This window comes from Schistocerca gregaria, chromosome 4 (genome assembly GCF_023897955.1).
Source record: "Schistocerca gregaria isolate iqSchGreg1 chromosome 4, iqSchGreg1.2, whole genome shotgun sequence".
In the NCBI taxonomy this organism is placed as follows: domain Eukaryota; kingdom Metazoa; phylum Arthropoda; class Insecta; order Orthoptera; family Acrididae; genus Schistocerca; species Schistocerca gregaria.
The window spans coordinates 672,606,732-672,678,820 of NC_064923.1; the positions used below are offsets into that span (position 1 = coordinate 672,606,732).

Here is a 72,089-nt window from a genome sequence, read left to right on the forward strand (position 1 = left end):
ACTCCGTAGAGTTCTTAATTTATGATATTTACTGCAATAGAATGATGAGAAACATTTTATGTCTATTGTCTTGCTAGTTGGAAGATTGTTTACTGCATTATGAAATGCCTTATGGCTAGCGAATGACGTTTCACGCCTTGCTTTGCCTATTTTGTTTAATATCTAGTTTCTAGCTACACTGCAGCATTGATTAATATAAAATTTAATAGATGTACTAACATAGTTATTTTATGCCTACAGATCTGGTAAAAAAAAATAATTTCATGATCTACTTCCAAGAAAACGAGGGAACATAAATAGACATTTCCCTTCACAGGAACAGCATAAATAATTTGTTTACAATTTAGTAACTTGTCTGCTAGAGTAAGTTCTAGTGATGCATCACCCTAGTGTTAAGATGTGACATAGGTATTAAACATGGCCATTTTTACTGTAATATTTTTTCTGCTTGAGCTTTGTCATGTTTAGATATAAGTTATTGCATTTGCTGCAGCTGTTTGCCAGGCATAGTACTACTAAATTTCACTTTGTATTACCCTGTTAAGCTAGTTTTACTACTTATTTATTTTTCTTCCTGCTGCACATTAGCTCAAATTAGTTGTAATGTTGCATTTGCTTGGTAATTTAGATTTACTGATGATTACTTTGCCACTTTGCATTTTTTTTCATCGCTGTTTGTGTTAATTGTTTTTTGCTGCTGCATTGCCTCGTCCCTTAGTTTAGCATCTGAGCTCAGTAGATTTAAGAGGGGGTAGCCTATAGAAGAGAATGAGTTGCGATGAATTTGAAGAAATGCACTGAGACGTTATACGAGAAAAGTACAGAAAGCAGGCATAGATAGGACTTTTTGGAAATAATGAAGAACGAAGGGAGATGTACAAGAAGTAAAGAAAGTTTTGTTTGCAAAATACTGCAGTAAAACAAACCCTGTCCTTTCCTTGTGTTATCCTACTATGTGTTCGTGTACCCTTGTGTATTTATGTTCTTCCTGTCTTTATATGTTTATCTGATAAGACTTATGTTGTAGAATTTTTCTAATGCTCAGCTACATGAACTATGATGAGGAATACTGTTATTCTCAAATATAATTTGCATTAATAATACGTTATTTACTTTGTATGTATGTTATACATTATTAATTCATTTCTGTTTTGATGCTCATGTGCGAAATTAATGTTCCGAAAACTATTCTCATTATTTTATTTATTCACTTATGTCATAACTCCTGTAACTCTGAAGTATCTGCTTATTTCTATTCTTTTGTAATGCCTGTACTACTACAAATTTATCTGTGTTGTATGTTCTTTAATAATGTATTTTGTACCTTTGTTATTGTATTCTCATGTTATAAAATTGTAATTGACACCAGTTCATCAAATTAAGTAACTTGTAAGTTACATTTCACTGCACACATTTCTGTTGGTCATAGTATACGGAAAATATGTGAGAAGTAGGCACTGATAGTGTTTGCACATGTGTTAATAATTCAGCAACGGACTGGATAACAGAATTGCTGGTTCTAAGGACATTTCAAACAAATTTTTGTAAGTGGACAAGTGGTGGTTCATGGTCTTGCTATATTCTCCTCAAGATTCTTCGATGGTGATTGTGCACCTGCACACTCGCAACAGATGGCTGCTGGTCGTCTCTACAAGGACTACAGTGGGTCTGCTTCTTTGATGATCCACCAATACCATTATTTCTACAAGGACTGCACTGGGTCTGCACCTCTGATGGCCCACCAATACTGTAATCTCTACCAGGACTACAGTGGGTCTACTCTGTGATGACCTACCTGCCAATATTCTTCAAAACGTCGACTGAATCTCCGGTGGGTTTGCTCTGTTGTTGCCCATTACCTGTATGCATGTCAAGAGTCAGCACTGTCTTTCCGTTGGAAGGAGAACACTACTTCTTCAAGACTGCACGGAAATCCACTACTTCCATGTGCATTCTCTTTTACTACTCAGACTTTGAGAAAAACACTGCAATTTTACTGTGATGAACGATCAGGACTGTCTTTATGGACTGTGAGAAAATTTTAGCTTTTGACCAACATTGTATCAATAAATGTGTACATTTGATTTTGTTGTTATTGTAATTATGAATTTTTTTTTTCAAGTCTGTATTGGCCACTGCCCAAAACAATTAGTAAATTTTTTGTGGGGAGGATCGGGGTTATGTAAGTAGGCTGTTTAGGTTTTCTTATTGGTAACGCCACGTAGCACTCTGTATGAAAATCACTGGCTGTACTGTGTGCAGTATGTGGCTGGTTTGCAAGATCAATGTGTAGTTTTTTTTTAGATAAGGAAAAACTTTATTCAACTATGATAATATATACGAATATCACCCTGCAAATCAAATCTATTTTAAAATGGGCCTTCAACTTTGACCCAAATATAAATACCCTCACTCGCAGCAACTTGTTGTTGACCATTGTAGTATTGGGCAGTTGGCTGTTAACAGCGTGTAGCGTTGCGCAGTTGGAGGTGAGCCACCAACAGTGGTGGATGTGGGGACAGAAATGGCGCAGTTTTGAAATTTGTAAGACTGGATGTCATGAACTGCTATATATATTATGACTTTTGAAGATATTAAGGTAAATACATTGTTTGTTCTCTATTAAAATCTTTTATTTGCTAACTATCCCTATCAGTAGTTAGTTCCTTCTGTAGTTTGAATCTTTTATTTAGCTGGCAGTAGTGGCGCTCGCTGTATTGCAGTAGTTCGAGTAACCAAGAGGTAAGCGATTTGTGAAATGTATTGGTTAATGTTAGTCAAGGCCATTCTTTTGTAGGGATTTTTGGAAGTCAGATTGCATTGCGCTAAAAATATTGTGTGTCAGATTAAGCACAGTCATGTATAATTTTTCTTAGGGGACGTTTCAGAGTGAATGGGCAAATATCTATTATGAACGCTATGAATGTAGGTTGTGGACAGTTGGGAACGTGGGTGGCATGGGAAGCGTGCAAGGGATAAGTCCCTACAGTCGCACCATTTTATCTGTGCCCTTGGTGGCTCAGATGGATAGAGCACCTACCATGTGAGTAGGAGAACCCGGATTCGAGTCCCAGTCACGGCACACATTTTCATCTCTTCCCATTGACTTATATAAACAACACCTCTCAGCAGCTGCGGTTTTCGATTTAATTATCATTGCATTTCAAATTGGAAATGGAAATGAATTTCTTTCGATATTACACTATAAACACAGAGCATCTAGTAAATAAACGTAATTTAAAACCATCTAATCCACTGCAGAGATAAAACTTGAAAGATATTACGAAATTTTATTCATTGCTTCTTTAGACATATATTACAGTTATGTGAAGTATACACAAACAGTGTTATGAGTGGACGAAGCGAATGGAGTGAAGAGAAGCTCGGACACCTTTTGAGTCGACGTGGGCGTCAGTGGTGCTTAAACTGCTCGCCGACCTGGTAGGCGACGCCCTCGTGGAGGACGGAGCTGCCCCTGGGGCCCTCAGCTGTGACGAAGCTGCCCTTCTGGAGGCCGGCCGGCCGGTAGGGGTAGACGTAGGGGTAGTAGACGGGCACGCCCTGGCCCTCCACCACCACCACTCCCCTCTGCAGGGCGGTCGCCGGGTAGTACCAGGGGTAGTACCACGGCCAGTAGCCGTAGTGCTGCGGTCCCTCCAGACCCACCGCTGCTGACGCCATCAGCATTGCCAGGAACACCTGCCAACAGAATCCCATTCACACATGCTGCACTCATTTATTCATACATTCATTCTTTTATTCTTTGTGTTCTGGAAATACTATCAAGAACGAGACAATTGACGGGGTAAGGATTTTGTCAAGGTACGTAAAAACAAATGAGAAGCAAATGATAGAGACGTAATCAGCAAACTCTGTTAACAATAGTCAGTTCACTGTTTAATGCCTTACATGCCTGTGCTTGTAATTTGAGTCAAGAAAATTAAAACCAGAGCTGCTACTTTGGAAAAAGCTGCTCTTCCTAAACAACAGTACTTAGCTGCTGTTTATTAGCTATTTGTTAGCTTAATTTTAGCCGGCCTCTGTGGCCGTGCGGTTCTAGGCGCTACAGTCTGGAACCGCGTGACCGCTACGGTCACAGGATCGAATCCTGCCTCGGGCATCGATGTGTGTGATGCACTTAGGTTAGTTAGGTTTAAGTAGTTCTAAGTTCTAGGAGACTGATGACCTTAGAAGCTAAGTCCCACAGTGCTCAGAGCCATTTGAACCATTTTTAGCTTAATTTTACTTGAGCTCAATGGTATTTTTCAGAGAAACTTTTGTCCACATCCCCTAATAATGACTCATAATACATTACACTGACTTTTCCCACAGTTCACAACAGTTACTGTTCTTGCCATGTAGCCGAAAGAAATTTTCATGTACACCGGTGTGCAAAACTTTCTCATGACGTTTCACTGTTAAGTAACATAGCTGCCAAGTAACACAGCTCGACAGAACTTGGGCCTTACACGGAAAGAACTGCTGCAGTATAGTACAGACAATAAGTGAGACAAAAACGCTATGAGACAAACAGAAATGACACTTTTATTCGCAGACCATAAGTACACTGAACTATATGGTACGCTCACTGGTCAAAGTTATTGTGAAATGTACTCATTCCCCAGATGCACCTGTTAAGTCGTTATTTCGGCCCTGACTGCATTTTTAGTGTTCCGTTCCTGAATAGGTATAAACGTAGCGCTAATAGGATCACCTTGTTATCCGTCCATCTCTCTGCTTGTCCGACTATTAAAAACAGATTTTCTCAGAAATGGATTGACGTACCAAAGTGAAATTTATGCCGTATACTAAAGTCAACGGTCTCTCGACATTGTGAAAATATGATCGTGTAAGTCAATGCAGTCAACAGATACAGCCATTTAGCCCTATGTCACATATTTTGATACTTGCCAACTCACTCATCGAAACCTGCAGGATACCTGTATACACCTAAAAGCATGAAATTGGGCAAGAAGCAAAGTTTCACAGTACAAGTAACGCGGAAAAAATCAGCACACTGTGAATTTGTAATTATGTCACGGATATGTCCGAAGGAATAGACACCATCCATTAAAACATTCTCGAAAATCTTGTGTTTCTCACAAACATCTTTTTAAGAGACAGTCTTCACTCCTTCCGATCTGATCGTGTATATGTAGAAAAATTGTGCAATGTTTTCAAAGAGATAGTATCGACAGCAGTTGAGTGACATATACCACATAAATTAATAAGTGATGGTACTGATCCCCCATGGTACACAAAACGGGTCATATCGTTATTGCGGAATCAACGAAAAAAGCATGTCAAATTTAAGAGAATGCAAAATCCCCATGATTGGCATAGTTTACAGAAGTTAGAAACATAGCGTACACTGAAATACGAGATGCTTTTAATAATTTCCACACCGAAATTCTGCCTAAAATCTGGCAAAATACGCAAAGAGATTCTGGTCATACATAAAGCACACCAGTGGCAAGACACAATCAATACCTTCACTGCGCAACAACAACGGTGAAGTCACTGATGACAGTGCCACTAAAGCAGAGTTACTAAACACGATTTTCCGAAACTACTTCACCGAAGAAGACGAAGTAATTATTCCTGAATTACAATCGAGAACAACTGCCAAGACGAGAAACATAGAGTTAGATATCCTCGGGGCAACGAAGCAGCTTAAATCACTTAATAAAGTCAAGGCCTCCAGCCCAGATTGCATACCAGCCAGGTTCCTCTCAGAGTATACTGATAAAATAGTTCCGTATTTAGAAATTATATACAACCACTCGCTCACAGAAAGATCCGTACCTAAAGACTGAAAAATTGCTCAAGTCACACCAAAACCCAATAAGGGAAGTTGGAGTAATCCGCTGAATTATAGACCTATATCACTAAGGAACATCGCCTAACTTGTGAGACTGGATTCGTGATTTCCTGTCAGAAAGGTCACAGTTCGTAGTAATAGACGGGAAGTCATCGAGTAAAACAGAAGTAATATCCGGAGTTCCCCAAGGAAGTGTTATAGGACCTCAATTGTTCCTGATCTATATTAACGACAAAGGAGACAATCTGAGTAGCCATCTTAGATTGTTTGCAGACGATTCTGTCATTTACCGTCTTGTAAAGTCATCAGATGATCAAAACGACTTGCAAAATTATTAGAATAAGATATGTGTATGGTGCGAAAAGTGGCAATTGACCATGAATAAAGAAAAGTGTGCACTTATTCACAAGAGTACTAAAAGAAATCAGCTAAATTTCGATTACGCGATAAATCATACAAATCTGAGGGCTGTAAATTCAACTAAATACTTAGGGATTACAATTACAAATAACATAAATTTGAACGATGACATAGGTAATATTGTGGGTATAGCAAACCAAAGACTGCGATTCATTGGCAGAACACTTAGAAGGTGCCACAGGTCTACTAAAGAGACTGCTTATACCACCCTTGTCCGCACTATTCTGGAGTACTGCTGTGCGGTGTGGGATACGTATGAGGTGGGACTGAGGGACGATATTGAAAAAGTACAAAGGACGGCAGCTCGTTTTGTATTATTGCGAAATAGGGGAGATAGTGTCACAGACACGATACGTGAATTGGCAATCACTAAAACAAAGGCGTTTTTCGTTGCGACGGTATCTTCTCATGAAATTTCATTCACCAGTTTTCTCCTCCGATTGCGAAAACATTCTGTTGGCACCCAACTACATACCGAGAAATGATCTTCACGATAAAATAAGAGAAATCAGAGCTCACACAAAAGAATTTAAGTGCTCGTTTTTCCCTCGTGCCGTTCGAGAGTGGAACGGTAGAGACTTAGCTTCAAGGTGGTTCATTGGACCCTTTGCCAGGCACTTTATTAAGAATAACCGAGTAATCACGTAGATTTAGATGTCGATGTTCCCAGTATCAATGTCGATAACAGGTAAAAATCGTCGAGGCTCTCGATTACCAGGATTGATGAACTGTCTGTTTACGTCATTAAGTTTGTACGGAACCTTCAGGACGCCCGTCCTACTCGCAAATGGCCAATTTTTATGGATGACAATGCCCGACCCCTTCGAATTGCGCAGGTGGAAGATCTCTTGCTACCAGAGAATACTCACCGAGTGGACTGGCCTGCCCGTTACTACGACGTAAATCCCATCTCGCACGTGCGTGATGCGTTGAGAAAATGTATCGCAGCATGTTCACGTGCATAAACAACCTTCTAGCAATTGTCAGACGAGCAGGTTGAAGAATAGAACGTCCGACCACAGGAACTCTGTATCAAGCTTTTGATCAGAGTGGGTGCACGCTGTAGTGTGTTCACTGCTGTCCACCGTGATCACACACCTTATTAATAACCATGTATCTTCTTTTTAAATTTCCAGGGAATCATCATAAATCTCGGTGACTTTAGAGTTATTATATCTTTGAGTAGAAGTGTCATTTCTGTTCGTCTCATCCCGTTTTTCGTTAAGTTACCTAATTACTGTATTGTAATAGTTTTTTCCACGTGTGGTCCGCGATTCATCGAGCTATGTTACTTGGCAGTGACACATCAACTTTTGTCCTTAAGTAATGCACAGCAGTACATATATTCAGACAATATTCAGACTGTTTGCGGAAAGAGTGAATTTCTGGAAAGATGTTTTTGCAGGGATCCCGAATTTCTAACTTTATCTTATAAGGAAGTTTCTTGAATACCCTTCCACCATAGTAAACAATACCTTTGTGAACACTAGACTGAGAGGCAAAACCTACAAGAATTAATTTTGTGTATTGATTCGTACCTGCATAAATCTCGTTTAAGAGGAAACTGTTTATTTTCAACAAACAAAATTACCAAAGATTTAATATAATTTGAAATATGTATAACAACTACAGGATACTCAAAAAAACATGAGTAAAGTGTATGGTAAGCCACTTCCTTGTTCTGCCCCGCGTTACATTTTTCGCTGCCTCGGATCTGTTAAATATTTTGGAGGTTAAGCTAAAAGGAGTCTACTGTTTTCTAAGACATGATGTTTAACGGTATGATGGTAAATACATTGCTAATCCCGATGCTGTTACTGATTTGCCTTGTTCGAACTAAATAATTGGCAATTTTTGTTCAATGCTTGCATTGTACACGTTTGGTTTATGCTTTAGGCTAGCTAAATGATCCTTAGTATTTGTTCTTCCCCCGGTGTACCGGAAACATAACACTTAGAAATTACACATTCTAAATCATAGTGACTTCTCTCACCTTTTAAAAAGAATATTTTTCTTGGAACGAGCGCTTCCTCTTTCATACTTTGAGTTGACAGGAATCAAACATTTTAACAAAAGTTAACCGCGGTTCCACTCAGACAGAGAAACAGAGAACTACTATGTTCCAGAGCATTAAGTAAACTGAGATAAGCGACCCTAATGGGAATTCGGCAGCACTACTGCGCAGTAATACTCCTTAAGTGACTCAGTCAGCTGCGATAATAAAACTTATTTAGTTTAATAGCTGGAGTTGAAACATACATCCACACAAGAATTTGGAGGAAAAATATATAATATCAGAATATTTCTATGAAATCCGAAACCCGGGATAAACTGGACATCGATTACCTTTATCCGAAGTCGGGACTGTCCCGGAAAACCGGTACGTCTTGCAAACTTACTCGTGGTCAGACGCACGGCTCTTCGTTGGATCTTCTCTGTCTCTTCTTGATAAGGATAGCACACATACGAAGAGTGCACAAGAATTGGTACGACAACTGTTTTTTACGCCACATCATTCGTGGATGAATTACATTTACTAAGTATCTCCCAATGATTTTCAATCTGGCACCTGATTTGCCTACTGCTAGTTTGGTGTTGTCATTCCACTTTAGGTCGTTCCGAATTGTTATTCCTCGATATTTTACGGTAGTTACTGTTTTCTGGAAATTTGTGGTAAGTTCCTATGGGACCAAACTGCTGAAATCATCGATCCCTAGGCTTACACACTACTTAATCTAACATAAACTAACTTACGCTAAAGACAACACACACTCCATGCCCGAGGGAGGATCCGAACCTCCGACGGGTGAAGTTGCGCGAACCGTGGCAAGGCGCCCAGACCAAGCGGCTACACCGCATGGAATTGGTTACTATTTCCACTGATCTGCCGCCAATAGTGTAATCCGACAGTAATGTATCTCTTTGCTTATTTATAAGCAATATGTCGCATTTATTTGTGTTTTTTGGGGTCGATTGATAGTCCCAGCATAAAAAGGTTTTTTTTTTTTTTTTTTTTTTTTTTTTTTTTTTTTTTTTTTTTTTTTTTTTTTGAGGGTGTACCTGAATTTCTCTGCAATATTCTGGAGTATTCCTACACACAACAGCATCTTCCGCAAGAAGTCTCACAGAGAGCCCAACCTTAGCCACTGGATCGTTACTATAAACTGTAAGTACTAGCGGCCCCAATGGAGGCGCTTTTTGTATTTGTTGACATTCTTGTGTCAGAATTCATTGTTACGTTCTGTCTATAAGGGTCACTAGGAAAGCCGGCCGCGGTGGCCATGCGGTTCTAGGCGCTGCAGTCCGGAACCGCGGGACTGCTACGGTCGCAGGTTCGAATCCTGCCTCGGGCATGGATGTGTGCATTGTCCTTAGGTTAGTTCTGTTTAAGAAGTTCTAAGTCTAGGGGACTGATGACCTAAGATGTTAAGTCCCATAGTGCTCAGTCATCTGAACCATTTTGATCACTATGAAAGTTCCACATTCAACAATGTGTGCTGAATGATTTGCTCCGAAACACTTGGATTTGCACCAGTATCGTACCATGACGCCAGATCTGCACAGATCAACTAACCTGCTTCACAGAACGGCAGGCAGGCTTCCGCCCTCCGCGTTCTGTTAAGAGTCGCTGACGTCCCTCGTCACGTTTTACATTCGTGGTTTCACCGTGCTTCAACCATTCGCCTACATGGTTGCGTCAGTAACACACGGACGGCCAATCAGCTTTGAGGGTCCAGGATACTCGTTTCTAGGCACCGTGCCATAACATTCTGCCTTTGCCAAAGTCCCTTGTTAGTAGCTTTCCCCATGGTCGGGATACATCATCGCTAGCGTGGTTCTTCAATCGTATAAGCTCTACTTATATACTTTCCTTCACGTGAACGCAAAGCCACCAGGCGGTATTCAGTCTCGCGCTGGCCAGTTGTCGTAATGTTATGGCTCATCAGTGGAGTTTGCAAGTGTAGCACACATGAACGCAAGGCCGTTGGATACTGTGAAACTTCCAGAATGAAATGTCCACTCTAAAGCAGAGTGCACACGGACAGGAAACTTCCTGGAGGATTAAACTGTCTGCCGGTCCGAGTCTCGAGCTCGGCAACCTTGCCCTTCTTGCAGCTTTAGTTCCTCCAGTACCTTGTCTCCTACCTTCCAATGTCCATTGCAGAGAGAGTCGTGCTTTGACAGGTCAGCCGGTAGAACACGTGCTTGCGAAATGTGAAGATTCCGGGCTGGAGTCACAGTTTTAACCCTCCAGGAAGTTTCATATCAACGCAAACTCCGCTGAAGAGTGGAAATTTCGCACTGGGAACATCCCGCAGGCTGTGGCTAGGCCATGTCTCCGCAATAGCTTCTCTTCCAGACCTGCTAGCGTTTGAAAAATTAGTTCAAATGGCTCTGAGCACTATGGGACTTAAAATCTGAGGACATCACACACATCCCTGCCCGACGCAGGATTCGAACCTGCGACCGTAGCGGTCCCGCGGTTCTAGACTGAAGCGCCTAGAACCGCACGGCAACAACGTCCGGCTGCTAGCGTTTGAAAGTTTCGCAGGGGCTCTTCTGTGAAGTTTTGTAGGTAGGAGACAAGGTACTGGTGGAAGTAAATCTGTGTGGACGGATCCTACGTCGTGTTGGGTAGCTCAATCGGTAGAGCACAAACCCGCGAAAAGTAAAGGTTCCAAGTTCGAGTCCTGGTTCGGCAAACAGTCTCAATTCGCCAGGGTATTTGATACTGTGAAACTTATTTGGAATTTCACTGTGTATTTTTCAGGTGAACTGCGTCGACTGGAAAGCTCACATGGGCAACACATATTGCAAATCTTACGAAAGTGTGAACTTCTAACGACGCTGCGTTCTTAGAAGCTCTGTTGAACTGATATCGAAGTTAATCTTTTGAACGCGCAGGTAAATCTCTGAAGCGCTTCTTAATACATAAAAACAGGTATTAGGCATTTGTTACTTTTTCTGTTTCATACCACAACACTGCCCTTAACGCATTTTCAGGCTTAAGCCACCAGCAACACACATTCCACGACAAATATAGGTAACTGAATGACAACGCTGGAATTTAGACATGACTGTCTGTAGTTATGGTAAGATTATCGCTTTATTGTAAACGGGGAGTTTATGCAATGGAATTTTAAAATTCAGTTTCTTCACACCAAGAACAATAAATAAATTAGGCTCATTCATTTTGTGTTAAACGTCAAGTGATTTTATCAGAAATGATAAAATTTAAGTGCAAGTGTTAATTCCAGAAAATTCGAGCAGAAATTATATTCTGAAATCAGTCTAGTTCTATAGTGCCTACAATAAATAAATATACTAATATTTTACATGATTACGTGCTGGTCTCTGCAAAGCTGGCTATACTAATTACGTATTCACTTGCGTTGCAGAAATCACAACCGTACTTACTGCAGTTAGCATTGTCGTTGTTGATGCGCACTGAACTATGTTTGGTAAAGAACACTGTCCCCTTTTATATAGACCGCTAGACTAAGGAAAATGGTGCTTTTTTTAAATGGGGGAAGCATTTGGCCGCTCCATTAGGCTGCAAGGAAGGAAACGCTCTACATCCATTCTCATCATCGTCTGGTATTTCCTCGTGTTGAAAACAGTGAAACTGCATCAAGTTATGGATTTTACAAAAGAACTGTCACGTCAGCAGTAGCTCATCTAGGACGTTGTCGTGGTTTTTTTAATGTAGGAAGCAGCTTGCCACTCCATTAGGCAGTAAGGAAGGAAACCCTATACATCCGTGCTCATCCTCGTCTGGTATTTCCTCGTGTTAAAAACAATTAAACTGCCACAAGTTATGGATTTTACAAAAGAGGAATCACGTCAGCAGTGGCTCAACTAGAACGTTGTTGTGATGTCTACTGTCCTCTCGAAATATTCAGGTTACACAGAAAGCAAATGAATTTGTAAATTCCCCACGAATACACTAAATAAAATTATTAAAATTTTAATTGGTATGGAAGACTCAAATTCAGTATTAGAAGAAGGAAAAGAAGGAAAAATCTTAGCAGGATATGGACTTCTTGAGGGGAATGAGAGAGGAAGCCGACTGGTAGAATTTTTCACAGAGTGTCATTTAGTCGTTGCTTATATAATCGCACGACAGCGATTTCGAAAGCCATAAGTCATCCATGGGACAGGTGTAAACTCAGTCATAAATTATTCTTTAAGGACTGCATATTAAAACTAAAAAAATTGCAAAGGTGTAGGAAATCACGGGGGAGGGACCTGCACAAACTGAAGGAAGCAGTGGCTGTTGAAAATTTAGGCAGCGTTGGGGTGAAACAGCGGAAAGGAATACAATAGAAGGAAAATGGGCAGCTTTATGAAATGAAACAGGGAAGACAGGAGGTAATCAGATAGGTTTAAAAGCAAGGTGCGGTAGTAATCCTTTGTTAACATAAGAGAGATTGAATTTTACTGTCGAAGGAGGAAGTGTAAAAACGCAGTAAAAGAAACACTTGAACGTATGCAAAGGTCTAAAAATGAGACGGACAGGAAATGCAAAATCACGAAGCAGTAATGACTAGGAGACACATGCAAGGTTATGTAAGTATGCGTGACTGTGGGAAAGATGCCCCCTATAAAAGAAGAAAAGGTTATACGAATATCAAGAGCTCCGATAGCATGCCAGTACTAAGCAAAGAAGAGAAAGATAAAAGGTGTACGGAATACATAGATGGTGAATATAATGGAAATTACGGATTAGTTCTCCATTTGAAACTCGGGGAGGAACTGCCAAGGAGGAGGTAAAAAAGAGTAAAATACTGAATAACCAAGAAAAGGGTAACACCCTACTAAACGAAGGGTTGAATACCGCAGTTTTGAATCAATTAGGGAATCTAGAAAATCTGAAAATTAAAAGATACTAAGTCTAGAAGTAGTAGGGTCAGTGAAGTGAAATAGAAAGAAGGTAAAGATTTCTCGTCAGATTAATCTAGGCTAATATCAAAAATCACAAAGAATGATATGATGGGACTACGATAAGTTGTGAGTAAGAAGGTACGGCAGGGTGAGTTACTGTGAACATTTCGCAGGAGCGGTTGTTCTCAGAATCGACAAAAAACCAACACCTATAGCGATAGTTCAGATATACATTTTTGGGCGCAAGGAGACAATGAAGATGTAGAGAAAGTATATATGAGGATACTGAACTGGTAATTCTGTATGTAAAGGGAGACGATAATCTAATAATATTAGGGGACTGGAACGCTATGCTAGGAAAAAGAGTTACTGGAGGATATGGCTTGGTAGTAGGAATGGTGTCTAACACAAAATTTCAGCTAGTACGAGGGAATACACTGTTCACAAGTAGCAAGAGGAGAAGACACTGGAAGATTCCAGTTGCATTATGTCATTGTCGGATAGAGATTCGAAAATCAGACGTGGCGCTAGATTGTGTAGCGTATCAGGGAGCAAATATAGACTCACAACTAAGTAATGGCGAAAAGCAAAATGGTGTTTAAGAGAATCAAAAATGGTTCAAATGGTTCTGAGCACTATGGAACTTCACATCTGAGGTCATCAGTCCCCTAGAACTTAGAACTACGTAAACCTAACTAACCTAAGGACATCACACACATCCATGCCCGAGGCAGGATTCGAACCTGAGACCGTAGCAGTTGCGCGGTTCTGGACTGAAGCTCCTAGAACCCCTCGGCCACCGCGGCCGGCTTCAGGGAATCGTTGGGAGAAGCAGTAAGGAAAAGCTGGTGTACTGAAGCACTGAGAGTTGATGAGCACGTTTGAAGTTCTTTGAGGCTGTAAATACTGCAATAATGAATGCTACAGTAGGCAGATTAACTGAAGGGGAATGTTCATATCTAAACAGGTCAATCGCAGATTTATATAGACAAATTGTGAGGAAGGTAGCTGCGATGAAACCTTGCGTAAGTGATGAAGTGCTCCATCTAATTGACGAAGAAAGAAGTATAAAAATGTCCAGGTTCAAATAGTTCAAATGGCTCTGAGCACTAAGGGACTTAACATCTGAGGTCGTCAGTCCCCTAGAACTTAGACTACTTAAGCCTAACTAACCTAAGGACATCACACACATCCATGCCCGAGGCAGGATTCGAACCTGCGACCGTAGCAGTTGAGCGCTTCCGGACTGAGCGCCTAGAACCGCTAGACCACCGCGGCCGGCCATCCATGCCTGAGGCAGGATTCGAACGTGCGAACGTAGTGGTTGCACGGTTCCAGACTGTAGCGCCTAGAACCACTCGGCCACACCGACCGACAAATGTTCAGGGAAAGACAGAAATACTACAGTAGAAGTTACTAAGGAGTACGCAGGAACTGCTGAGATGCTGGGGCTTAATGGGTGGAGAAAAGATTTTGTGAAATTGAAAAAGAAATGACGCTTATTCAGGTATAAATAAGTCAATACAATCTTCAATGAAAATACAAGCAAAGGCTTCAACATTAACAATGGAATTGGAATTCCACTGCTAAACGCTGGTAATGTAGAGGATTGGTGGAAAAGAGTACGTTTATGTGGAGGATTTGCCTGGTGAATATGATAGAAGAAGAAGAGCTGCCGATACCGCGGATTTCGAGGATCTGGAGTTAGAGTCAGATTTTAACAAAGCTTTGGAATTTCTACAATCATGGGGTGAAGTGGCAGACAAACTACCACTGAAGTTGGTGTGTAGAACATATAAGCCTGGTGACATAACATCCGATTTTCAGGACAATGTTGTCCACACAATCCCGTGTGAGAACTTTCGTCCAGTCACCTTAATAGCTGATACATACAATGAGAGTATGTTATACGATCGTCTAGCTTTAGAAAATTAAGGGTACCGCAGTGGCGGTTCTGATACTGCGTTCGATACCTACAGAAAATCAAGAGATGTTCACAGGATTTGCTGACCTAGAATTTGTGTTCGTCAGTGTGAAATGGTGCAAGACGTTCGACATTCTCGGGAAAATAGAAGTAACGTAAAGGGGGCAAGATAGTACACAGTATATACAACAACCAGAAGGGGACTATAAGAAATTGAGGCAGGGAAGTAAGTGCTTGGGTTGTTGTTGTTGTGGTCTTCAGTCCTGAGACTGGTTTGATGCAGCTCTCCATGCTACTCTATCCTGTGCAAGCCTCTTCATCTCCCAGTACCCACTGCAACCTACAGCCTTCTGAATCTGCTTAATGTAGTCATCTCTTGGTCTCCCTCTACGATTTTTACCCTCCACGCTGCCCTCCAGTACTAAATTGGTGATCCCTTGATGCCTCAGAGCATGTCCTACCAACCGATTCCTTCTTCTGGTCAAGTTGTGCCACAAGCTTCTCTTCTCCCCAATCCTATTCAATACTTCCTCATTAGTTATGTGATCTACACATCTAATCTTCAGCATTCTTCTGTAGCACCACATTTCGAAAGCTTCTATTCTTTTCTTCTCCAAACTATTTATCGCCCATGTTTCACTTCCATACGTGGCTACACTCCATACAAATACTTTCAGAAATGTCTTCCTGACACTTAAATCTATACTCGATGTTAACAAATTTCTCTTCTTCATAAATGCTTTCCTTGCCATTGCCAGTCTACATTTTATTTCCTCTCTACTTCGACCATCATCAGTTATTTTGCTCCCCAAATAGAAAAACTCTTTTACTACTTTAAGTGTCTCATTTTCTAATCTAATTCCCTCAGCATCACCCGACTTAATTTGACTACATTCCATTATCCTCGTTTTGCTTTTGTTGATGTTCATCTTATATCCTATTTTCAAGACACTATCCATTCCGTTCAACTGCTCTTCCAAGTCCTTTGCTGTCTCTGACAGAATTACAATGTCATCGGCGAACCTCAAAGTTTTTATTTCTTCTCCATGGATTTGAATACCTACTCCGAACTTTTCTTTTGTTTCCTTTATTCCTTGCTCAATATACAGATTGAAGAACATCGGGGACAGGCTATAACTCTGTCTCACTCCCTTCTCAACTGCTGCTTCCCTTTCGTGCCCCTCGACTCTTATAACTGCCACCTGGTTTCTGTACAAATTGTAAATAGCCTTACGCTCCCTGTGTTTTACCCCTGCCACCTTCAGAATTTGAAAGAGAGTATTCCAGTGAACATTGTCAAAAGCTTTCTCTAAGTCTACAAATGCTATAAATGTAGATTTGCCCTTCCTTAATCTAGCTTGTAAGGTAAGTCGAGGGTCAGTATTGCCTCACGTGTTCCAACATTTCTACGGAATCCAAACTGATCTTTTCCGAAATCGGCTTCTACTAGTTTTTCCATTCGTCTGTAAAGAATTCGCGATAGTATTTTGCAGCTGTGACTTATTAAACTGATGGTTCGGTAATTTTCACATCTATCAACACCTTCTTTCTTTGGAATTGGAATTATTATATTCTTCTTGAAGTCTGAGGGTATTTCGCCTGTCTCATACATCTTGCTCACCAGATGGTAGAGCTATCTCAGGACTGGCTCTCCCAAGGCCGTCAGTAGTTCTAATGGAATGTTGTCTACTCCGGGGGCCTTGTTTCGACTCAGGTCTTTCAGGGCTCTGTCAAACTCTTCACGCAGTATCGTATCTCCCATTTCATCTTCATCTACATCCTCTTCCATTTCCATAATATTGTCCTGAAGTACCCAAGGATTTCTACTAGCCCTCGTCTTTTTACCTACTTGATCCTCTGCTGCCTTCACTACTTCATTCCTCAAAGCTACCCATTCTTCCTCTACTGTATTTCTTTCCCCCATCCCTGTCAATTGCTCCCTTATGCTCTCCCTGAAACTCTGTACAACCTCAGGTTCTTTTAGTTTAACCATGTCCTATCTCCTTAAATTTCCACCTTTTTGCAGTTTCTTCAGTTTTAATCTACAGGTCATAACCAATAGATTGTGGTCAGAGTCTACATCAGCCCCTGGAAATGTCTTACAATTTAAAACCTTGTTCCTAAATCTCTGTCTTACCATTATATAATCTATCTGATACCTGTCAATATCTCCAGGTTTCTTCCATGTATACAGCCTTCGTTTATGATTCTTGAACCAAGTGTTACCTATGATTAAGTTGTGCTTTGTGCAAAATTCTACCAGGCGGCTTCCTCTTTCATTTCTTTGCCCCAGTCCATATTCACCTACTATGTTTCCTTCTCTCCCTTTTCCTACTACCGAATTCCAGTCACCCATGACTATTAAATTTTCATCTCCCTTCACTATCTGAATAATTTCTTTTATTTGATCATACATTTCTTCAATTTCTTCGTCATCTGCAGAGCTAGTTGGCATATAAACTTGTACTACTGTAGTAGGTGTTCACTATGCTGTTTGTAGTAGCTTACCCGCATTCCTATTTTCCTACTCATTATTAAACCTATTCCTGCATTCCCCCTATTTGATTTTGTGTTTATAACCCTGTAGTCACCTGATCAGAAGTCTTGTTCCTCCTGCCACCGAATTTCAGTAATTCCCACTATATCTAACTTGGGTTAAGAAATGTGTAAGATAGGGATCCAACTGTTCATCCCAAATGGAGTGAAGAAATAAAAGAAAGCCTCAAGAATTTGATTAAAACTTACGGCTAAATTATATGAATGATAAGATTCGCTGAAGAAATTCGTACCCTCAGCAAAAGTGAAGGATAATTATGGAACCTATTGAATAGATTCAACACTGAAACGGATTCAGAATATAGACTGAGAGTAAATCGAAGAAAGATAAAAGTAATAAGGATTAGGAAAAGAGAGAGTAGCGATAAACTTAACTTCAAAATAGGTGGCTTCTATGTAGGCAAGTTTAAAGAATTCTGCTACATTGGAAGCAAAGTGACACATGACGGTGAACCAAGGAGGATATAAAAAAAAGTAGATTAGCTTAGGACGGTAGCTCCCTCTTGGACTAAAGAAGTGTACTAGTATCAAATATAGGCCTTCAGTAAGAAATTTCTGAGAGCATACGTGGATCATGGACTGTGGAAAAACAGGACAAGAAGAGAACTTATACGTTTCAGGTATGTTGCTATGTAACGATGTTGGAAACTGGGTGGACTGAAAAGACAAGGAATGTGGTGGTTCTCCACATAGTCATTGAAGAAAAGAACATGTGAATAACACTGACAAGAAGAAGGTACAGGATGACAGGAAGAGTGTTACAAATTCTATTGGAGCTGCAGCAGGTAAAACCTTTAAGGAGAAGACAGAGATTGGAATACACCCAACACATAATTCAAGACGTGGTGTGCAAGTGCTACCCTGAGGTGAGAAAGCTGCCGGAAGAGAAACGGATGGACCACATAAAACCAGCTGGAAGACCGATGACTCTATAAATAGACACAAAATCGTGAAGAATGTTACAGAGAGAAAAGGGGAACTGAGTAAAGAGGAGATAGATGTGATAGAGCGAGACAATTTGATAGAGCGCTAAAAGACTTATGTGTAAATACCGCCCCTGGGGTAGGTGACATTCGCTCACAATTATTGACATCCTATAGAAAACCTGCCACAACAATTTCACCTGGTATACAAAATATATGAGACAGTGTAAATGCTCTCAGATGTCAGGAAGTACAAACCATTCTGTTCCAAGGAATGCAGGTACTGACAGATGTGAATACTACTGAGCTATAATAAGTAATGGCTGCAAAATATTAATGCATCGCAATATTTATTGATTAATAACGCGCTTCGCCTGAATGTAGTCCGCCACACTTCACCGCCTGTTCTGCATTACCAATCTGCAAAGTCTACGGCGTCCGACATTTGTATTGAGGGATGGCAGCCCAACCCTACGAGATCTGCACATGGTTTCACCTTGGTTTCACCTTGATTTCACTACGTGCCGAACACACTCACCACAGCACTCCTCGACCACCCAACTAGTTGTGCAGTTTCCGAAATACTCTTGCCAAGCCTCCGGGTCATTACACTTTGTCATCGTTTAAACTCAGTAAGATTGAGCGCCTTCCCCATTCTACACACGGTCATCACGCTTACTTATATTACATGAACCACACAGGTGTCTGAGTAGCATTCATTCTACGTTAGGTGACGCTGCTATCGTTTGGACCGGTTTATATCGATAGTAGGTCGTAGTTCATAATGTTCTGTCTGATAAGTGTATACATATATTGATAAAAACGCAATTGATAAATGCACAGACTTGATATACTTCCTCGTACCATCCATGTCTATCAGAGTGAGACAAGGTTCTTCCAAGATTGTCACACAGCACCACCCCACAGAAGGAGTTGTAAATCAGAGGCAGCAGATGTGCTACAAAGTTATCTATCTCAACGTTGACTGGCGCAGGTAATACATGTTGACATGCTGAGGCTATAGGCAGTGAACAACGGTGCACCAGAAACGAAAGTCGATTTTTCAAAATGCCGAATATAACAAAACGGAATGCCAATTGAGCATATATTTGAAATTATCATGGGCTTACACCTCATAACAAATTGCAGGCATTTACACAGTTTGCTTATTGTACAGTGAAGAACTTACCGTAATATTCAGAAAGTTTTAAAAATAACCTATATCTTTAATTAATGAATCAACATGCCTTAAAATCAACTGTGTGAAATTTATCAATTGTGGTTTTTTATCAAGAGATGTATACATGTGAAGTGCCTTTCATGTTTTGACTTCATCCAATGTAACTTGACCCTTTTATTACAAGTTCCATAATTTACGTAAAACTTTGTATTTCATATAATAGTTGAAATTAATTGTAGCCCCTCCCTCCACTAATTATCTTCATGTTCTCCCCTTAGATCAAATAATATCAGCATAAGACTTTGGAAGCCAGTCATCTTCGGGCAATAAAAGTGTCTATACCAGATCGCAGGTACGGAGCATATTCTTCATTTCCCATAATTTAAGTTTCAGAAAGTCTTTTTTTCAGACTAGGTGGTGCTCTAGAATAGTGATGAAGGTTAGGTGAGTAGATTGAGTAACTAACGACAGATCATTGAATTTACTGAAGAGGACCAATACATCGCACGGCTACCATTCTGCGGTGCAACGACCAGCAAGATCGGTGGAGTTCTGAACCGGCAGGGAATCAGACCAGTCTTCTGGCCACCCAGGAAGATTAAGGAAATGTTGCGACCTGTGAAAGATAATCTCGGCCTCTGAGAGAACCGGGAATTTACAGCATTCGTTGCGAGTGTGGCAAAAATTATGTGGTCCAGTCTATATGAACTGTTGCCAATCACTGTGTGGAACATCAGCTTCACCTGAAATACAGGTATCTAGAAAATTCCGCGGTGGCTGAGCAAAGTTTGTTAAATAAACATAAGATTTTATTCGAAGAAACAAGAATGCTTGCTCATGCTTCAAACTATTGGGATTCTGTCATCAGGGAAGCAGTTAAAATTAGACTATGTGAAAATAATTTGGACAGAGATTGCGGATATGCACTCAGCAATGCATGGAAGCGCGCAGTTGATAAAGAAAGAGCGCAGAAGGAGACTTCTTACAATCCTCTCAGTTCTCCGCCTGTTGCGATGGATGGTGCTGCAAGCAATGCTGGATAAAGCGCGCAAACAAAATCTACAGACATAGAGGCAGCCACCTCCATACACGCCGTTTTCACCGTGATGTCATCCAGCCAATGAGGCCGTCCACTGCTTATAAAAGCGGATGCCTCACTGGTCCAAGAGATCCCCCTCACCCCCTGGTTGCTCCTCTCCTCTCCCATCCCCGCTCCCTGCCACATCTTCACTGTTGTGTCCTCCCTACCCTCCATCTCTACACCCTTCATCTCCTTTCCCAAGGTGGCTTCCGTCAACTTCCACTCCCGGTTGATGCCCTCTCTCCCTCCATTTATCCCTCCTATCAACTCTGATGGTCATCTCCCCTTCCTTTCCTCAGTCCTTCCCACAGGCTCCCTCTCACCCCCCCCCATCCTGTTTTTTCCCCACTTACCCTCTCCATGCCTCCCTTCTTCCTCTCCCCCCCCCCCCCCCGAGTCATTTTGCATTCCCCTCCTGTGGCTTTCCCCACTCCCTCTCGAGTCTGCCTCCCATCTCATGCATCCTCATCCTCTGTCAGCTCCTTCCCCCACTTCCCCCCACTTCGTTTTTCCTCTCCTTTCCCTCTTTGCTTTTCCATCATTCATCCAGGTTCCCCCCACCTGCCTTCAGCGGTGGTGCGTCATATTAGTGCCAACTTTTTAGTGCAGTGTTCAAGTGAATGTTCAGTATTGTGCGTCTTTCCAAGTGTTGTGAACAGAAATCATGCTGTCGCTGGGTGTGACTTTTATATCTCTTGTGAACAGAAACCAAACTGTCGCCATGTTTTTTTAATTGTCTGTCTATTATTTTACCTGTCTGCTTCTGTGTATTTTATTAGCATAACCAACCATTTTTATGTTTTAAGTTCCACAATATTCCGCCATTTTAGCATTTAAGTCGCCGATTTTGTTGCCTGTTTTTCTTATTTGTTACCTTCATTTTCTTAAAACAAATTCTATAGGCTGAAGAGCGACATACTAAGCTGCTGCCAGCCCGCCCTCTTCGGGGGGAATCAAAACTCAATAAAGGAAAAAGAAGGCCCACGACAGTCAGTTTTACCCCTGACGAAGATGACGGAAAGGTCGGGATTTTATCAAATTTCGACTCGGCAAGTAAACCGAGAACTTTTTATGCAAGGGCTCCGTCACGAAAGACTTCGTAGTCGAGAATCAGAATGATTTACGTAAACATCCCTTTTTAAGACTACTGTATCAAAAATTCGCATTTCTCAATTCCAAAGTGGCGTACTCTAAATACAATCATGGACTGTATGAAAGTACCATTGTTAAGTACTCCAACAGTAATCCATGGCCACCAGCTGCCAAAATCAGGGATCTCAGTGGTGAGAGGCAATGGCTGATGAAAGAATAGGAAAGACTCAACTGAAATGACGACCTAGCGAGTGTAATGGCATTTCTAGCTCTAGACCCTTTACTGGTATCCCAGGAGATAGGCTGTTAATTTCCTTTTGTTAAAATGGTCTTTTCTAATGTTTCTTGTGCTTCACAAAACTTAGCAACCCGTTTTATCCAATTCGTATGCAATCTAATATAGAATCATTTGTCTTGGTATTGTTTCTTGTGTTCTGCTATTTTTCATCATTCTTGACACTTAACTATAGTCATAATAGCTGATTTGTTGTTTTGCATAGTTTTTGTAAACCAGAGCACTTGACACTAAGTAAATTTCTTTTGTATTTCTTATCCTATTGTGTGTTTTAACCACAGAGGAGAATAACACAAAAGATTAAGGACGATTTCCGTTTTTTAATTTGCCTTAGTACACGAGAAGCATAAATCAGTCCCCCTCCAATCACGTACCCGAACGAGATTACATTTAAGACATGGAATTGAAACCCTGGCTCAGTTATAGATATGCTGACTTTCCATACTTCCTTCGTTTTTTATTTACAACATGGAAGAGCGATGCCTTTCCTGTCATCTAGATTTCTTTGGTCAGACACTATCCTCTATGTATTGGGAGCTAGGTAGGTAGCAGGCTTCGCTCACTGAAATGGAATAAAGAGGAGGAGTAATGCAAATAGATAATATAGTAGTGTCATTGGATGAGTACCACCAGTTGAACGAGATCATCGAGTCTACAAAAAGGTTACTATATCAGTACTTTCGTTAGTATTATACTTGTAGTAATTATTACAGTAAAGAGAAATTATTGCCACTCGTTCAGTCTTTAAATGTAGCAGAATGGAACATAGTCTTTTATATGTATATTAGTGTAGGTCTAAACCGTTTCACCTCTAGGCGTAATTTTTCTTAAGATATTTTCTAACCTGCATTCTTAATGTTAAAAGGCTGCTTGTGCGCTATTACGAATTTGCGATGAAATACAAACATCCATTGTGATCTGAGAGGAAACAAAAGCATCGCCAGAGGAATAATATTCGAACGAGCGAGTTTACCTTGCAATTTGAACCCTATAAGAGATCGAACCTCTGGAAGACAGGGACATGGTACGGGTAACTCTTCCGAACTAAGCAATCCAAGTTAAAAAATTTGCACTGATAGCAAGTGAGGACAATGTAAGAGGCATTCTCTCTCCTTGGAAGTATAGAGCTGTTGCGGGAAAAGTCAACAGAAGGAATGGAAGAGCCAAGAATCGACGAGGAAGAATCAACACATTCGAAAGCAAACAGAAGGAGAAGGGACAAAAATGGAATTCTACAGAATGCTGGATATAAGAGGGAAGAGTTTCTGGACCGTGAGAGTGAAATTTCAACTATTCAAAAACAGAGTCAAGGATAGAACTTATGAAAATATTGCCAGCTACGTACTAATAAACATGGCGGAAGAACAGACTGATAGGATCAAGGAGGAAGTGTATTGCCAAGTAAAATTTGAAAATTTCGTATGACAGTAGTATCAGAGGACTTCACAGTCACAGTAATTCTTGCAACAGAGAGTAAGACGAAAAGCAAGTCCTGAGTATGAGAAAGGAGCACCGGAGCTAGGTGAGGCTGAAAATGAGGTAAAGACATAAAGACTGGGGAAATCCTGTTGAGTGGGTGGTGGAGAGAGATTGGGTATAGTTTGGGAAGAGTCGTCGATGAGTGAGTCGTGCAAAGGTTTGACAACCACTTCTTTTGTAGTTGACGATTAGGTGGGAAAAACTAAGGCTTTGCAACTACGATGGATATACCAATAAATAACTGAATAATAAATTTTCAGATATTAGGCTGGAGAAAGGCTCGCTACAACTTCAGTATCTTCCCAGCGTGGAACGCTCTTTAATACACCACCAGCTCTATAAATTCAAATATATATACTAATAGATTTATTGACATTCTTCATACATCAAAAAGTTTTTATTTCTTATTATTGAGTAAACAATTAGTCAGGTGTTATTTTACTTATTTTCAGCTATAAAAACGAGCCGCAAGATATTTCAAATTGAAAATGAAAACCATAAAATGCTGTGATAAACTTACTTTTCCAGACTTTGAAAAAAGACAACCGGAAACTGTTATTATTATTATTATTATTATTATTATTATTATTATTATTATTATTATTATTACTGTTATGGCATTTCTGTAGTTTTTGGTCGATAATTCTAAAGCGTGTGTAAAATAAATTTTGAATTGTACTTACCACATATGACTTTCTTCTACATGTATAGATCGACATCTTGCAATTTGTGCTGCGATATTTACATCGCTAGTCGTCTTTGGTCTAATTTTGGAGCTTATAAATGGAGCTGTGTTCTAGAAGACTTGCTCTGTATCATCAATTCTGTGCTGTTCTAGTCTGAAAAGGGTGTGATTTTCAAAATGTGGAAAAGCGGATATTTAGTTGGAAATTCTGACAATCATTTTTCGTGTGATGTGCTGTGGTATTCTAACTGAAGATGTAAATAATGAAGATGAAAAATGTTTTACAACGTATCATTTTAAAGTTTAATGCGTGACTTGGAGAAACCTGGCACTTCCCTTATAAAACAGGAATCAAACAAGTAGACACTGAGCAGCCAAATAGCAGAAACTTTGGGAAGACTACAATGAAGAAACAAACTAAATAACTTATCCTTTTCCAATATTGTTTTCGCAACATCACAGACATTCTCCTCGCCCATGTATTTTGTCATATGTGGTACACATCAATGCATGCCACTGAACGTCAGTCATTCATATTGGATAAAACAAAGGAAATATAAAGGGTAAAGTTCTTAATGATGATAACAACTTTACCGTATTTTGCTAGTTATATATGAATTCCTGATAACTGAAATCAAGTAAATGCTATTTTGCAGTTCTAGTTCCATGTATGTTCCCAGTAGTTAGTGTACCTTGTTCGTTTTATCCGTTTTTATGTTGAATGCAAGTGTCTAATTGATCGCCATTAGTTCCACCGATCCAGCGAACCAACTGTGGATTTCAGGATTGAAGAACTAAGAAAAAACATTTTATTAGGTTCTTGGCGCTTGTGTCACGTCGTTTTGAATGTGAAGTGCGGTCGACGGCCGTGTTATTGAATGCTTGGAGAAAGCTAGACATCACGGTGCAGTTTCCATCTCCTTTACGTCTCATGTAGATGTGGTACTCTAGAGATAAACTGACACGGGAATGGTTACGAGCGCCTGCTGAAAAGTAATGTCTCCGAATTTTTAATGTGAAAGCTCTTACAGCTTTTAAACTAAAATAAGCGTTATTAACATTTTACGTTTTTATTCTTCATGTCTAAATGTCTGCACCTTCTGCAGCTAGAGGTCTCCAACATGGCTATATGTAACGGAGTTACGTCATTGTGTGAGGAACAACGTGCTGTAATCGAGTTTCGAATTCGAAGTGTTCGTTCACACGAGGATCACCCTTTCCTTCAGCACGTCAATACCAGAACACACATGAGCGCTGTAAATTTTGTAACAATAAGTCCTTCGGTTAACTGTTATTGATCATCCTCATTCCCGAATTGGCTCCGTCCCATTTCAATCGGTTTCCAAAACTTAAAAAAAAGTAATAACACCTTGGAGAACTTCTCTTTGATAACTGACCATATCAAGAAATTGGTCTCTCCTTGGAAGAAATGTGTTCGCTGCCAGGGTGATTATGTTGAGGAATTAATATGCCGATATGAAGAATAGCGATGTAGAATGGTAATAACGTTTGTTTTATTTAAATAGCTGTAAGAGCTGTTACATAAAAGATTTTCTGTATGCCCCGGTAAATACTCAAGTACCAGTGGCAAACGCTACAGGAAAAGTATTGGGCACTACGGAAAGAGTTCGTACCTGGTCGTTGTTTCTGCAAAGTGCATGTCAGAGCATGACCACCACAGGAAAATCTGAGACATCCTTCTCATTCGAATGTTCTTAACAGTCGTTCTACCTGTCCTCCATTTGTGGCTGGCATAGGAAAGAGGGCGAAAGTGACGTTGGAAGTATGTTGTGCCACATATCGAAAAGTGGTTGATGCATTTTAAAGAGATACTGACGTCACCATGACCCTGTTCCCTCCGTTGCGTAAAATCGAATTTCTCTATTGGAGACGATGAAGTATCCACCAGGATGCGTTTCCACAGCAGATTGTGATCAACGTTATTAGTTTTGGCTAAGTGTAGCTCACCCTGACCGTCGGACAGAGAATTATTTTGGTCGATAAAGCAACGAACGTCAAGCAACTGGTCCTTCTTAAAGGTTTGTTCCAGCATCATAAATCTGCAATAAAGGGAAATTTGGACAGTAAAATTCCTTAGACAGTCGAAGACAAACACATAAAGACCTGAAATAGCTCTCATTTTACATACACTGTAGGATAATGTCTCTTTTCTGTTAGCCATTATGGAATGCAGTTTAGTGATATACTTAGTGATAATGAGATATTTTTCGATTTGCTGAATTAAATGCACCATGATAGTTCCTTAGACTACAGACGGAGTGATAGTTTAAGCCGGTATTCTGAAACTGCAGGCGATAGTTGTACCTCATTAAAACCACAGCCAACAGCAGTAGCTCATTATGAGCTCGCTTACAGACACTGACGTCCAAATGGAGAAACCATTAAGGCCACTGTCAGGGCCAGACGAGAGGAAATAAACCTCGCAGCTGCAGTAGGCGGGACTTCCCACAAAGGAGGTTATCCTCAGAAGAAAGTCTGAGACGTTATATATATTGACTTTTGGCTGCTGTCAATGAAATACGCATTTCTATGTCATAAAACTACCAGACAAAATCAGCGAGAAATATAAAGGTGGAACTCACCCAAGTAGCTACTTTACATCAGTACTGGCAATGAAGAAAAGAAACTGCAGATGAAATTCATTATATTTTACCTAACGGAATAAAAGTTCCTAAATCAGCGGAAAGTGGGATCTGATGGTGTGCTTAAAAACTTGGAGAGACGCAATGGAATTGACGTCACAATCCCATGTTACTCGATGCCACCACGAAACTGGATAGCCGATGTCAAAGCGTCACACTCGGCGTACTGTGGAGTTACGCCCCACTGAATTTCGTTGTATTTCGTTGTTACGGAATAACAACTAGAGTATACGGCATCATGCCGTATCAAGCAGAAGACACAACGTATATTTATCACAACCATGTCACTCCTCATACCATTTCTCGTAATTAAATGTCAGTAAATAACACGTCGGCATTTAAAACCTTCAGGAGACCGCAAGATGAATGACACTGTTTTTGAGAGTTTAGTGGGATCACCGCAGATTTATAGTTCAGCTTGAAACGCGGTAGTGTGTAGACGTGCAGTGTACCCCAGTTTCTGGTATTTTTGGTACATCTTATGTTGTCTGTGTGTGGCAGTCTTGTTCTGTGTATTGGGCTGCTGAGTCTCCATCCGCTACTAATCCCCACGTGTTAACTAGCAAAATGGCTGTCAATATAGAAAGCAAAATACCCCACAGTTCGAATTCGAAAAGCGCACATGTACCGTTCAACCAAGTACATTGGAGTAACATGATTTGATACTAGATGCAGTATGACCAATTTCACACGGCTTATTATGAACTGGAAGAGTACTTCGGGATTGCAGCTGGCAACCGTTCAGCCATCTTTAGGTGAGTGTCCGCCACTCATCTAAAGATGGCTGAACGGCTGCCTGCCGAAATATTGTGCAAATATTCAACATAATCCAGCTGCAAACCGGAAACCTCAGAGAATATTCACTACGCCAGGAAAACATTCAAAAGTCACGTGAGATACCTCTTCGGGGAGGCGATGGCACTACAAATCCAGAAGCTGGACAAGCTAAGGAATAAATTAGCGAGATTGTTAAGTTCTCTGTGTTCTTTACTCAACTGTCTAGTCAATGACCTTATTCCGAAGTTTGCGAGAGTGAGACAGTTCATCCAGCCGCTGCAAAGTTCATTACACGAACTGTGAGCCTAGCACTAGTGAACGAGAGGATCCGTTTTACTCGCCATGAACTGGACGCCATATCGAAACAGCTATTTCATCTGCATATGGAGATTTCATCCAGTCTGTCATCAGGTTTCTTGGCTTGGGTCGACGGGGTACCTTTGGCAAAGTCGCAATGGGTCCACATGGAGTATATTTCAAGACAATTTTCGCAGTTCGCCCGCCCGTCAGCAACGTTACAGCAGTGGTGGTAACTCACCTGAAGATGACTGAACGGTTGCCAACCGAAATGTTGCGGCAAGAGGTCAACATGATCCTGCTGGAATCGCGACCCCTCACAGAATAAGGACCTACATGAATGCGTGGGGTCTGATTTTTCAGACTCCACGCATTCATATAGTTAATATGTCTTCATCTTTAGTGATGAAGCACATTTCTACATAAATCTTTCTTTGATTAAACAGTAGTGCCACATCTGCGAGTCAGAAAACCCTTGCATGATCCAAGAAAAGGAAACGCATCCACAACTATTGACAGTTTGGCACGGCTTTTGGTCGGATTGCGTCATCGTCATTTTTATGAAGATAAATCAGGACAAGATGTGACAGTCAATGGAGATTAGTACCGTTCGATGATAACAGACTTTTTGTGGTCTCATTTGGATGGAGTGGGCATTGAAGAGATGTGGTTACAGCAGGATGGTGCCACCTGCCTTACTTCCCACGACACAATTCAGTAGCTCTTTGAGTGGTTCCCAGATCACCTCCTGTAGCGCTCTGCTAATCATTAATGGACACCAAGATCATCTGACTCAAATCTTTGTGACTTATTTCCTTGGGGACATCTTAAGATGGTGGTGTATGCCAATAAACCGCGAAACATCCATGACTTGAACGAGATAATTCGACGAGTTGTCAGGGAAATGGATGAGGAAACTTATGGTGCAGTCATAGTGAATTTCAAGCACAGAGTTCTTGCACGTCAGAGTAGTAGAGGAGGTTATATGCCTCACATTTTGCATACGTGATATGGAAAATTTAGGTGAAGATGTTTACATATTTCGTTTGTGTCTTTCGTAAAAAATAAACACCTTAGTTTGATTTTCCAAAACCAGCGCTCTTTTTGAACCACCCTGTTATCCTGGTTCTAAGTAGCCCATGGTCACTATATGTATTGAAGCGATTTATGACTGGCAGGCCTCAGCATATTCGGTTGTCCGACGTGAGGATGTAACTTTTTTCGTTTTTAACCGTTCCGTCAGGGCTTCTTTAGGTACTGTTTTCAGATTTTCCTCGTAAAATGTATTCATGTAGTGTAAACCTTATTGTTTAAGAAGTTTCATCTTCATTTGTCTCTCTGGTTTCGCGTGCCAAGTCCAATGAAGAGAGGTCTTGTGGGCATTTCGCACCTGATAACCCACAACATTATGGTCACCTACCTAACAACCGGTATGTCCACTTTGGTACGGATAACAGCGGCGGCGGGTTGTGGAATGGAAAGCGGTTAGACCTGCGTAGGTAGCTGGAGGGAGTTGGCATCACTATTTACCTAATTTCCGTAAATTCTGAGGAGGGGGGCGACGATCTCTGACTATACGTTCAACCACATCCCTGATGTGTTCGATCAGATTCAGATCTGGCAAGTTAGGGGGCCAGCACATTAATTGGAACTCGCCACTGTGTTCCTCGAACCATCCATCACACTCCTGACCTTGGAAACATAATTATCATGAGGGGGTTTACATGGTCTGCAATCAGTGTACGATACTCCTTTGCTGTCATGGTGCCTTGTACGAGCTCCACTGGACCCATGGTTGCCTACGAGAATGTTTCGCAGAGCATAATGGTGCCACAGCCACTTTGTCTCCGTCCAGGTGTCAAGGAGCTGTTCCCCAGGAAGACGACGGTTTCGCTCTCTCTCCCTCGGCTTGATGAAGAAGACATCGGGCTTCATCAGACCATGCATCGCCACTGCGCCAACGTCCAGTGCAGATAGTCGAGTGCCTATTTCAGTCACAGGTGCCGATGTTGTGGTGTTAACATTGGAACATGCATGGGTCGTCGTCTGTGGAGGCCCATTGTTAGCTGTGCTCGGTGCTCTGTGTGTTCAGACTATAAAGGATCTCAATCTTTGCCGCCGTTGCTGCTATTTACCTAATACATATTCTTTTTTAAATGGCTTCATACTTCCTGCATCTACTGTTGTCGAGAGGTGAACCGCATACACTACAGAAACAACTAGTGCCCCTCATAATTAATGAACCACTCGTGACATTGATGAGTGCATTAAGACTTCTTCATGAACTGGATAGAGAGATTTTTCCATACGCTTATGATTGTGTAATGTCTACTGATATATTCAATTAAATTTTTGCTTCGTGAAGTGAATAGCATAGCGAATAAAAAAAGTATTGATATCTGTATCCATTTAGAATATATTTGTTTTGTTCTTATTACATTGATCAGACTACATATAATACCAATTTTGGAGAGCTTTATATTTCGATCCTCATTGCTGCGTTCAGTAATTATCACACAGTATAACAGTCATAGTCCGCCATTCACATCGGTTACAGCTAATAATTCTGCTACGTTGCTGTATCAGTTTGCCACTTTCATTGTGTTCATTTTGAGCAGATTATCGTAACAAATACACTTAACATACGCATACGAACAGCCGATTAACGCCCATTACTTTTTTGCTTGGGACCAATGTGAAGAACGATGGAAAAGCTAATTCCGTCCATCTGGATGGGTAGCGATGAATTCAGGGGGTGCCCCCACCCTGTTAGCCTTAATATACGCCTCCAGCGGAAACCGGCTGTATTTATTAATGATGTTGTGCCTTGCTCCAGTCCGGCGCCTGCTGTTCCATCGAGGAAAATTCTCTAACGAGGGAACGCTCCATTAAGAAACCATCTACTCAGACTACGGCGTTCTATATAAATGACAAAACGACTTCCTCTGGAAGAATTGGGCGCACTTTATCTACGACCATGCTGGCTGCAGTAAGTAACGTCGTACTGTACCTGATTTTAGCTAATAATCTCAAAGCGAGTTATGTTACAGTCAAACCGTTTCTGAAGTAGCTGTTGCCATCTTGAGGATGTGAAATTCCCTAGTCAGATTTTACTGCGACCACTACTCATATTTCCGGAATTCCTACAACCCCAGTGGCACTTGATGTTCTATAGCGTGCAACTGTTTTGCTGAATAATTTGATTATATTTACGTATCAAAGTTGCTTACCAATATCGTTCCTCAGTGCTCCACTGCTGAGTTTCATGACATTTTACTAATGCGTTACTCACAAATTTTCACGCATGCAACTACTGTGTACAGACAAGAGAAACATTCATCAAAAATGCTTCACGATGTGACCGAGTCTCACATTTTTAAAAACCATAACGTATGACTTGCCATAACAAAGTTTTCTAGATATTGGTATCAGTAGATATCTGGCAAGATTTGCAAAATGAAATGTGGTAAATCTAAAATCAGAGAGGCGTAAAATCGTAATTTTTCAGTATATATGAGCGTACTTTACACAAACGATTGAGTTACATTATAAACAGTATGCTGCTTGTAACAGAGCTAAAGTGATTAATAGTTCATCTCGGATTTTAAGTTTCCTCTGCCGCATTGTTTTAATGAATAGAACTTATGATGTAATTTAAGCTGATACAACTTACGTAATTAATTGCACCGTTCAAAAGTAAACCACTTGTGCCAGTATATAAATTAATATTACAATGGATTAGGTAACACATTCACAATCATTATATTAATTAAGATGTAACCCACACCACGTTTTTATTCTGAACAAGATCCTAGGGGCATTACAGATCAAGACAGACGAAATGTTAATTAAATGACAACAACGCTTTCGTCGTTTTACAGAAATTCGCAACCCAACCTCTAGGATTCAATCAAATTTAATTGATTGTAATATCTCTTCTATCATGAACTGTAGTGCTGGTGTAAAATAACACAATCAACTAAAAGATTCATCATAAAACTCAAATTCGATTTGCCAGAAAAATGTTTTAAATTCAGAGTTTGTTCATGATGAACTCTACTTACAAATAGCCTAGCTCTGCTTTGAACTTTCGACGGGCAGAAATTTCAAACGAGTGCAGATGTCACTGGATTAATTAATTACATACATTATACTTCCCTAGTGCCAAAATGTAACGAAATCATAGGGTACACAATCTCTGCGCAATTTATGTACTAACCTCGTAAGACTTAGTTAGCCTTTCCCGTTTAATATACCGATAGCGGTAGGCATATATATAGGAAAATATTTGCAAGAACTTAAATCCTTAAAATTCACTGGCAGCACAGTTTTGAAACGGATTTCATAGAACAAATCGAGAGCAAGTGTAGTTACAGTTACACATCTTCTTGGTATATGATTATGTACTTTACGATTATTTAATTCTAGCTGAGGCAAGGATTATGTTTAATGTAACAGATCGTCCAGAATGCCAATAGAGTAAAGTAATTACGGTTTTCAGTTGAGAAGGCAGATATGTGTCGTACATATAAATAAAAATAATTGTTTCGAAAGTAACACTGAAATATTATTCCCTTTCTTCTTCTTCTTCCAGAGGTTGAAAATACGCCTTCAGTTGTAAATTTCTTTTATTATCACGACCAGTTTCGGGCTGTTATAAGCCCATCTTCAGGTGTCGTAACTGTGTTGTGGCCCCCGTGGGCCGCAGCGGACGTGTACTAGGCGCTGCTATTTTTAATTTTCAACCTCTGGTATAATGGTCAGTTACGGATGTTCTTCCAACAGGATTGTTTGTTTCTCCTTCTTATTGGAATCTGACCACGAGTATCATTCACGACTCTTACGTTTCGTGCCTATTGAACATCGTACAGGGTGTTTCAAAAATGACCGGTATATCTGAAACGGCAATACAAACTAAACGAGCGGCGATAGAAATACACCGTATGTTGCAATATGCTTGGGACAACAGTACATTTTCAGGCAGACAAACTTTCGAAATTACAGTAGTTACAATTGTCAACAACAGATGGCGCTGCGGTCTGGGAAACTCTATAGTACGATATTTTCCACATATCCACTATGCGTAGCAATAATATGGCGTAGTCTCTGAATGAAATTACCCGAAACCTTTGACAACGTGTCTGGCGGAATGGCTTCACATGCAGATGAGATGTAGTGCTTCAGCTGTTCATTTGTTTCTGGATTCTGGCGGTACACCTGGTCTTTCAAGTGTCCCCACAGAAAGAAGTCACAGGGGTTCATGTCTGGCGAATAGGGAGGCCAATCCACGCCGCCTCCTGTATGTTTCGGATAGCCCAAAGCAATCACACGATCATGGGAATATTCATTCAGGAAATTAAAGACGTCGGCCGTGCGATGTGGCCGGGCACCATCTTGCATAAACCACGAGGTGTTCACAGTGTCGTCTAAGGCAGTTTGTACCGCCACAAATTCACGAAGAATGTCCAGATAGCGTGATGCTGTAATCGTTTCGGATCTGCAAAATGGGCCAATGATTGCTTTGGAAGAAATGGCGGCCCAGACCAGTACTTTTTGAGGATGCAGGGACGATGGGACTGCAACATGGGGCTTTTCTGTTCCCCATATGCGCCAGTTCTGTTTATTGACGAAGCCGTCCAGGTAAAAATAAGCATCGTCAGTAAACCAAATGCTGCCCACATGCATATCGCCGTCATCAATCCTGTGCACTATATCGTTAGCGAATGTCTCTCGTGCAGCAATGGTAGCGGCGCTGAGGGGTTGCCGCGTTTGAATTTTGTATGGATAGAGGTGTAAACTCTGGCGCATGAGACGATACGTGGACGTTGGCGTCATTTGGACCGCAGCTGCAACAACGCGAACCTAAACCCCGAGGCCGCTGTTGGTTCACCTGCTGCACTAGCTGCGCGTTGCCATCTGTGGTTGCCGTACGCGGTCGCCCTACCTTTCCAGCACGTTCATCCGTCACGTTACCAGTCCGTTGAAATTTTTCAAACAGATCCTTTATTGTATCGCTTTTCGGTCCTTCGGTTACATTAAACCTCCGCTGAAAACTTCGTCTTGTTGCAACAACACTGTGTTCTAAGTGGTGGAATTCCAACACCAGAAAAATCCTCTGTTCTAAGGAATAAACCATGTTGTCCACAGCACACTTGCACGTTGTGAACAGCACACGGTTACAGCAGAAAGACGACGTACAGAATGGCGCACCCACAGACTGCGTTGTCTTCTATATCTTTCACATCACTTGCAGCGCCATCTGTTGTTGAAAATTGTAACTACTGTAATTTCGAAAGTTTGTCCGCCTGAAAATGTACTGTTGTCCCAAGCATATTGCAACAAACGGTGTATTTCTATCGCTGCTCGTTTAGTTTTTATTGCCGTTTCAAATATACCGGTCATTTTTTAAACACCCTGTATATCACAGTGCATATAATAGGATCCTGCTGTCTGTTCATAATGTGAATTCCGTTCATAGATATAATTAACAGTCAGCTGGCTGCATATCTCTTAAGTAATTGTGATTCTAGGTAAGAGTAAAGAAAGTCACAATATTTCATTCTTTTTTATTTGCGTCTGTACCCTAAGGAGGTAGGAAAGTACTTCGTTACTTTTTAGATTTTTCGCGCGTGCTTACGTGCTGTCTGCTGTAATTTAGTACCTGGGAGCATATATACCACCAAAAGATAAAACATACAACACAAATAAATTTGGAGAGTTCGTCTTATAGCAGAACTGTGACACTTAATAGTTTCCCAAGAATTTTAAATTGTTCTCTGTTTGACTAGTCTCAAGTACAACCCTTTTCGTAGTGCATGGCCTCTTCTATTTTTATGTGGAGTATTTTATCGTTTTAACATAAGCCTGGTAACCATGAGTTAGCACGCCGCTTCTGGGATGCAGGGAAGCCCCGGATGAAATCCGACCTGCGTGTGATGTCCTTAGGTTAGTTCGGTTTAAGTAGTTCTAAGTTGTAGGGGACTGATGACCACAGATGTTAAGTCCCATAGTGCTCAGAGCCATTTGAACCATTTGAACCACACTTTTATGTGTAGGGAACAACACCACACACAACTGTTGGGATACACAAATTCCCAACCAGCTGGAAAGAGTGTGGGGCGTGGGTAGAGCGTAGGAAAGAGGGTGGCGGTGTCCAGCTAAACACTACATCGCCAGATTTGGAAATCTGGTACAATTTCTCTTGTCCGAGTGAGACCGCATATACACAAGGAATTTTAACCTTATTCTAATATACACTATTAAAATCATAAATAATCTACTTGTGTAACTGAATCTGTACTAATCAGAGAGGTGGAGATCGAGGGTAGTTCCAGTAGCACTATCTGATAACCCCTTCCGTGTTCCATTCGAGAATGCCGCGCCACAATAACAGTTGTCCACAAATCTCAGTATTATCTCTGATTTCTCAGATTATTTAGTTGTGGTCGTTTCGCGTGACTTTCTGAAATGTACTGTCTTGGAATAGCAAACTTCTCTGTGATGCACAATACTTCTTTTGTCGTGTCTGCCACGGGTGCTTGGTGAGCATTTTCGTTACGATCCCATTCGCAAGGGCCCCAGACTGATGAGTTTTGTGTTAGCAGAAGAGCCAACATCGTGTTACGAGTGGAGGCCGAAATGCACGCGTTTTAGCTCACGCAGGCTGGCGTGAGGAGGGAAGAACTATACTGACGCGAGGTCTGGAACATGACAAGGAATGAGAATTCAGAAAGCGGACGTAATTAATTTCATACTTAACTTTAATCCATAAACGATGAACGTCGCTCTTGACGGTACACGATTGACAATATTATCTGTCCAGAATACATTCTGGAAAATTGTACTTATAGTAACTGAATATGGCGCCTTGCTAGGTCGTAGCTAATGACGTAGCTGAAGTCTATTCTAAACTGCCGTCTCTGCAAATGCGAGCGTATGTAGACAGTGAATCCTCGCTAGCAAAGTCGGATGTAGAACTGGGGCGAATGCTTGGGAGTCTCTTTAGAATAGAGCTGCCGTGTGTCGGCGCTCGGTCTGCAATCACTAATAGTGGCGACACGCGGGTCCGACGTATACTAACGGACCGCTGCAGATTTAAAGGCTACCACCTTGCAAGTGTGGCGTCTGGCGGTGAGAACCACAATGAGGAATACGAAGAAATAGTCGAACAAGTGTATTGTAAGCCACTTCTGTCGCAGATGGATTAGGTTTCCTTGAGATTCTTCCGATGAATGTCACCGTGGCATCTGTGTCTCGTATAATTTGTTTTACGTGGTCATTCCACTTTAGGGCACTCCAGGTGGTTACTGCTAGATATTTATGGTAGTTACTGTTTACCGATAAATGTCACTAATAGCGCAATCGTACAGTAGTGAATTTCTTCGTATATCTTTGCCCAGTGGCGAGCGACAGCTCTTGCACCAGTCCTCGACACACTGTAGCTCTTCTTGCAATTTGCCACAACCTTCTGGCCTTGTAACCTTGTATAGGAAACCACATCATCGATGAGCAGCCTCATGGAGCCAGCTTCAGTCAATGAAATGCTTAATAATCCGACTGCGCTTCGTAAACAGTGACCTAATATCGCTATAAATCTACAATAATATTGCTACACCAAGACGAAATGCAGATGATAAACGGGTATTCATTGGACAAATATATTATACTAGAACTTACATGTGATTACATTTTTATCCAAGTTGGGTGCATAGATCCTGAGAAATGATTACCTAGAACAACCACCTCTGGCCGTTATAGCGGCCTTGATACGCCTGGGCATTAACTCAAACAGAGCTTGGATGGCATGTACAGGTACAGCTGCCCATGCAGCATCAACACGATACCATAGTTCATAAAGAGTAGTGATGGGCGTAATGTGACGAGCTAGTTGCTCGGCCACCAATGACCAGACGTTTTCAATTGGTGAGAGATCTGGAGAATGTGCTGGCCAGGGCAGCAGTCAAATGTTTTCTGTATCCAGAAAGACCCGTATAGGACCTGCAACAGGCGATCCTGCATTATCCTGCTGAAATGTAGGATTTCGCAGGGATCGAATGAAGGGTAGAGCCACGAGTCGTAACACATCGGAAATTTAACGTCCACTGTTCAAAGTGCCATTATTGCGAACAAGAGGTGACGGAGACGTGTAACCAATGGCACCCTATGCCATCACGCCAGGTGATATGACAGTATGGCGATGACAAATTCACGCTTCCAATGTGAGTTCACCGCGATGTCGCCAAACACGGATGCGACCATTATGATGCTGTAAACACAACCTGGATTCATCCGAAAAAATGACGTTTTGCCATTCGTGCACCCAGGTTCGTCGTTGAGTACACCATCGCAGGAGTTCCTGTCTGTGATGCAGCGTCAAGGGTAACCGTAGCCATGGTCTCCGAGCTAACAGTCCACGCTGCTGCAAACGTCGTCAAACTGATCTTGCAGATGGTTGTTGTCTTGCAAACGTCCCCATCTGTTGTCTCAGGGATCGAGACGTGGCTGCACGATTCGTTACAGCCATGCATGCGGATAAGATGCCTCTCATCTCGACTTCTAGTGATACGAGGCCGTTGGGATCCAGCACGGCGTTCCGTATTACCCTCCTGAACCCACCGATTCCATATTCTGCTAACAGTCGTTGGATTTCGACCAACGCGAGGTGAAATGTCGCGATATGATAAACTGCAATCGTGATAGACTACAATCCGACCTTTATCAAAGTCGGGAACGTGATGGTACGCATTTCTTCTCCTTACATGAGGCATCACAACAACGTTTCACCAAGCAACGGCGGTCAACTGTTTGTTTATGAGAAATCGGTTGGAAACTTTCCTCAAGTCAGCACGTTGCAGGTGTCGCCACCGGCGCAAACCTTGTGTGAATGCTCTGAAAAGCATATAATTTGCCTATCACAGCATATTCTTCCTGTCGGTTAAATTTCGCGTCTGTAGCACGTCAACTTCGTGGTGTAGCAATTTTAATGCCCAGTAGTGTATATGGAATGTGGCAAAATCTTGCCGCCTTACAATACAGTACTTTGAGGACATGACCTAGCAGAGTTTACCTGTACGTCGGCAACACGTTAGTTGTCCGGTTTCAGGGACGTGAAAAGCTGGGAGAATTGTTGGACAGCATCAACAGCATACATGACAACATCAAGTTCGTGATGGAGGTAGAAACAGAAGGTGCCTTACGGTTCCTTGGCGCTCTCGTCTGCCGTCAAGAAAATGAGTGTCTCAGCCACAGTGTTTACGAGGGACCCACCCACACGGAGCGGTATCTGCACGCCAACTGTAACCATCCGTCGGAGGAACGTTCTGTTTTGGGAACCTTGGTGCATCGAGTTGAAATCGACTCAGATGCTGAAAACTTGCTGAAGGAACTGAACCACTTACGGAAAGTATTACCCGGAAGACGGCTGCAACAATTGCCAATTTCGCAAGCCATATTTCCGAAAACACGTAAGCATGAGGATCCCCAGGTTGCGTTTTTGCCGATCGGTGGCTCGGTACACCTACTTGTACATCCACATAGGTAATCTGCAAGCCAAAGTACGGTGCGTACCCTGTGCCACTATTAGTCATATCATTTCTTGTTCCACTCGCAAACAGAGCAAGGAAGAATCTACTATCTGTAAGCCTCGGTATTACCCCTAATTTCGCGTACCTTATCTTCGTCGTTCTTACGCGTAATGTGTGTTGGGCGCAGTAGAATCGTTTGGAAGTCAGCTTCAAATACCGGTTCTCTAAATTTTCTCAGTAGTTTTTCTCGTATATAACGTCGCCTTCCCTCCAGTGGTTCTAATTTGAGTTCCCGAAGCATCTCCGTAACAGGAACGTGTTGTTCGAACCTATCGGTAATAAATCTAGCAACCCGCCTCTGACCTGCTTCGATGTCTTCATTCAATCTGACGTGTGAACTACTTTTTGTAAAATTCACTGAGTAAACAGAAGTCGACTATTCTCCTTCCACATGACAGTTCGCACACGTTCGTTCCATTTCATATTGCTTTACAGCGTTAGGCCCAAATACTTAAATGACTTGACTGTGTCAAGTAGCACACGAGTAGTTTCACCCCAACATTGCAGGTTTATTCTTCTTAGTCATCCGCAGTAGCCCACATTTATTGACATACAGAGCTAGCTGCCATTCATGACATAAAATAAAAAATTTGTGTAAATCCTTTTGTATCTTCATACAGTCACTCAAATTCGACATCTTATCGTACACCATAGCATGCTCAGCAAAGAACAACAGATTGCTGCCCACCCTGTCCGCCAAATCATCTGTATATAGAGAGAACAACAGCGGTCTTGTCATAGTTCCCAGTGGCAGTCCTGATGATACCCGTGTCTCTCATGAACACTTGCCATCGAGGACAACACATTGGATTCTGTTACATAAGAAGACTTTGAGCCATTCACAGGAAAGGTTTGCCGGTTCCTCTAGACATAAAATCGAATCAGTCTTCAGGGCTTCAGCAAAAATTCGACAACTCATGAGGACTGTGAAGGACGATGTAGGCCTCAGAACGCCAGGATTGTATGACATACTGGGTGGGTGTGGACAGTTTCATGTCGGACGGGCTGTGCGTGTTACTGAGCAGCGCTCTGTGGTCTAGGTTTAATACAGTACAATACCCTGTATATGCAACGGAAGCCTCTTCAAGTTACCTGTCTCATTTCTTTCGAAAGGATTTGGAAAAATGCTCTTTTGTTTTTCGTCGTCAGTCTTCTGACTGGTTTGATGCGACCCGTCACGAATTCGAGCTCCGTCCGTCATCGGTTACTTTGCTGCTTCAGTAGCAGAACTCCTTGACTTCATCTATTTCATAACGACCAACCTTGATGTTTAGTTTCTTTACTTTGCTGCTTCAGTAGCAGAACTCCTTAACTTCATCTACTTCATAACGACCAACCTTGATGTTTAGTTTCTCGCTGTTCTCGTTGCTGCTACTTCTCATTACTTGCATCTTTCTTCGATTTACTCTCAATCCATTTTCAGTACTCATGGCATTGTTCATTCCATTCAGCATATCATGTAATTCTTCTTCTCTTTCACTTAGGATAGCAATGTCGTCAGCGAATCGCATCATTGATATCCTTTCATCTCGAATTTTAATTACACACCTGAAACATTCTTTTATTTCTATCGTTGCTTCTGCGATGTACAGATTCAACTTAGGGGGGAGGACTACATCCCTGTCTTACATCCTTTTTAACGCGAGCACTTTGGTCTTGGTCGTCCACTCATGTTATTCACTCTCTGCTCTTGTACATATTGTATATTACACGTTTCTCCCTATAGTTCATCCCCATTTTTCTCAGTGTTTCGAACATCTTGAACGATTTTACATACTTCCAGTTCGACCAATCTTATCAACGAATCTTGAATTTCCTCTAGTCTTGCTTCCATTATCAACCGCAGTCAGAATTGCCTGTCTGATGCTCTTACCTTTTATAAAGCTAAACTGATCGTCATCTAGTACATTCTCTACTTCCTTTTCAATTCTTCTGTATATCACTCATGTCAGAAACTTGGATGCATGAACTGTTGAGCTGATTGTGCGATAATTCTCACACTTATCAGCTCTTCCAGACTTTGGTATTGTGTGGACAGTATTTTTCCGAAAGTCAGATGGTATATCGCCAGACTCACATACACTCCTGGAAATTGAAATAAGAACACCGTGAATTCATTGTCCTAGGAAGGGGAAACTTTATTGACACATTCCACGGGGTCAGATACATCACATGATCACACTGACAGAACCACAGGCACATAGACACAGGCAACAGAGTATGCACAATATCGGCACTAGTACAGTGTATATCCACCTTTCGCAGCAAATGCAGGGTGCTATTCTCCCATGGAGACGATCGTAGAGATGCTGGATGTAGTCCTGTGGAACGGCTTGCCATGCCATTTCCACCTGCCGCCTCAGTTGGACCAGCGTTCGTGCTGGACGTGCAGACCGCGTGAGACGACGCTTCATACAGTCCCAAACATGCTCAATGGGGGACAGATCCGGAGATCTTGCTGGCCAGGGTAGTTGACTTACACCTTCTAGAGCACGTTGGGTGCCACGGGATACATGCGGACGTGCATTGTCCTGTTGGAACAGCAAGTTCCCTTGCCGGTCTAGCAATGGTAGAACGATGGGTTCGATGACGGTTTGGATGTACCGTGCACTATTCAGTGTCCCCTCGACGATCGCCAGAGGTGTACGGCCAGTGTAGGAGATCGCTCCCCACACCATGACGCCGGGTGTTGGCCCTGTGTGCCTCGGTCGTATGCAGTCCTGATTGTGGCGCTCACTTGCACGGCGCCAAACACGCATACGACCATCATTGGCACCAAGGCAGAAGCGACGCTCATTGCTGAAGACGACACGTCTCCATTCGTCCCTCCATTCACGCCTGTCGCAACGCCACTGGAGGCGGGCTGCACGATGTTGGGGCGTGAGCGGAAGACGGCCTAACGGTGTGCGGGACCGTAGCCCAGCTTCATGGAGACGGTTGCGAATGGTCCTCGCCGATACCCCAGGAGCAACAGTGTCCCTAATTTGCTGGGAAGTGGCGGTGCGGTCCCCTACGGCACTGCGTAGAATCCTACGGTCTTGGCGTGCATCCGTGCGTCGCTGCGGTCCGGTCTCAGGTCGACGGGCACGTGCACCTTAGCCGACCCCTGGCGACAACATCGATGTACTGTGGAGACCTCACGCCCCACGTGTTGAGCAATTCGGCGGTACGTCCACCCGGCCTCCCGCATGCCCACTATACGCCCTCGCTCAAAGTCCGTCAACTGCACATACGGTTCACGTCCACGCTGTCGCGGCATGCTACCAGTGTTAAAGACTGCGATGGAGCTCCGTATGCCACCGCAAACTGGCTGACAATGACGGCGCCGGTGCACAAATGCTGCGCAGCTAGCGCCATTCGACGGCCAACACCGCGGTTCCTGGTGTGTCCGCTGTGCCGTGCGTGTGATCATTGCTTGTACAGCCCTCTCGCAGTGTCCGGAGCAATTATGGTGGGTCTGACACACCAGTGTCAATGTGTTCTTTTTTTCCATTTCTAGGAGTGTATTTACCGTCTATAGTAATCGTTTTTTTGCCACTTCCCACAATTAATTTAGGAATTCTGATGGAATTTCATGTATTCCTTCTGCCTTATGTGATTTTTCAAATGCTCTTTTAATTTCTGATTCAAATACTGGATCCCCCATCTCTTCTCAGTCGACTACAGTCTCTTCTATCACATGAAATTTTCCACCTCATAGTGCCCTTCAACGTACTCTTTCCACCTATCGCCTCTCGCCTCTGTATTTAACAGTAAAATTTCCGCTGCATTTTTTATTTTACCACCCTTGCTTTTAACTTCTTCGAAGAGTCTTTTGACTTTCCTATGTGCTGAGTCAGTCCTTACGATAATCATTTCTTCTTCGATTTCTTCACTTTTCTAGTGCTGCCATTTTATCTTAGCATCCCTACACTTCCTGTTTATTTCATTTTTCAGTGAGTCGTATTCCTCCATTCCTCAATACACACTAACATTTTTAACTCTTTCTTTCATATATGAAATCAAGTATTTCTCCAGTTACCCATGGTTTCATCGCAGTTACCTTCTTTGTGCCTATGTTTTACTTTCCAACTTCTGTGATTGCCGTTTTTAGATACGTCCATTCGTCTTCAACTGTGCTGCCTACTGAGTTATTCCTTATTACTGTATATATAGCTTTAGGGAACTTCAAGGGTATTTCGTCTTTCCTTAGTGCTTCCGAATCCGACGTTTTTGCCAATTGATTCGTCCTGACTTATGCTTCATACTACTATTTTTCATCACTGCGACTTGTGATCGTTTTCTGTATCTGTTTCTGGCTGCACTTTTCATTCCCGTATCTGATTTAGGAATCTCTGCCTGACTGTGATGCAATCTAACTCGAATCTTCCTGTATCAGCCGACGTTCTCCAAGTATACCTCATCCTTCCTGTGATTCTTGAACAGAATATAGGCTATTACTAGCTGGTATTTATAACAGAACTCAGTTAGTCTTTCTCCTCTCTCATTCCTTGCACCAAAACCAAATTATCCTGCAACCTTTTCTTCTACTCCTTACCCTATAACTGCTTTCTATTTACCCATGACTAGCGGATTTTCCTCTTTCAATATTGCCATATACCCTCTCTATCTCTTGACCTTCAGCTTGCGATGCTGGCATGTATACCTGAACTATCGTTGTCTGTTTTGGTTTGCTATCGATTCTGATAAGAACAACGCTATCACTGAACTGTTCACAGTAACACACTCTGTGCGCTACCTTCTTATTCACAACGAATCCTACTCCCGTTATACCATTTTCTGCTGCTGTTGATTCTACCCTTTATTAATCTGACAATAAATCCTCGTCTTCTTCCCATTTCACTTCACTGACACCTACTATATGTCGAATGAGGCTTTGCATTTCGCTTTTCAGATTTTCTGCTTTCCCTGCCACGTTCAAGCTTCTGACATTCCATGCCCCGACTCTTAGAACGCTATACTTTCGTTGACTGTTAAATATTTTTTCCATGGTCACCTCCCCCTTGGCAGAACCCCTGTGGGAGGACCGAATGGGGGACTATTCCGGAATCGTTTTCCAATGAACAGATCATCATGACAGTTCTTCAATTACAGGACAAGGCCACATGTCCTCTGGACACACATTATATGTTTTTAATGTCGCGGTTTCCACTGCCTTCTGCATCGTCATGCCGTTCATAGTTGCCTATTCTTCCGTCTTTAGGTGCAGTTTACCACCCCAAGAACAAGAGAGTGCTCTGAAACTCTGTCCGCCCCTCCACCTTCTTTGACATGGCTGTTGGCAGAGTGAGGGTGATTTCTTATGGCGGAAGTTTTCGGCCGCCAATCCTGATTAATAATCGAAAAGTAAGCGGTGCCGGGTTTGGAACCCGGGACCACAGACGTTTTGATTATTAATCAAAAACGTCTGTTTATATCAGAAAAAACTGTGTTGCCATACATTGCTTATTGTGACAGAGCGTCTAGCTAATAACATGAGTTACTGTCTTACCAAAAAGAGTGCTCTCTGACTGACTTTCTAGGATACAATCCCAAATTCGATATTTCATATACTTATCTTGGCAGTCACATTAGTACCCACAAGGTCAACCCAGGCTCGATGAACGCTCCGGTTTCACCAAACATGCTGCCACAATACTGTGTATACACCGTCCATGAGGTACGTGAATCCGACCAACAGCTGATTAATGCCTGCTTCAACAACAAGTGCACCCACTGTTTGCCCTTGAAACCAATCAGACACGCGATTACGCGCCACCTGCTAATCACGTACATCCGTTTAATCTACGTGCTGAAACACAGTCAACGCTCTTACAGACTGAGACCTCTTTGCGTGGCTATCACCCAAGACGAAACGATATCACACATATGTAGAGTGTGAAAAACTGTGAGTCGAATGAGTGAAATAAAGTATACTGAATAATAAATTGAGATAGAGATTTTCTGAAGTATGTCGTGTTGCCTATCATTTATCACAATTATACTAAAGTGCGAAGATAGCGGGAGACTGTAGAAGCAGCAATTGTATGAATTAACTAAATCATGACAGCAAAAACGTATGCTATCAACAACAGTGTTTCATAGAAAGATGAAGTCGAAGTGTGTCTTAGATACACTATTCCTGAAGAACACTTGTTACTACCCACCTATCGAAACAGATACACATAGGTTGAAATCCAGGTCCGGCACGCAGTTTTAATCTGCCACGAAGTTTCAGATCAGTGCACACTCCGTTGCAGAGCGAAAATTCATTCTGAGCTCTAATACCAACAAAAGACAAGAACTCCGAAACAGGTAACAAATCGGTAATTAGAATATCAGCATTGGCGGCCGAAAACTTCGAGCATAAGAAGTTACCCTTATTCTGCCAACGGACTCGTCAAAGAGGGCGGAAGAGCGTACAGTGGTTCAGGGCACTTGTCCCTGGGGTGGGAAATTTCCCATAAGGCCGGAAAAACCAGCAGTGATCAGCGGCAGGAGAATGAAGTAGGCAAGGCATACATCTGCATTAAAGACAAATAACGAGCTTCCACAGGACATGTGGCTAGTTATTGAAAAAGTGTCATAATGGTCTTTCCATTGGCAAAAGATTCCAGTATATGAAACTTTCTGGCAGATTAAAACTGCGTGCCGGACGGAGACTCGAACTCGGGACCTTTGCCTTTCGCGGGCAAGTGGTCTACCGTCTGAGCTACCCAAGCACTTCTCACGCCCCGTCCTCACAGCTTTACTTCTGCCAATACCTCGTCTCCTACCTTCCTAACTTTATAGAAGCACTCCTGCGAACCTAGCAGAACAAGCACTCCTGAAAGAAAGGATATTGCGGAGACATGGCTTAGCCACTGTCTGGGGGATGTTTCCCGTATCCCGAGTTCGAGTCTCGATCCGGCACACAGTTTTAATCTGCCAGCAAGTTTCACATCAGCGCACACTCCGCTGCAGAGTGATAATCTCAGTCTGATTCCTGTATAGTCCCCCATTCGGATCTCCAGAAGGGGACGGCAAAGTGGGAGGTGGCCATGACAAGCAGAAAGGATAACGAACTACGAGTCGGGGCGTGGAATGTGAGAAGCGTGAATGTGGTATGGTAGCTAGAAAATCTGAAAAGGGAAATGCAAAAGTTCAAGCCAAATACAGTAGGGATCAGTGAAGTGAAATGGAAAGAAGACAAGGATCTCTGGTCAGACGAGTATTGGGTAATATCAAAATCTGCAGAAAATGCTGTAACGGGAGTAGGACTCGTTTGAATAGGAACGTAGGGCAGAAAGCGTGTTACTAAGGACAGTTCAGTTATAGGGTTGTTCCTATCAGAATCGACATCAAAGCAACACCGACAACGCCAGTTCAGGTATACATGCCGACGTCGCAAGCTGAAGATGAGAAGTTGGAGGAAGTGTATGAAGATATTGTAAGTTTAATACAGTGTGTAAAGGGAGATGAAAATCTTATTGTCATGGGGGACTGGAATGCTGTTGTAGGCGAAGGAGTAGAAGAAACGGTTACAGGAGAGTATCGGCTTGGGATCAAGAGTCAGAGAGGAGAAAGACTACTTTTGATCTGTAATGAATTTCATCTAGTAATAGCGAATCTTCTGTTCAAGAATCACAAGAGGATGAGGTACACTTGGAAAAGGCCTGGTGATGTGGGATGATTTCAGTTAGGTTACATCATAGTCAGAGAGAGATTCCAAAATCAGACATTGGATTTTGAGGTGTAACAAGGAACAGTTATAGAATCAAATCACACTGTAGTAGTGATGAAGTATAGGCTGAAGTTAAAGAGATTAGTCAGGAAGAATCAATGCACGAAGAAGTGGTATACAGAAGTGCTAAGGAATGACGAGATACGCTTGAAGCTATCTCAAGCTAGAGATACAACGACGACCCTAAAAGGGGCAATCACAGAAGATGGCAAGAAAGACATAGGTACAAAGAAGGTAACTGCAAAGAAACCGTGGGCAACAAAAGAAATGCTTTAGTTGATCGATGAAAGAACGAAGTACGAAAATGTTTAGGAAAATTCAGGAACAGAGAAATAGAAGTCGCTGACGAATGAAATAAATAGGAAGTGCAGGGAAGTAAGACGAAATGACTGCATAAAAAAGTGAAGAAATCGAAAAATAAATGATTGTCGGAGGGACTGTCTCAGCATAACAGGAAAGTCAAAACAACCTTCGGTGACATAAACATCAAGGATGGTAACATTAAGACTGCAACGGTAATTCCACTGTTAAATGCAGAGAAGAGAAAGGGTAGGGGGAAAGAGTACACTGAAGGCCTCTATGAGGAGAAAGATTTGTCTGATAAAGGTAGTACAAGGAACATGAGTTGGTCTAGAAGCGATAGGTGATCCAGTATCAGAATTATAAGTTAAGAGAGGTTTAGAGGACTTCAGAACAAATCAGGGAGAAGGGATAGATAAGATTCCATCAGAATTTCTAAAATTATTGGGGGAAGTGGCAACAAAACGACTATTCAAATTGCTGTGCACAACGGATGAGTCTGGCGACATATCATCTGACATTCGGAAAAATATCAACCACACATTTCCGAAGACTGCAGGAGCTGACAAGCGTGAGAATCATTGCGCAATCAGATTAACAGCTGATGCATCCAGGTTGCTGACAAGAATAATATACAAAAAAATCTGAAAAAAAGAACATGCTAGATGACGGGCAGTGTAGGTTTAGAAAGGTAAAGGCACCAAAGAGGCAACTCTGACCTAGCGGTTGACAACGGAAGCAAGACTTAAGAAAAATCAAAACTCATTCGTAGGATTTGTCGACCTGGTAAAAGCGATCGATAATGTAAAATGGTACCAGTTGTTCGAAATTCTAAGAAAAAAAGTAAGTGTAAACTACAGGTAGAGACGGGCTATGTGCATTATGTACAAGAGCCAAGAGGGAATAATAAAAGTAGACGATCAAGAACGAAGCGCTCGTGTTAAAAGGGGTGTGAGACAGGGACGTAGCCTTTCCCCCCTACGTTGAATCTGTAGCAACGATGGAATTAAACAATAGGTTCAGGAGTGGAATTAAAATTCAAGGTGGAAGGATATCAATGATATGATTCGCTGATGACATTGGTATCCAGAGTGAAAGTGAAGAAGAATTCATGGTACGCTGAATGGAATGAACAATCCTATGAGTACTGAATATGGATTGAGAGTGCATCAAAGAAAGACGGAAGTAATGAGAAGTAGCAGTAACGAGTACAGCGAGAAACTTAACATCAGAGTTGATCGTTATGATGTAGATGAAATTAAGGCATTCTGCTACCTAAACAGTGAAGTATCCAATCACGGACGCAGCAAGAAGGACATCAAAAGCAGACTAGCACTGGCAAAATGGTCACTCCTGGCCAAGAAAAGTTTACTATTATCAAACAAAGGCCCTAATGTGAGGAAAAAGTTTCTGAGGAAGTACGTTTGGAGCATAGCATTGTATGATAGTGGACTATGGACTGTGAGAAAATCGGAAGAGAAGAGAATCTAAGTATCTGAGATATGGTGCTACACACGAATTTTGAAAATTAGGTGGACTGGTATAGTAAGGAATGAGGAGGTTCTGCGCAGAATCTGGAGAGGAAAGGAACACGTGGAAAAAACTAACAACGAGAAGGGACAGAGTAATAGGACATCTGTTAAGACAGAGGGAGCTGTAGAGGACAAAAACTGTAGAGGAAAAGATTGAAATACATCCAACAAGTAAATGAGGACGTAGTTTTGAAGTGCTACTCGGGGGTGAAGAGGTTAGTACAGGAGATGAATTCGTGAGTTCCCGCATCAAACCATACAGAAGACCGATGACTCGAAGTCGAAGAATATACAATACAAAAATCGTTGTTTCATATGTGGACAAAGCCTAAAACACAAAAGGAGTTCGTATCCGGGTAGTGAAATAATTACGTCGATTTTAAAATTAAGTAACAGAAGTTGTAATACGTACTAGATGGCCCAAATTTTTGCTACAACACATAGTAAAAGAGATTTGGAGAACTGATATCTGAGAGAAAACCGCGAGTGATAGTTCAGCCTCGGAATCGGTGAGGAGTCTCTTTCCGTCCCCTGCCCCCCTCGTTTCTCTTCCAACAATGGCCATTTTATTCACGACGTGTGAGAGTTGTCTCTTAAATCTGTGTAGTTTACTGTAGTGGACTTGCGTATAGCGCAGACTCATGTTTGTATTTTATGGTGATGATGAGAGAAAAGAGAAAGTGAAATCCGGTGCCAGCGCACAACCTACTCAGCTCGAATATCAGCAAGCTTACCGTTCCCATCTGACAATGAATCACCACCAACAGTGTCATATCCCCTCACTCCTTAAGAGACTGCGAAGAGGTCAGGAACACTGGCGACGGTTTAGTGATAAGAAATTTCGCGCCATCACCTCTTGTGTCTTTGCAGGGCAAATACTGTTGCTGGAGATTTTTCTACTACCAGCCTTCGAACCGGCTACCTGTGTGTCCAGTGCCACCGGCCGCACCTACGTTAGTGACCTCGAATAGTTCTGAAAGCAACAAAATTATCTCCCAAAAAATAACCGGCATTGTTCATACAGTAGAAAGGTTCAAAATGATTCAAATGGCTCTGGGCAGTATGCGACTTAACTTCTGAGGTCATCAGTCGCCTAGAACTTAGAACTAATTAAACCTAACTAACCGAAGGACATCACACAAATCCATGCCCGAGGCAGGATTCAAACCTGCGACCGTAGCGTGTAGTAGAATGTACAGGTGTAATTTCATTTGATTTGTTCAAGAATGCTTTCATGACATTTCCGTTACGGACACTTTGAAAACCACACACTAATGGAGTCGCCCATTTCGCCTATGGTATCTTTATTTTACGAGTTTTTAATGTGAATCCATAACGACTTGAGTTTATTAGGACCCTCCGCTTGTCAGTCTTCACATTAGTGCATAAACATGTTTTATTAGCACCTAACGCTGTGATATGACCGATGAACATACACGTCTTCATATTTGTTTTTATTTAGTCATGATTCTTGGATGTAGGCTTCGTGGAAATGCAGTGTATGTGCAGGTTGTACACCTAACATTGGGATGAATTTTTAAGAATAAATGTTCGTGGTATTTCATGAGATCTCTCGCTAAAGCAAATATTACGCGCACTGCTCTTCTTGGAATCTTCTGCATCTCCTCTATTAATCCAATCTGGTAACAGTCCCAGATTGATGAACAATGATCAAGAATCGGTCGAACGAAAGTTCTGTGAGCTACCTGTTTCTTGGACTCTTACAATACGTCTGTATGTGGTACCTGCTTTTCCTACAAGCAGTTTAATGCCAACTTGAAACATTATATTGCTCCTGAAACGTAAGTCCAGATATTTTTATGGCAGTTACACTGGTTGACAACCGATCTTGTAGTTGAGTGGTGCTGGGTTACACTTGTTAACAATACCTCAAGCGTATCACAAAGCCAGTCCGATATTCCAAAAACGCGTATTTTATTCACAATGCGGAAGCACATCTAAACACTACTGCAAGTCAACGAATAATTTATACTTCAAGTTACCTCTACGTTTTTCCAACTTTGGTGTAAATTACAATTTAATTATTTCACATGCAGGTATAAAATTTTATGGAGATCTGGCTACGAGTAATCTTAAGTAAAGTCCAGTCGTGGCAACAAATCGTCGAGGAACTCAAGCTGCTGTTTAATTGAATGACCTTTCGTGTGACCCCTAATTAACTCTAATGAGCCACAGTAAATTTATGCCGCTACGTTTTTATCTGTCTAGTAGCTACAACACGAGTTCGGTTTTCAGGCTTCAATCTCGATATTTAACACTGCAGTCGCAAACTCTGTAGATATGCTTACCTGTGATAATAACGCTTGCAGGTACATGTTTTTCGTTACAGTAGCAAGCATGTAACACATATTGTTGTGGTTGGCAGGAGAGCCAACACAGGGTTACTAAAGGAGGCCGAAATGCACGCGTTTTAGCTCACGCAGGCTGGCGCGAGGTCTGGAACATGACAAGGGGAATTAGAATTGAGAAAAACGGACGTAGCTGGTGGAATACTGAACTTTAATCCATTAATGACGAACGTCGCTCTTTATGGTACATGATTCACAATATCAATAGTACGGATACTGGCGCCTTGCTAGGTCGTAGCAAATAACGTAGCTGAATGCTATGCTAACTATCGTCTCGGCAAATCAGAGCGTAGAAGTGAGTGAACCATCGCTAGCAAAGTCGGCTGCACCACTGGGCGAGTGCTAGGAAGTCTCTCTAGGCCTGCCGTGTGGCGGCGCTCGGTCTGCAAATCACTGATAGTGGCGACACGCGGGTCCGACGTATACTACAGGACCGCGGCCGATTTAAAGGCTACCACCTAGCAAGTGTGGTGTCTGGCGGTGACACCACACATATCGCCTAATGTTAACAAACTTTCACGAGAGTCTTATGCTATGCTCTCAGTCTGGTCGTAAAAACCAGTAACAGTAGGAGTATTCATATTTATTTAAACGAAAAATTATTCCCACAGCATTCTGTGAATAATTATCTAGCATTCAACTGTAGTGCTGATTTCTGATATCCCGTCTACAACATTGCTCTAAGTAAAGCAATTAGTCTGTGAAGGCTTTTGATTACAAACAACGCCACATGTTTCAAAGTGTGGACATTTCTGGAAGCATAACTACATCCCATTAATAATTTAGATAATGTTATTAAATCTAACTCAGTGTTAGTAAAAATCAGCTCGGCTTATATACTTCTTGCAACCAAACAAATTATTCCAGAAATGTTGTGAAAGTAGCTGGGTAATTAAAAAGCGAAAATCGCAAGTTAACAGGCAACTTAATCTTCATTAATTTTGATTTATTGAAAAGAAGAGGACAGTGCCAAGCGTGGGAGACTATTTATGTAGAATCCAGTCTACTTTCTTTAGATATTTAGTTGATTAAAATGGCTTGTTGAACCATGGATGGACTTGTGGCCCCCGCTTTGCTGTGACCAAGTGAGCTGCCAAGACTTATCTTCGACCCAACTGAAAGTCTGAATCTGCCAGTACTTTCTGTCATGCATTCCAGTTACACCGAACATTTATTGCGTAATTTTATAGATTAATGTCACCAGGAAATAATGGAACATAACCATAGCCTAAGAATTATTATTGCATCTATCACCCCACCGTGAGGTGTACGATTCACACAAAGTTTCTGAAACATTAAAATGTTTAACAGACTGGCAACCGAAACGACAATCTGAATGTTCTTACCAGCTGAGCTATCCAGGCACGATATACTGCTTGCACCACACCTTCAATCTACCCTTAGCTGTTCTCTTACTTTCCATATTTCACTGAAACGTTTGATAGTAGCACTGGAGATTGATAACTACTGCCCTTGGCTTATTTATATTATATATGCATTGTACCATTTAAGCAGTGACTAACTTATATAATATAAATGTAGTATTTCCCACTATAGGTGATAACATGATTTGAATTACAATATTGCTTTCTGTTCAAAAATATCCTCAGTCTAATAGGAAAAAGTTTACTAAGAAAGGCAATGAAGAATTTTTTTGGAACGAAATGGAGTTCAAAGAAATTTAGTTTCACACATCACTTATTCAATAAAACGACCTACTCTAGTCCTTGATTTACAACTCCAAAAAAAGGGAATGCGCTAGTCTCTTCGTATATCAGCTGGGAAACTCCCATGTTTCCCAACACGTTTTTAACTTCCACAATGATTATGATTGTCATAACAAGCCTCCCTCTTCTTCAAGATTAGTCATCATCGATATATCTTTCACACACGGATATTAAAAATCGCAGGAAACAAATGGAGTGCCAAGACAATCAAATGATTAAAGGTAAAGTGCAAAATGGTTACAGACACAGTGATGTTAAATAATCACAAAATTGATAGGCCCTTACGTAAAACCTTTTTTAGAGTACACGACTCTACACATCGTTGGATCCCATGTACCTTCGAAACCCGGTGACGTACACATCCCGTTCACTTTATATTTCTATTTGAAATGGCCACGACTGATGTCCTGTTCAATACAGTCTACTATGTTAGCTTCCCCATTCGACTGGCACACCCTGCTGTCCACCAGTAACAATGTATGCATTACTCTGTCAGATAAACGGATCGTAACAAAGATGTCTAACAAGTATTTTATTGATTCCAACAATTTAAATATCCCGTGCCGTATACAGGATGTTCGGAGTGAGTACACAATATTATGAATAGGGATCCATGTCCGGAAATGTACCGTTTCCGCTCTACGACGGTTTGCAATTCAGATGTGTAAAGCGCCATTTCCACTGAGTGAAAGAGAGAAACCTCTTTCGTTACTTGTCGTGAAGTGCAACAGTGTACATGACGATTTTTACTGCCGCTGAATCTTCGTCAGGAAATGTGCTTTCAGCATGATGATGTACAACCTCACTTAGCACGTACGACTGGGGTACATCTCAAAATTGGTATAGTGAAATATGGCCAACCTTGTGGCCGCCTCGATCGCCGGATTTAAGTGCTATGGGCTGCTTTTTGTGGGGTCCTACACAAAATTTAGTTTACGAGATTCCTGTAGAGACAAAACAAGAGACATCAGGTGGGATGGAGTGTGTATACCAGAAGACTCTTCGCCACTAAAGTGTCTGTAACACCGCTAGTGGTCGCCACATCGAGCCGCTGTTGTAATACATCAGTACTGTTCTGTACGTACACTAGTTGGGTTCTTTTGTTATGAAATAATGCAGACACGATCTGTACCAGGGAGGTACGTGAGGGCAATATTATGGAAATGGGAGAGGACATAGTTAAAGATGAAAGGGAGATATGTGCTGTGTGAAGGATTGTACAGAGCTCTGAAGGACGCATGTAGAAAAAAATGCCTCGGGAGTAGAAAACATTACGATAGAACTACTAACAGCCTTGGGGGAGCCAGCCAAGACAAAACTCTTCATCTGGTGAGCCAGATGTATGAGACAGGCGAATAACACTCAGACTTCAAGAATAATGTGATAATTCCAATTCCAGAGAAAGCAGGTGTTGACAGGTGTGAAAATTACCGAATCATCAGTTTAATAAGTCACGGCTGCAAAATACTAACACGAATTCCTTACAGACGAAGGGAAAAATTGGTAGAAGCCGGCTCGGGGAAAACAGTTTCGATTCCATAGAAATGTTGGAACGTGTGAGGCAATACTGACCCTACGACTTATCTTAGAAGAAAGATTAAGGGAAGGCAAACCTACGTTTCTAGCATTTGTAGTCTTAGAGAAAGATTTTGGCAATGCTGACTGGAATACTCTCTTTCAAATTCTGAAGCTGGCAGGGGTAAAAAATATGGGGAGCGAGAGACTATTTACAATTTGTACAGAAATCAAATGGCAGTTATAAGAATCGAGAGCCACGAAAGGAAGCAGTATTTGAGAAGGGAGTGAGACAGAGCTGTAGCCTATCCCCGATGATATTAAATCTGTATATGGAGCATGCAGTAAAGGAAACAAAAGAAAAATTTGGAGTAGGAATTGAAATCCATGGAGAAGAATGATAAACTTTTAGGTTTTCCAACGACAATGTAATTCTGTCAGAGACGTCAAAGGACCTGCAGGAGAAGTAGAACGGAATGGACAGTGTCTTGAATGGAGGGTATAAGACGAACATCAACAGAAACAAAACGAGGATAATGGAATGTAGTCGACTTAAGTCGGGTGACGCTCAGGGAATTATATTAGGAAATGAGACACTTAAAGTAGTAGATGAGTTTTGCTATTTGGGGAGCAAAATAAGAAATGATGGTTGAAATAGAGAGGACATAAAATGAAGACTGGCAATGGCAAGGAAAGCGTTTATGAAGAAGAGAAATTTGTTAACATAGAGTATAGAGTTAAGTGTCAGGATGTCGTTTCTGAAAGTATTTCTATGGAGTGTAGCCATGTATGGAAGTGAAACATGGACGGTAAATAGTTAAGATAAGAAGATAATATTAGCTTTCGAAAAGTGGTCTTACAGAAGAATGCTAAAGATCAGATGGGTACATCACATAACTAATGAGGAGGTACTGAATAGATTTGGCGGGAAGAAGAATTTGTGACACAACTTGACAATAAGAAGTGTTCGTTTGGTAGGACACGTTCCGAGTCATCATGGGCTCACCAATGTAGTATTCGAGGGAAGCGTGAAGGATATAAATCGTAGAAGGAGACCAAGAGATGAATACACTACGCAGATTCAGAAGGAGGTAGGCTGTAGTAGTTGCTCGGAGATGAAGAGACTTCCACAGGATAGAGTAGCGTCGAGAGTTGTATAAAACAAGTTACCGGACTGAAGACCACGACACAACAGAGCAATGTGAACACGTAATGTTCAAGTATTAATAGGAACAAATGTGTCTAAGTGATAAATGGATGTTTCGTCATATTTCCTTTCGAATTGTTACCTAATGATTGTACTGCTTCAGGCCTAATTTAGTTCCTCCAACATTTGAATTGAAACCATCGTAGAACGGAAACAGTACGTTTCAGAACATGGGTTTCTATTCAGAATATAATTTACGCACTCCCTTCTTCAAGGCCTATATAAGTTGGGAAGGGGGATTTCCAGACACCTTGTATATAGTACATACATAATTTTCTTATGCATATTCGTATATTACTAGCAAACCCCACAATACTTCGCAGTTGCTTAATATGTATGCGAACTGGACACATATCCTAAACTCCTTCCCGCCACCCCACCCCCCCCCCCCCGCCCTCCCACTCTCTCACTCTCTCTCCATCTACTCCTCTCTCTGAACATTTCCCTCAGACATAATATGTATGTGTTTATAAACTAAAACTGTATAGTCTATGTTCGTCCATATGTTCGTTAGAATAGCTTGTGAAAATCTGACGTATATTGGCTAAGAATTTTTTGAGATTATTAACAACAAGGTTTCCCTATTCTGTATTACATATACATTATTTTACATTTATGTTATACATAAACATTACACATGTATTATAATACACATACACTCCTGGAAATGGAAAAAAGAACACATTGACACCGGTGTGTCAGACCCACCATACTTGCTCCGGACACTGCGAGAGGGCTATACAAGCAATAATCACACGCAAGGCACAGCGGACACACCAGGAACCGCGGTGTTGGCCGTCGAATGGCGCTAGCTGCGCAGCATTTGTGCACCGCCGCCGTCAGTGTCAGCCAGTTTGCCGTGGCATACGGAGCTCCATCGCAGTCTTTAACACTGGTAGCATGCCGCGACAGCGTGGACGTGAACCGTATGTGCAGTTGACGGACTTTGAGCGAGGGCGTATAGTGGGCATGCGGGAGGCCGGGTGGACGTACCGCCGAATTGCTCAACACGTGGGGCGTGAGGTCTCCACAGTACATCGATGTTGTCGCCAGTGGTCGGCGGAAGGTGCACGTGCCCGTCGACCTGGGACCGGACCGCACCGACGCACGGGTGCACGCCAAGACCGTAGGGTCCTACGCAGTGCCGTAGGGGACCGCACCGCCACTTCCCAGCAAATTAGGGACACTGTTGCTCCTGGGGTGTCGGCGAGGACCATTCGCAACCGTCTCCATGAAGCTGGGCTACGGTCCCGCACACCGTTAGGCCGTCTTCCGCTCACGCCCCAACATCGTGCAGCCCGCCTCCAGTGGTGTCGCGACAGGCGTGAGTGGAGGAATGAATGGAGACGTGTCGTCTTCAGCGATGAGCGTCGCTTCTGCCTTGGTGCCAATGATGGTCGTATGCGTGTTTGGCGCCGTGCAGGTGAGCGCCACAATCAGGACTGCATACGACCGAGGCACACAGGGCCAACACCCGGCATCATGGTGTGGGGAGCGATCTCCTACACTGGCCGTACACCTCTGGTGATAGTCGAGGGGACACTGAATAGTGCACGGTACATCCAAACCGTCATCGAACCCATCGTTCTACCATTCCTAGACCGGCAAGGGAACTTGCTGTTCCAACAGGACAATGCACGTCCGCATGTATCCCGTGCCACCCAACGTGCTCTAGAAGGTGTAAGTCAATTACCCTGGCCAGCAAGATCTCCTGATCTGTCCCCCATTGAGCATGTTTGGGACTGGATGAAGCGTCGTCTCACGCGGTCTGCACGTCCAGCACGAACGCTGGTCCAACTGAGGCGCCAGGTGGAAATGTCATGGCAAGCCGTTCCACAGGACTACATCCAGCATCTCTACGATCGTCTCCATGGGAGAATAGCAGCCTGCATTGCTGCGAAAGGTGGATATACACTGTACTAGTGCCGACATTGTGCATGCTCTGTTGCCTGTGTCTATGTGCTTGTGGTTCTGTCAGTGTGATCATGTGATGTATCTGACCCCAGGAATGTGTCAATAAAGTTTCCCCTTCCTGGGACAATGAATTCACGGTGTTCTTATTTCAATTTCCAGGAGTGTATATGTAATACATTTGTAGCCTGTGTCTTGTTCATTAGGGTACCGGTTAAATATCTGAGATATATCTGTGAATAATTTTCGAAGAGTTTTGGAACTATGTTTAACATTATATATAACTATATATTTACAGATTATATGTATATTTAGAGATTTACATACTATGTCCGTCTGAAAGTTCATTAGAGAATCGAGTAAATTTGAAGTGCATCGGTCAGGCACTTTTGAAAGTTTTTCTACATTAAATGTATATTGATGTATTGTATACATTAAAATATATGTAGGCTATGTTCGTCCATTCATTCATTACAGTATTGTGTACAAAAGTTTCCATGATTTGTGTTAAGACTGTTAACGAATCACATGTCTTTATGTAATCCTATAGGTAATTATAGCATACGCAAAATGTTTCTTAATTTTATATCACATTCCAGCAATATACAGCCTTCAGTGTTGTACCTACTTGTAAATTATCACTATCTTCAGAGGGCTGTGCCTCCGTGGCAGAGAGAGAACATATACTGAAAGACACGAAATTATGTGTGCACTGTAACTGCAGTAAACAGTGTCAAGTGCATGTAAGTAACGGTAGTTAAGTAGAAATGAATAGCCAGCACAGGACAGACTCGCGCGGAGAGCTGCGTCAGACCAGTCTTCGGCCTGAAGACTACGACAACGACACATAAAATTAACATATTATACAAGCATTTCTGACCAGCAATATGACGAATAAGAAAGAAAAAACATTTGCGAGCCTAGGGAGCCTTCCTTCGACATTGAAATAGCAAATAAGTTGTTAGCATAAAGATAAAGTAAACATACAAGTACTTTACAATATCTATAAGTGTAAGTGTGAGGAATAAAATTGGCAAATCGCTAAAGACCAGATCATGTTACAAAAGACATAGGCAGCGTTTCAGCTCATCACTTTTTGTTTAGCACTTACGACGAAAAACGGATAGACCTGAAGGGAAATATTAGTGATAAAAGTATAAGTGTATTATATATCAGATTATTTAACCGAAGAATAAGAAAAGATTAAGACTGAAAGCAATGATAAACAAAACAACATCGAAAGTGATGAATAATCGTATAAATGAGAATGATGATTTGATGATCGTTAAACTGGAGACGTAAACGCAACAGCAGGATTTGGCGATATCTCGGAAGATTAAGATGGCTGAGAGACAGGAGAATGGAGACATGAGGCTCAGAACGACGTATCCTAAGGTAGTGTCTTTTCTTGGAGAAAATAGTAATAGTATTCGCTTGGACGCGGTGTTCTATGGTAGAGAAACATCGTACAGGATATAACTGTAGGAGGTGAGAGAAACCTGTTCGAAACAGTTATCCAATGAAGAATCTGGTTACTGCCATAACAGACAAGAATAGTTAACGTCTTGCTTGAAGTGCAACCACGGCGGCGGGACCGGTGTCACATAGAGTCAAAAAATTATCTAGGATCTTGGAATTAGTATCAGTATCTAGTAATATATTCTTGTAAAAGTGGACACCAATGACATACGCAGTTAACATGCATCTTTTCATATCTTGATTAAAAACTAAATGCCTTCACTTTTTCTTCTGACGTAAGTCTCAATATGCCGTCATAATTGTGGTAAACTTAAAAACTGTTTTCTTTCCTTGTGTTGTTGATAAAAAGCAGCACAAAAAGTGTATGATACGTATTCATCACTGTATGCAAATTCAGTGACGCAACTTCCCTTTCCAGAAAGGATTTTCGCTATGCAATGGAGTGTGGAAACATACTGCCAGAATAGAATTGTGTGCCAAAACTGGACTCGAACCAAAGGTCTCTGCAAGTGTTCCAATTCGAATCCATTCCCAGCATGTAGTTTTACTCTGGCAGGAAGGGTCAACTTATTTTTCTTACAGTCTGTAAGTCTTCACCGCGTCAACGGTGGTTTCTGTGTGATCCTATTACACTGGAGTAGAAATTTACAAACCGACCCTGCTTTTTAGTTACACATGCACCTGTTGCTGTTGATGGATATGCGTTTATACTATGTTGCGTCATGCTATTATTGGTTGTACCTGTCCATGCTTATGTAGAAATCAGTGTGAGACATGGTTCTTTAGTCTTATAAAATGTTCCTACTGATGCTGAATGAAGACCCAGTGTAAGATGTGTGTCTTTGTTACTTTCAGGTGTTCCTTGTGGTGTTCCTGGCGTCAGCGATAGCTGATCCTGAACCTCACGACCAGTACGGCGGCTACCAGGGTGGTTACGATGGCACCTATGGAGGTGGTTATGATGGCAGCTATGGCGGTGGTTATGATGGCAGCTATGGGGGTGGTTATGACGGCAGCTATGGCGGTGGTCAAGGGGGCAGCTATGATGGCTACGCTGGTAGAGGCGACCACGTAATTTACTAGCTCAGCTGCTCACAGTCTGCTGTCACTCTGAGACCAGACATTACCGACGTGTTTCTAGGATTCCATGCGACATCATTCTGAGTACACGATATTCGGCTTTTACTGTGCTCTCAATGTCATAGTGGAACAGGACGTCTTACACCTACCAATGACCGTTCCTGTTGCTTCACAGTGTGCCAAAGTATTTCCCACCTGTTCCAAGCTGGGCATCTGAAGTCACAGACGGACACTTCCCATGTTTATCAGCCTCGGTCTCAACTTACCCTCCTCTACGATCCTTTGTGTCAAAATTCTCATTGAAGATGTTCTATTCTCGTAGTTAGTATTCCTAAGTTAAAGTAATAAATGGAGATTCAGACAAAAGACTGACTTTTATTTCAATTGTGTCCTTTAAATTTCCAATTCTTCTCAAAGGGCACCTGCAGCTGTGTAAGTCCATTTTGCAAAATGAAGAAACAGCAAAACAGCTGTCAAAACCACAATCTTTTAGTGTTCACGCGACCGACTTCGAAACCCTTAAAATGCCATCATCTAGTGTAGAAAACTAAATCACTTAATCGTCCGAAGCAGTCCTCACCCACTGTTGTAAAGGAATCAAAGGTTCCGTGTCAAAAGAAACCTTTGCATGACAACATTGTAATGAGGATGACCTCAGATTGTTAAGTGATTTTATTTTTAATACCAGATGATAGAACTTAAAGTTTCCCCAAAACGGCCTTGGTTTAAGCAACGGTAATGCGGTTTCTTCATTGTACTAAATGAACACTGAATTTCTCGCAAATGGAGTATTTCTACAAGCAGAGGGAAATCTAAGAAATTTAAAGGACAATAATTAGTGACATTTTATGTTCAATATCGTAATAAATTCCTGAATCCCAAAAATTAGTACAACTTTTATACACTGAAGCGCCAAAGAAACTGGTATAGTCATACATATTCAAATACAGCGATATGTAAACAGGAAGAATATGGCGCTGCGGTAGGGAACGCTTAAATAAGACAACAAATGTCTGGCGCAGTTGTTAGATTGGTTACAGCTGGTACAATGGCAGTTTATCAAGATTTAAGTGAGTTTGAACGTGGTGTTGTAGTCGCCGCATGAGCGAAGGGACACAGCATCTCCGAGGTTAGTCGACCACTTCACGAGTGTACCGTGAATACCAGGCATCCGGTAAAACATGAGATCTCCGACATCGATGCGGCCAGAAAAAGATCCTGTAAGAACGGGACCAACGACGACTGAATAGAATGGTTCAACGTGACAGAAGTTCAGTCCGTCTGCAAATTGCTGCTATTTCAAACCTGGGCCATCAACAAGTGTCAGTGTGCGAACCATTCAACGAAATATCATCGATATGGGCTTCCGGGGCCGAAGACCCACTCGTCTATCCTTGATGACTGCACGACACAAAGCCTTACTCCTCGCCTGGACCCATCAACACCGACATTGGACTGTTGATGATTGGAAACATGTTGCCTGGTTGAACGAGTCTCGTTTCAAATTGTGTCGAGCTGATGGACGGGTATGGAAACAACATCATGAATCGATAGACCCTGCATGTCAGCAGGAGATTTTTCAAGCTGGTGGAGGCCCTGTAATGGCATTGGCCTTGTGCAGTTGGAGTGATATCGGTCCCCTGATAGGTCTAGATACGTCTCTGACCGGCGACAAGTACGCAATTATCCTCTCTAATCACCTGCATCTACTCATATCCGTTGTGCATTCCGACGGACTTGGACAATTCTAACGCAACAGTGCGACACTCCACACGTCCAGAATTGCTACAGAATGACTCCAGCTAAACGTATACTGGAACCAAACTCCACAGACATGAATATTAGTGAGCATATCTGGAATGCCTTACAACGTGCTGTTAAAAACACATCTCCACCCGTTCGTACTTTGTCGGATTTATGGAGATCCCTGAAGAATCCATGGTGTCAGTTCCCTCTAGCACTACATCCGACATGTCGAATCCACGCCACGTCGGGTTGCAGAACTGCTCCGTGCTCGTGGGGGCCCTACAAGATATTAGCCACGTATTCCAGTTTCTTTGGCTTTTCAGTGTAAATGTGTACAGTAAATAAAGACAGCCTGACAAAACATTTGAACCACCCAGGAGACATGGTCGGATATCAGTGTAAGTTGGTACATGTACACGCCGCCGACAGGTATGTAAGTGATCAGAGCTGTGGAACTTCAAATGGCCACCAGAATGATTTTGTGTTGATCGTGCTGAGTACTGTAATCAGTCATGATAGGTTCTGTAAGGGACATGAACTGTCTTAGATATTGAGTGATCACTGTGACATGGAGATGTTCCATACTCGGATGAGGCAGCGTTATCAACAGTCTCAAATTATGTAATATCCAGATGTGTGGGCCACTCGAATGTAACGTGACCCGATGTTGGACTGCATAGAACGAACACCAGTATTAATTAGTGTAACTCGTGTTTAATATTGTTACTAGTCATGTTAGGATACGTAAGGAACATGAAATGCTTCAGATACTGAGCGATAACTGTCACAGAGAGATGTTGCATACTCGTGTGAGACAGTGCTATCACCATGGTTGAATCGTGTAATATCCGGATGTGACAATGGCTTGATGTTGGACTGCATGGAAACGTGAGAGGAGGCATAAAACTCATCGATGTTCCAGTCGACCACACCTGACCGCAACAAGGGAGTATCTCTATACTGTGCACCAAGCACATCGTAAACCTGCAAGAGGCTGTGTGACCTCTGCGTCTATATCGCCATCTTCGGCATTGTACTGGTTGAACTTTACAATAACGACATCACTCCCCGATATTCCAGGACGTAATTACTTATAAATTGTCCACGTTAATGGGCTGGCTCTGAGCACTATGGGACTCAACTGCTGTGGTCATTAGTCCCCTAGAACTTAGAACTACTTAAACCTAACTAACCTAAGGACATCACACACATCCATGTCCGAGGCAGGATTCGAACCTGCGACAGTAGCAGTCACACGATTCCGGACTGCGCGCCTAGAACCGCGAGACCACCGCGGCCGGCCACGTTAATGGGTGTTATCGTACTAGAATAACTGTTGGACTCTATGCACAAATCAATTTAAGCTTAAATTACTGAGAATGGAAATATTATCTGTAATTTTAGATGAAAGAAAGGAACCCCAACTAACTCTCATTTATTTGATTGGAAGTCTATATATCTGACTTAATTTGTAATATTCAACCACGTCATATCTGTCCCGCTCATCTAACAACAAGTAAAGGACCCTCTGCACCATTCTGTGGGATCACCTACCACTGGTTGGAGATTAGGGAATAACATCTCAAACGAAGGCAGTAGAAAGCTATTTCGTTTGGAGTTGTGCCATACGGGGAAGCATCAATGGCGGTATCCAATACTCCAGACAACTATGATGGCGCCTGGGGTTAGGTCCCACACTTTCCCTGCTTTGGAGATGCACTGTGGTGTTGATGTGCCAACTTGGTAGCGCAGGTCAATAACGGTTGGTCCCAGAGTGTAAGCAATTAACATTTACATGTTGGTTCAACCCTAATATGCTGAACAGAACTCAATTGTCCTTGTCTGCTCGTGAAAATTCAGTACGAATGAAGTACACCACGATCTAATGAGTGATAAATCAACAGATTAGCTACTTTATGTCTATGTACATAGGGAAGCTGATACGTCCCAAAGGAGGAATCACGAGGATCAGGTTCACTGAACTGGTTACGATCGGGATAATAATTCCTAGGTCCAAATAGTGCAGGCGCTTAAAGATGTAAATTTAAAGTCAGTTTAGTCGTAGAATGACGATGATCACAGAGCTCAGTTAACAGTCTAAAAAGGGACCTCATGAGTGCGAGATCGCAAAAGGTCTATGATGTTTACGGCATTCGACGTCAAGCACATTATGTACCATGACATCACAATATTGGCTGCTAATGGCAACAGGGGGCGGGAATGGAGGTATTTAACGGTGAGCACAGCTGGAGACTACGTAGCGTAGTATAACTGCTTAGTCGACGCGGCACTCACAGTAGTGCTACAGCGCTAGTGGTGTTGCTACAAAGCAGAGCAAAGGCAACAGTTAACAGAGCAAACATTGCGTTATAACTACAGTGACAGTTGCCGAAAATGACATCTCGTCAGATCGGAACCCAAGGAATTTCTCAGAGTGAGAAAGCAATGGCAGATGAAATATTAGCGTTTCTGCAGGGTAAATCAGTGGAAGGTGTGTTTCATACATCCGACTGTGCGGACATTGTACATGAGGAGTACAAGGTTGTCGATACGTATTTAACAAGTGAAAGTGATATGGAAACACTTGTTGAGTCATATAGTTCATCATATTTCTCGTACAGGGAAACACAAATGCCGTCTCCAGTGGAACACAGTACATCACAACCGTTGTTGAAAGAGCATCATCATCATCATTTAAGAGTGATTATGCCTTTCAGCGTTCAGTCTGGAGCATAGTCCCCCTTATAAAATTCCTCCATGATCCCCCTATTCAGTTCTAACATTGGTGCCTCTTCTGATGCTAAGCCTATTACTTCAAAATCATTCTTAACCGAAGCCAGGTACCTTCTCCTTGGTCTACCCCGACTCATCCTACCCTCTACTGCTGAACCCATAATTCTTTTGGGTAACCTTGCTTCTCCCATGCGTGTAACATGATCCCTTCATCTCAGCCTGTTCGCCCTGACTGCTACATAGTTCATTCCCAGTTTTTCTTTGATTTTCTCAATGTGGACACCCTCCTGCCATTGTTCCCATCTACTAGTACCTGCAATCATCCTAGCTACTTTCATATCCGTAACCTCAACCTTGTTGATAAGGTAACCTGAATCCACCCAGCTTTCGCTCCCATACAACAAAGTTGGTTGAACGATTCAACGGTGCACAGATAACTTAGTCTTGGTACTGTCTTCCTTCTGGCAGAAGAGAGTAGATCGTAGCTGAGCGCTCACTGCAGTAGCTTCCAGTTCTTTCACTATATTCCCATCTTGTGAGAATGTACATCCTAAGTACTTGAAGCCGTCCACCTGTTCTAACTTTGTTCCTCCTATTTGGCACTCAATTCGTTTATATCTCTTTCCCACTGACATTACTTTCATTTTGGAGATGCTAATCTTCATACCATAGTCCTTATATTTATGATCTAGCTCTGAAATATTACTTTGCAAACTTTCAATCGAATCTGCCATCACAACTAAGTCATCCGCATATGCGAGACTGGTTATTTTGTGTTCACATATCTTAATCTCACCCAGCCAGTCTATTGTTTTCAACATATGATCCATAAATAATATGAACGACAGTGGAGATAGGTTGCCGCCTTGTCTTACCCCTGAAACAACTCTGAACCATGAACTCAATTTACCGTCAACTCTAACTGCTGCCTGACTATCTATGTAAAGATCATTAAATGCTTACAAAAGTTTGCCTCCTGTTCCATAATAACGTAGAACAGACAATACCGTCCTCCTAGGAACCTCGTTATATTCCTTTTCTAGATCTATGAAGCATAGATACAATTCCATATTCCACTCGTAGCACTTCTTCATTATTTGCCGTAAACTAAAGATCAGGTCCTGAGAACATCTAAGAGGCCTAAACCCACACTGATTTTCATCCAGTTTGTCCTCAACTAATAGTCGCACATTCCTTTCAACAATACCTGAGAAGATTTTACCCACAACGCTGATTAAAGAGATACCTCTGTAGCTGTTACAATCTTTTCTGTTTCCATGTTTAAAGATTGGTGTGATTACTACTTTAGTCCAGTCTGATGGAACCTGTCGCGTCTCCCACACCATTTCAATTATCCTGTGTAGCCATTTAAGACCTGACATCCATCCCAGCAGCTTTATTGCACTGCAATCTATTGATCTCTTTCTCCTCTTCCTCAAATGTGATCCTATTTCCATCATCATTCCTATCCCATTGTACATCGAAATCAGAAACATTACTGATCGTATTTTCACCTACATTGAGCAACTCTTCAAAATATTCCCTCCATCTGCCCAAGGCATCAACAGGATTCAACAGAAGTTTTCCTGACATGTCCAAAATACTTGTCATTTTCTTCTTACCTCCCTTTCGAAGACTGCTAATTACACTCCACAAAGGTTTTCCAGCAGCTTGACCCAAAGTCTCCACCCTGTTTCCAAAGTCTTCCCAAGATTTCTTCTTGGATGCTGCAATTATCTGTTTGGCTTTGTTTCTTTCTTCAACATAACTTTTTCTGTCTACCTGAGTTCTAGTATGGAGCCGTTTTTGATACGCCTTCTTTTCCTTTTACAGGATCCCTTGACTGTGTCATTCCACCACGCTGTTTGCTTCATCCTACCTTTACACACTATTATTCCAAGTCATTCATTAGCCACTTCTAGTACTGTGTCTCAGTACCTTGTCCATTCCTTTTCCAGTGACTGTAATTGACTACATTCAACTAACTGCTACTTTTCTGAGATCACTGTTGTGTACTTGTGCCCGATTTCCTTATCCTGAAGTCTTTCCATTCTTATCCTCCTACATTTGGACCTGACCTCCTGCACTTTCGGCCTCACAGCAAGTACTAAAAATAATTACATACATGGAAGATCATCCGCAGCATAGTAAAAGGAAAAAAAAACCAGTTATCAACTGTGGATATTCAAGGGAGGAAAAGGAGTGCTTGTTACAAAAGCTGGGGTCTGCGGGATTCTAGGATGCTCGATACAAGTTGCAGGCTGTGAATGATAGTGACCTATTACGTTATGAACATGAAATTGGTCACGACAGAGATTAAAGTGATTTGAAGGGAAATAGTGGACGGTTACACAACTTCAAACAGTGATACAGAGCTGAAAGACGTAAGATAACGAAATTGCGAACAAAGTGTCAACTTGACGATTCATTGCAAACTGCGAAACCGTTCCGAAACTTTGCAGATAAGATAAACAAACGCATTCCATCGTTGAGTAGGGAATTTGTCTCTTCAGCTCCAACGAACTTTGAAGAGGCAATGCGTATGAAGGGAACCCTGGAAATCAGAGCTACCAACGGAGTTGTATCAGGATTGACATCAATGCTTTAACGCAGTCGTAAGCAATTATGCCGACTGTCAATCTGAATGAGAAATTGTCTGATATATTTATGCTGCGAGAAGCTGCCACCTACGATTATTTGTCGTGTGCGTGATATACCAAGAGCAATAGGGAATATTTACGTCACAACTAGAGGGTGGGAAAATGGGCGTTGCAGAACTGCAACTAAGGTATGAGGGCTGCTTTGGGCTAATAGCTGGTCAAAATAACTTGCATTTGTTTGATTCCTGAGATGCAATTAGAAATCGTGTAACTTCAAACAGAACTGTCCTTTCCGAAAAGTGTGTGACGTTGCAGTTCATACCACTTGGAACCGCTGGACACATTCAGCCTCTGGATGTTTGCGTTTTCCGTGCCTGTGAAACGTGGTAGCGCGCGTCTGTACCTACATATTAAAGGATAGCCAGTTTTAAGATAAGATCCACAGTAGTAGACTTTTCCACATTCGGTTGCGTACCATCATATTCTATACTTTCTCACCACCCTCCACACCAAAATGAGACTATATGCAACTTTAAGAGTGAATACCTAGCTGAAAGTTCGCCTACGATTTTGATAGTACGAACCTTTGTGATCACTTTGGAACTCTATTTTTCATTCGGCGTTCATGGTGCCAGATAATGGTTTGTTACGAATATTTTTTAAATGTTGGCGATGTCCATTTTATGAAGCGTAATACATAAATCCCATTGAAGGCCGATCTTGGCATCTGCGGGACACTCATTTTCCCTAGCCTCCTGATGCACATGATGCAGTATTAGCACTTAGTATTTTTCCTGTCATATTATTGTTAACAAAACACTCTCAAATGATCCTTACTAAAGATTAAGGTCCCCTGTAAATATCACACGGAAGACCAAGGCGGAAGATTCGAAGTTCCTTGGCCGACGTCTGGCTGCTCGCAATGGCTATGATGCGGTATACCGAGGTCAGGCTGCTGTCGGAACGGCATTGTGCAGATCCTGGCGGCCTCACTGCGTCTGACCTGTTTGCAGTGGCTCAGAAAACGCTGCTGGCTGAGAGAGGCCGGGCGCCGCCCTATATTGAAGTTCCAGCTCCAAAACGGTGTAGACAGAGAACTACTGGTCAGAATGACATCAAATTTGAACAGTATGTTACTGACGCAAGATGAAACGCCATGCAACTAAATAATAATAATAGTTCTAATAATAATGTTATTGTTGCTGTGGTCTTCTGTCCAGAGACTGGTTTGATGCAGCTCTCCACGGTACTCTATCCTGTGCAAGGTTCTTCACCTCCCGGTATCTACTGCAACCTACATCCTTCTGAATCTGCTTAGTGTGTTCATCTCTTGGTCTCCCTCTACGATTTTTACACTCCAATACTAAATTGGAGATCCCTGGATGCCTCGGAACATGTCCCACCAACCGATCCCTTTTTCTAGTCAAGTTGTGCAACAAATTTCTCTTCTCCCCAATTCTATTCAGTACCTCCTCATTAGGCCTGTGATCACCCCATCTAATCTTCAGCATTCTTCTGTAGCACCACGTTTCGAAAGCTTCTGTTCTCTTCTTGTCCAAACTATTTATCATCTATGTTTCACTTCCCATACATGGCTACACTCCATACAAATGCTTTCAGAAACGACTTCCTGGCACTTAAATCTATGCTCGATGATAACAAATTTTCCGCCTTCAGGAACGCTTCACTCGCCATTGCTAGTCTACATTTTATATCCTCTCTACTTCGACCATCATTAGTTATTTTGCTCCCAAAAATGCAAAACTCCCTTACTACTTCAAGTGTCTCATTTCCTAATCTAATTCCCTCAGCATCACCCGACTTAATTCGACCACATTCCATTATCCTCGATTTGCTTTTGTTGATGTTCATCTTATATTCTCCTTTCAAGACACTGTTCATTCCGTTCAACTGCTCCTGAAGCTCCCTTACCGTCTCTGACAGAATTACAATATCGACAGCAAATGTAATTTTTTTTCTTCTCCATGGATTCCTACTCCGAATTTTTCGTTTGTTTCCCTTGCTGCTTGCTCAATATACGGACTGAATAACGTTGGGGATAGGCTACAACTCTGTTTCTCTCGCTTCTCAACCAATGCTTCCCTTTCATGCCCCTCAACTCTTATAACTGCCATCTCCTTTCTGTACAAATTGTAAATAGCCTTTCGCTCCCTGTATTTTACCCCTGCCACCTTCAGAATTTGAAAGAGAGTCAACATTTTCAAAAGCTTTCTCTATGTCTACATATGCTAGAAACGTAGGTTTGCATTTTCTTATTCTATCTTCTAAGATAAGTCGTAGGGTCAGTATTGCCACACGTGTTCCAACATTTCTATGGATTCCAAGCCGATCTTCCATGAGGGCGGCTTCTACCAGTTTTTCCATTCGTTTGTAAAGAATTCGCGTTAGTATTTTGTAGGTGTGTCTTATTAAACTGATAGTTCGGTAATTTTCACATCTGTCTACACCTCCTTTCTTTGAGATGGGAATTATTACATTCTTCTTGAAGTCTGAGGGTATTTCGCCTGTCTCGTACATCTTGCTCAAGAGGTGGTACAGTTTTGTCACGGCTGGCTCTCTCAAGACTGTCAGTAGTTGTAATTGAATGTTGTATACTCCTGGGACCTCGTTTCGATTTGGGTCTTTCAGTGCTGTGTCAGACTCTTCACGCAGTATCATATCTCCTATTTCATGTTAATCTACATACTTTTCGATTTCGATAATATTGTCCTCAAGTGCATCGCCCTTGTATAGACCCTCTAGATTCTTCTTCCACCTTTCTGCTTTCGCTTCTTTGCTTAGAACTGGGTTTCCATCTGAGCTCTTGATATTTATACAAGTGGTTATCTTTTGTCCAAACTTCTCTTTGAATTTCCTGTAGGCAGCGTTTATCTTACCCCTAGTGAGATACGTCTCTACTTCGTTGCATTTGTCCTCTAGCCATGCCTCCTTAGCCATTGTGCACTTCTTGTCGATCTCATTTTTGAGACGTTTGTATTCCTTTTTTCCTGCTTCATTTGGTGCATTTCTACATTTTCTCCTTTCATCGATTAAATTCAATATATCTTCTGTTATCCAAGAATTTCTACCAGCCGTCGTCTTTTTACTTACTTGATCCTGTGCTGCCTTGACTATTTCATCTCTCAAAGCTACCCATTCTTCTTCTACTGTGTTGTTTTCCACCAATCCTGTCAATTGCTCCCTTATGCTCTTCCTGAAAGTCTCTACAGTCTCCGGTTCAGTCAGTTTATCCAGGTCCCATCTCCTTAAAATCCCATCATTTTGCAGTTTCTTCAGTTTTAATCTACAGTTCATAACCAATATATTGTGGTCAGAGTCCCCATCGGCCCCTGGAAATATCTTACAATTTAAAAACCTGCTTTCTAAATCTCTGTCCTACCATTATATAATCTATCTGAAACCTTCCAAAGCCTCTTTAATGTATACGACTTTCCTTCATGGTTCTTGAACCAAGTGTTAGCTATGATTAAGTTATGCTCTGTGCAAAATTGTACCAGGCGGGTTCCTCTTTCGTTTCTTACCCCCATTCCGTCTTCGCCTACTACTTTTCCTTCTCTTCCTTTTCCTACTATCGAATTTCAGTCACCCATGACTATTAAATTTTCGTCTTCGTTCACTATCTGAATTGTTTCTTTTATTTCATCATACATTTCATCAATATCTTCGTCATCTTCCGAACTAGTTGGCGTATAAACGTGTACTACTGTGGTAGACGTGGGCCTTGTGTCTAGCTTGGCCACAACAACGTGTTCATTATGCTGTTTGTAGTAACTTACCAGCACTCCTATTTTTCATTCATTATTAAACCTACTCTTGCATTACCCCTATTTGATTTCATATTTATAACCCTGTAGTTACCTGACCAGAAGTCTTATTCCTCCCGTCTTGCTGGCACGTCAGCAGTTTGTATGGAAAGTAATGCAGAATGTTTCGTAGGATTACGTGCATAGTGCTTGCAGGCATGTGCAACGTTTGGTCAATTCCAATTGTACTACGTGTTTCCACACCATCGCTCGAACTCTCCTGCAGTACTCTGGTCATATCTTCGACAGACTTCGAATCAACTGCTTTTCTCCCTCTGCTAGATTGCTCTTCAAAAGAATCTACTCATTTCGAATTTTATAATCATTTTCTCTAGGCCCTTAGCCTGCATCGGACCAGTGCCTTTTTTCGTAGCACTGAGAGCCCAGGACTTATGTAGGAATACTGGCGCACAGTCGCCGTTGTTGTAATAAAACTTTACCAGTTGGCGTCTCAGACGTAAATTGAGGAAAAGCCGTGTGCAGCGTATTCTGATGCTTACAGCTCTATCTACTGATCAAATTTATTTTGGTTCCATAACTTTTCCCCTGCATCCCTATTATGCTGTTCAAATTTGACATCTTTCTGGCAGTTTTTCTCCTTCCTGAAGCCGGTACTTTAATTACAGACAGTCTGTACACGTCTGCTGGAGTGTTATGCTCGATGCTTGGAGCTGGAGTTCTACTTCAAAACGGACTGACGTTTTTTGGGCACAATCTAGTTTGTTCGGATTGATACGCCTCGTTTACGGTACTACCCATCAATGGAGTGTCACCTACAGAGCTGGAGCGCAGGCAACTTGTCGAACGGGTGTGTAATGCAGATAGCCGCGGCAGCAGGATAAAGTTGTGGATACGGTAGATGTTACACCTGGTGTCATTGTGAAAGGAACCTTCGTGTATTACTTTAGGTGACGGCTGGTTGTGACTGAAGGAAGGAATGAAGGAAGATTAACGTTTAACGTCCCGTCGATATTGAGGTCATTAGGGACGGGATAGTGAACGAAGGAAATCTGTGAGCACAACAGTACGTAGGTTCGAATCCTGCCTGGGGCATGGATGTGTGTGATGTCCTTAGCTTAGTTGGGTTTAAGTAGTTCTTTGTTCTAGTTGACAGATGACCTCAGAAGTTATGTCCCATAGTGCTCAGAGCCATTTGAACCATTTTGAACATCCTGCATCCTCATGTCTTGCCTTCCATAGGACAGCTCTGCTGGTCCATTATCAGAAGGACAATGCTCGTCCACATTTGGCATGTGTCTCTATGAAGTGTGCTTGATGATGAGATACTCCTGTGGCCAGGAATATCCCCGACGTTTCCATGACAGAACATGTGTGAGAACTGCTCCGACGTCATCTCCATCCAAGTGCCAGTATGCAAAAGACTTACTTTTCACATATAATGCTAGAAATAAATGCAATGTTACGGGTCATATTATGAAACACATCATATGCTGTCAGCGAAACACTGTGATTCATTCAATTAAGATAGATGGATAGATACTTGTAGAATCGCATGAAAGTGTGTTCCTGACAAAGGTATTGCAATCCAAGAAACGAACTTGATCTGCAGTCAATCATTATGAAAATATCCAACCTACAAAATAACGTTCTGAAATTTTTTTAATACAGTATATTCATGAATTGACAACTATACGTTAACAGTATATCAAAATAGCATCAGTAATGTCAGTGCTATATAAGCA

The 72,089-nt window shown here is 42.0% G+C and overlaps 1 protein-coding gene across 1 annotated transcript; it reads left to right on the forward strand.

Annotated features, from left to right (window-relative positions):
- The first annotated feature begins 28,235 nt into the window (after positions 1-28,235).
- Positions 28,236-59,486, forward strand: LOC126267860 (uncharacterized). The gene is made up of 3 exons (XM_049973170.1): positions 28,236-28,310; positions 30,915-31,067; positions 59,259-59,486. The coding sequence occupies exons 1-3, from the start codon at positions 28,236-28,238 to the stop codon at positions 59,484-59,486; spliced, it is 456 nt and encodes a 151-aa protein (XP_049829127.1).
- Positions 59,487-72,089: the final 12,603 nt, after the last annotated feature.

Bases quoted from the DNA above. Each gene is read 5' to 3' on its own strand.
- LOC126267860 (XM_049973170.1), top strand. From the start codon at position 28,236: ATGGGTCCACATGGAGTATATTTCAAGACAATTTTCGCAGTTCGCCCG. The intron at 28,311-30,914 runs GTAACTCACCTG...GCCTTGCTCCAG, and splicing joins GCAACGTTACAGCAGTGGTG to TCCGGCGCCTGCTGTTCCAT. The intron at 31,068-59,258 runs GTAAGTAACGTC...TGTTACTTTCAG, and splicing joins CTACGACCATGCTGGCTGCA to GTGTTCCTTGTGGTGTTCCT.